This window comes from Nicotiana tabacum, chromosome 9, assembly GCF_000715075.1.
Source record: "Nicotiana tabacum cultivar K326 chromosome 9, ASM71507v2, whole genome shotgun sequence".
NCBI lineage: Eukaryota > Viridiplantae > Streptophyta > Magnoliopsida > Solanales > Solanaceae > Nicotiana > Nicotiana tabacum.
The window spans coordinates 15,474,764-15,546,852 of NC_134088.1; the positions used below are offsets into that span (position 1 = coordinate 15,474,764).

Genomic DNA, 72,089 nt, shown 5'->3' on the forward strand with positions numbered 1-72,089 from the left:
AATCACACAACGATAAGCAATATATCAAATTTTAAGCATGATATTAAGAGAAATCACACAGTGAGCCTTCAGGAAGCAATGTATGAACCGAACCTTACAGATTTTCCCTACGACAGAAATCTGGATCCGATTTTGGACTGTAAACGGAACCTCGCCGAATTACCTCGATCTCGACAGTATCTCAGTCACAATTTCAAAAGATATTGAATGGATGATAACTGAAAACCCAAGCAAAGCTTGAAACCAGATTCAAGTTCCTCTCGTTCTCACAAAACTCCATTGGTTCGCTGCTATCCTTTTCTTGTTTCTGTGCGTGTTTGTGGCTGTGTGTGGGTGTTTTCCGGCAAATAAAGTGAAAGGAAATCTAGCCAGCAAATAGAGTCACCAACTATGACACTACTTCCACGACGAGCGATGCCTTAAGGGAGAACAAAACGAAACAGATCGACAACGAACGTCAACAACAACGAATGAAGCTTCGGACAGGATTAACAAATGAGCTCCTTGAGAGACTCAAAGCTGCAAAACTTACGTAGCGAATTGGGAGGGAACGAAAATGGCGATAACTGTAGCGTTACAAATGATCGCCGGTTGCTGGAGTTTTCCGGCGGGTCAGAGGCTAGCAGCGGTGCGTATGGAACTCATTAAACCGACGAGCTGGTGGAGCTAAATTAAATATTTACTTAAAATATCTATATTATGCCTAAATTAAATATTTACACGCTAAATATGAAAAATCTTGGGAAGGGTCAAAAATCACATGTCTACAGCTGCCTCTCTTTGACTGGAAACATACAGAGTTTTCAGACAAAGACTGACTAGACAGGTTTTTGACCCGACCCTTATTTGGAGAGACTAAAACTAAGAGAAAAGGGGAATGTGACCGAGCTCTGGTATCTAAGCTTCCTACATATCCTTGGCTATAAAGGAATCAGGCGACGTGTAGTTCAGAGATGAGTGAGATGACAGAGTATGCCGAGGTGGAGAGCTAGTCGAGGTGCCGTTCTGCCGAGGTTCCGGTCCGCAGTCCTGCTATTACATCAAAATCAAAACATGAAAAAGACTAGCTAAGCCTATCAATTACGAGTTACAAGATTCCTATCTATAAGTCTTCTGAAGCTTGATCTTGAGTCTTGAATGGTTCTTCATGCAGACTTTAGATTTGAACCTTGGCGCTTGTTAGCTGCAGGTGCTAGCTCGTTCTTCTACAACTTTTGGGTCAGGACCGGACATGTAGTGCTTGTGACTTCCACCACGTCTTAAGCAGTTCACATCTTTCATCAACTTTTGCATTTGGATTCACTTCTTGCCTTTCTCTCTTTTCTTTATTGTGACTAACTTCTGTTGATCACCTCGGACTATTGACTCGCATTCTTGTCATGAGATTCTTTGGTTGCTGACTTGAATTGCAATCTGAGATGCTTTTCCTTTTCTTCAGGTGGACGCCTGACTGTTGAACTCGAACCGTCTTCTCTTATTACTTGACACTATTTTCCTTTACACCTTGAACCATTTTCCCCTGAAACTTGAATCGTCTTCCTTCGAAACTGCTTTCCCTTGAAACTCGAGTTGTCTTCCTTCGACACTGCTTTCCCTAGAAGCTTGAGTTGTTTCCCCTTGTTCTCCAGGTGGGCGCCATATTCTCCAAGCGGGGCTCACTGACTACTAACTTGAAATGTATTCCCTGCTCTCCAGGCGGGCTCCTGACTGCTGAACTTGAATGTATTCCCTGCTCTCCAGGTGGGCTCCTGACTGCTAACTTGAAATGTATTCCCTGCTCTCCAGGCGGGCTCCTGACTTCAACAAAATAGACAAAAAAAGAATTTTTTTTGCCCCAGTTTGGTGGCTGGGTACAGATGTAAGTGTAAAATGGATCACATTACCAAATATCAATAAGAACTTGAAAGCTAAAACTTGAATTGTACTCCCTTGTTCTCCAGGCGGGCTCCTGACGGCTGCGCTTGAAAGTATTCCCTGCTCTCCAGGCGGGATCCTGACTTCAACTTGAAATGTATTACCTGCTCTCCAGGCGGGCTCCTGACTTCATAATATACAAAACAAGGAATTTGAAAGCTAAAATTTAAATTGTACTCCCTTGTTCTGCAGGCGGGCTCTTGACTGCTGCGCTTGAAAGTGTTCCCTGCTCTCCAGGCGGGCTCCTGACTTCAACTTGAAATGTATTCCCTGCTCTCCAGGAGATCTCCTGACTTCAACATAGACAAAACAAAGAGTTTGAAAGCTAAAACTTAAATTGTACTTCCTTGTTCTCCAGGCGGGCTCCTGACTGCTTGAAAGTATTCCCTGCTCTCCAGGCGGGCTCCTGACTTCAACAAAACAGACAAAAACAAAGAAAATTTTCTGCCCCAGTTTGGTGGCTGGGGACAGATGTGATTGTAAAACTAAATCATATTACCAAGTATTACTAAGGATTTGAAAGCTAGGTCCCATTATTCAGGGGTGTCCTGACAACTCTTAACTAAACGACGATTTAAAATCTAAGTTATATCTTCTACAGGTGTGACTTCTGCTAAATCTTGCTATCTAATAGGATCTTTAAACTACTCCCCATTATCCAAGAGGGTCCTGCAAATCAAAAGTCCAATTTTATCTTAAGAGTGACAACTTTTATGGCTAAATTATACTACCCTACAATAGACTTTACGCTAAATGTTGTTATCTAATCGAAATCTTAAAGCTAAGTCCCATTACTCAGGAGGGTCCTGAAAACTCCTAATTGAATCCTGTCTCGAACATGCAAACTTCTAAACCAACTTATATTCTTTTGGGATACATTTATGCTAGATTATGCTATTTTCTGAACTTTAAACTAGGTCCCATTTTACAGGAGGGTTCTGAAAATCAAAAATCAAACCTGTTTGGTGACTGCCTTTCTCCACGGAGGGTTTCTCCGAAACAACCGAAATCTCCTGCCCCTGTTTTAATCAAAGAAAAATTTTGTCAGTTTAAAATGTGGTGGTTGATTTGTTGCCTTGACTTTGAGGGTGATTGCTCCTTCACTTTCCATGATAACTGATTTCCACTTGAGGACCATGCTTACTTATGGACTAACCACTTTCTCTGTCATCCTTATCACATAAAATACCCCTTCTCCGTTTAGACCCAATTCCCTCTATCTGTTGCATTGCTCATGAACTGACATTTACCAACCTTTGTGTTTACCGAAAATACCTTTGATCCGTCCACCCAACACCCTCCATCTGTTGTATCGTGCTCTTGTGTTGACGTGTACTGCACCTTTGTATTTCTCATGAATTCCGAAGCACGTTAATTGCCATCCACTTAGTGCGCATGCTGTTCTTTCCTGACTTAAATCACTAGCCCTGGCCTTGAGGTCTGTTGCTCCTTCATTTGCCACGATAACTTTGATTTCTGCTCGGAGGACCTCGCTTGTCACTGATTAAACACCTTTTGTTGATCTTACCACAGAAAATACCTTTGATCCGTTCACCAAACCCCTACATCTTGTTGCATTGTTTACGAATTGATATGTACCAAACCGTCGTGTTTCACCGAAAATACCTTTGATCTGTTCACCTAACACCCTCCATTTGTTGAATTGTTCCTGAATTGATGTGTACCAAACCTTTGTATTTCATAAGGATCCTAAAGCATGTTGATTATTACCAGCTCAATGCGCTTGTTGTTCTTTCCTGACTTATGTCACTTTGATGTACTGGACAGATCCCGTTTTGTGCAATTGAAAAGCTGGTGGCAAATTTTGAAGTCATTTCTCACTTATTTTGACCAAATAGACTCAGGAAGAGGAAGTAAACAAGACAAAAGGAACAGAGTAAAGGGCAAAGGAAAGAGATGATTCCTAATAAGAAAACTACAAAGTAGAAACCTATCAGATGTGGATACCAACTCTAATGACCATGACATGCACTTGTAGCCTATTCTGTTGAGCAAGTCTGATGTTCAACCCTTGTTATACCTCTGAACCATGAAACTGGGCTTCAATGCTCCGATTATCCAATCTGATTCACAATCCTTATTCGACTTGTAGTACCCGAAGGGTTTTCACCATCAAGCCTCTCTCATTTTGTTCTTTCTCTCAACTTACATTCGCCTTACGGTGCCCACGAGGGTTTTCACCAATAAGACTCTCTCATTTTTGGATTTCTCTCATCTCCCATCGCCCTATGGTGCCTGTGAGGGTTTTCACAGATAAGACTCTCTCATTTTCGTTATTATTTTTTTTTCCTGCTTGGACCATAGTGTTGCCCCTGATATGAATCACCTCTATTTTCTCGACTTGGCATCTCTCGAAGACTGATCGGAAGGTCTTTCTTTGGACCATAATGTGGGCTTTTGGATGGGGTTAAGAATAAAGGATATCAAAGGCTCGAAAACAATTCAAATGGGTTCAAAATTACAACTTTCGGAATCAGATTTCTTACAACAACCATAACTTCTACCCCAGTTTCTTGCTTGGGAATTTTTGGATTTTTATTTTGATGAGACCGAACTGTGAGGCTGCCTATGTATCCTTAAAAAGAATCAGGTCGAACGTAGTTCATGACATAGAAATTACTCTGTTGTTGTGATTTGTCTTTTCTCTTTCTCTTTTCTTTTCTTTTCTGTCTTCTTTTTTCTCTTTTTGTTGTTTTGTTGTTTTTTTTCTTTCTTTTTCTCCTCTTCTTTTTTTCTTTTTCTTTTTTTCTCTTCTTTTTTTGTTCAATTTTCATTTTTTCTTCTCTCCCTTTTCGTTCTTTTCTTTTCTCTTTTTCCTTTACTTATCTTTCACGCTTGTGTTTTTGATCTTTGCTACTGATTCCGAAAGAGGGGTATGAAAGAAAATAAATGAGGCTCAAAGGGGTAACGAAGGATAAAGTATTTAGATAGCAGAACAAAATGCCTTCGTCATTCCAATCTCCAAAACATGACAAGTGCAAACTACACAATTTAAACAAACCAAGGAAACCATTCGTAACATCTTTTAATTGCGCCAGACTTGATGACCATATCCACACATTCGCCTTCTACATCTGTTACATACAAAGCATCATTGGACAATATTCTCACTCTCATTACCACGAACAACCCCTGTCAATTTGGGCAAACTTTCCTTTAGCTTCAAACCGATGCGGCATGATGCATTTCAATAGGGTTTCTTCATATTCCATCTGCCCCAATTTCACACAATTCGGGCTTGAAGTGATCTCAACATGCCTTTACTTGTTTCCCTCAAATGTCCCTATCATCTTCAAAATTATTTCATTCATTGCTTCATGACTAACCTGAATTTTTAAGACCAGGCCGAGAATTACGCATACATGTCATGTTACTAGAGTCAACAGGAAAAGAACTATAAAAGAAAAGAGAACTAAACGAAGATGACTAGAAATCACAGAAAACAGAAAATTGCATTAGATAGATGGTGACAGGATTTGGACAACAAAACAAACAAACTAAACTGGGGATACAAACCTAGAACAAACCTAGACAACACTAAACAGGCTACTAGACTAAACAAACTAGGCAAAATAAGAGGATAGAAGGGTTTGAGTCATAAGACAATATCTGGATTACAACCCTGAAATAACTCGGACAACAGAAATGACAACAAAATAAACCACCAAAACTCCTCCCTGGCTAACCAAGACTGGAGCATCTTTCCAATTGCCAAGCTCGGCATCTTAGCCACTAAATTCTGCATCAACATTACTAGGACCTTCACAAACTTCCATCACATTGTTATTTAACAAATTGCTTTTGGGTTCCCTTTGCTGGCTCGTTCTTAAGATCAACCTCTGATAGCACTGAAAACTTTATAGTGCGTGGGCCTTCGAGGATCTCAGAAGAATTTTCATATTCCTTTTCAAAACAAATCATACTCACCATATGCGTCTCAGGCGATGGACTTTGGCTAGTGTCTGCTGCATCTGGATTTTGCACGACAATGTGACCTGCATCAATAAGCTTCTGAATTGCTTTCTTCAGATTTCAACACTTCTCTATGTCATGCCCCGGGGCATCCGAGAAATATGCGCACCTTTGAAAAAAATCAAACTTCTTTGGAAGAGGGTTTGGCATTTTTATCTGGATCGGCTTCAACATGTCCAATTGCTTCAACTTTTGGAACAAACTGGCGTATGACACTCCTAATGGGGTGAAAGCCTTTTCTTTTTTCAGCAACCTCTCATTCTTAAATGCTTGATTGGGCCGGAAACCTGCTCCAGGGGGTTTTCGATAGGCTCGTGGAGGTGGATAGGCATTTTGTGGAGCTGGGTACTGACAGAGTGATGTACGATTTGGGAGTTTCGTGGAGAGAAGTGGCATTGGGAAGGATCATCTGGTGCATCAGGATATCCATGAGGACGATGTCGAGGCTGGAAGTGTTGATCGGGAAAGCCCATCGGATCATCTTTTCTGTTTCTCTTTCTTCCACCCAAGCTTACTGGGATGTTTTGAATGTCTTTCAAACAACTCATGATTTTGCCTGACTTGATTCCCTCTTCTACTAGCTCCCCCATTTTTAACACATCTTTGAAAGGCCTTCCCAAGGCCGGGATCAAATGATTGAAGTAGGTGGGCCCCTGGGCTTTTAGGAAAAGCTCAACCATTTCTTCTTCACCAATCGAGGTATTGACTCAAGTAGCTTGCTCCCTCCATCTGAGCCCAAACTCCCTAAAGCTTTCCTCTGGCTTCTTTTCTATTTTAGATAGGGAGGAGCGGTCTAGGGTAACACCTGATCTGTATTGAAAGTATCGAACAAAATCTTGAGCCATGTCACCCAATGTAGGCCACTTACCAACATTTTGACGATTGTGCCATTCCAAAGCTGCCCCAGTCAGGCTCTCACTGAAGTACGCCATCAACAAATCATCTTTCTCTCCAACACTTCTCATTTCACTACAATAATCCCTCAAATGGGCTACCGGATTCCCACACCCATCATACAAGTTAAATTTTGGCACTTTGAACCATGCGGGCAGGAGAGCGTCAGGGGACACAGACAGTTCTTTGTAAGTCATGCTACCTTGGTCTTCCCTTCCTTGTTTGTTTTTCAAGGATTGTTCTATGCCTTTCAGCCTCCTGGGTATCCCATCTTTCCTTTCTCTTCCTGTGAACCTTTCATTTTCAACATGCAACTTATCCCGAGGGCTCTGTTTGTATGAGTTAGGAACTTTGTGGGCAACCTCTGAGGGGTAATATTAGGCATCGTGAGCTTTGAGTGGGTGTTCATTGTTGGGGATGGTGGAAAAGACAGGAGGACAATTTTTGGAAAGGTAATTGGAAGATGAGTGACAGAGCTACTAGGGTGGTTGGGAAAGCCATGGTAAGCGGGTGAATCTGGAGAGTATAGGGGATCATCTGGCACTGTGACCGGTGTTTGGGTAAGGGTAGTATTTAGGAAACTAGGTGGTGGAGGGGGTGGTGCCTTCCCGGTCATCCAGGCCTAATACATGTCCACCATGTGTTGTCTTAACATTCTCACCTCTTCAACCAACCCATTGTCCTGTTCAACCAATTGTTTTTGAGCACCTGTATCAACCAACTTAGTTTTGTTGTTGTCTGCCATTGCCTTTTGACTTTATATCGTGGAGAGGAGTTACTACTTCGAGAACCACAAACCAACCACCTTTCTGCTATGAACATATCAAAAGGAACCAAATGAGGTCATCCCGTTAGCGTTAGGTCATTTAACAACCAGAAATATCACATTGCATGCAATGCACCTAGCAACAATTAATGGTTCTAGAATGACTTCGAGGGTCATAAGGTCACTTGGCATCATCCCAATCTGTCCATTTGAACCTTCTCTTTTCTTTTCTTTCTTTTTTTCTTTCTGATTATCGCTCTTTTTTTTCTCATTTCCTTATCCCATGACTTCACCCTTTTTTCTTCTTTTCTTTTTTTTTTCTTTTTTTTTCTTTTAATAAATAAACAAAATGATTCGATCGAACCCTATGTAGGTTGCCTACGTATCATGATCCCACATGAATCAGATCTTTGCGTAGTTCTAGAATATCGAGAATAAAGAAAACAAACTAACATTCTTTTTCTTTTTACCTTAATGACTACTCTAACGAGAAAAGGAAAATAAAAGAAGCAAATCTTTTTTTTTGAATTTTCTAGACTTCATGTTCTATAACCTATTCTAAACTCAAGCTTAATGTTCATATATATCTTTTTCAAGACAAATACTCCGCGGGAAATTATTAAAGAAAACCCTAGAAGAGAAAAAAAAATATTTTTGATTCGTTTGTTTTTTTTAAGAAGGAAATCTAAACAATAAACCATAGAAACATATTTTGAATTTTTCATTTGATATCCTGACGCGATATTTCGAAACGAGCAATGAAAAAAATAAAACAAAATGCTTTTGGATTTCAATTTTGATTACCTAAAAAAGAAATTCTAATGATAAACAAAAGATAAAGTATTTTTTTCTATGTACAATATTCTAAAGTTCTAATGAAAATAATTTTTTTTTTCATTTTTCAGTAATTTCCCAAAGAAACACCTCAAAAGAAAATCTTTTTTTTTGGATTTTGGAATTAACACCTTAAAGAAAACTTTGTAAAGAAGTACTAAAAGAAATTTCTCTTTTTTTAAAAAAACAAATGGTCCTAATATAATAAAGGAAACATAAAAACAATTCATTTTAAGTACTAGATATTAATTGCCTAAAGGAAAAACAACCTCAATTTTTTTTTTCATTTCTAGAATTAGTAATCTAAATAAAATTTATAACGAAAATATAAAATGCAACATCTCTTCTTTTTTTTTCTTTTTTTTTTTTGAATGCTGACTTGTAACACATTTCCAAATACAATAACAAAACACTCGGCAAATTTAACTAGACTATTACAAACTCAAAAATTAACTAAATGACTGAATACTACTGTACAGGACTAGAAAGTAAAACATGAACAAAAGACTCTAAAACATAAAAAACTCCTCAGGCAACTCCCTAATGCAGTGATCCTGGGGTATCTGTCATATTCAAACTCCGGTAAATAAATCCACACTTGTATGAGAAAATTAAAACCAAATAGATTAAAGGCCTAGAACGCTATGTGAGACAAAACCTTTTCCTGTTGGAAACATGCATGATATGATTTATGCTATTTTTGCAGAATGGCTTATTTGGCCAAAAGATGGCTAGAAATGCAAAATTTGGCTAAGACCCCGCAAAGCCAAGAACCTAAGATTTACTAAGAAGACCGGACCCTATGTGGGTTGCCTACGTATCACGCTCCGAAAGACGAGAATCAGGTATGCGTAGTTCGGGCAAATTGGATACGGGCAAGAATTAAAAAAAACAACTAATTTAGAGAAAATATATTTTTTTTGTCTTTTCCTTGAAAATGATGAAACATGCAACACATTTTTTTTCTTTTTCCCTTCTTTTTTTTTTTGATTTTTGATTTTCGAAAAACGACGAAAAAATGCAAAATCTTTTTGACTTTTCATTTTTTTCTCTTTTTCTTAATAAAATGTAACAAAAACATAACTAGGCCCTACTTGCTTTATTTTCACACTTCACCCTCTCTTCTTTTTCTCTTTTTTTTTCTTTTTCCCTTTTTTCATTCCCTCAGCTATCATTAGTCCGCCAAATGCCCTTTTACCCTTGAAGAAATGCAACGTATAGCACATAGGATGCATCAGGATGGTCTTTTCATTTCGGGTACACCTGTCCTAGACAGACCCAACCCCTGTGTTTAGTCTTCAAAGTCAAATGCACATGATGCAGATAAACGTTCCTACTAGGAATCCGGCATGAGGCTTTGTTATACTAGGTTTAAAACCTGGGTTTATTTGTTCTAGACCTGGCTTACCCGAGCGGACAACTCGAGCCGAGGAGGGGGCTACGTACCGGTAACCAAAGGATCATCCGGCTTTGCAACTTGTCCGAGCCTCGTTCTATTTGGGATTTGACGCTAATAGAAAGAAGTCACGACCAGCGTGCACTCCTCAGGAGAGAGAAGAGAGGGGTTTCGTAGCAGTTTATATATACAGTTCAGATAATATCAAAGCGATAAAAAGCAACATTTAGCACATTAGGCCCAAACATGTGAATAAAATCAGATAATAAATAAAGCCAAATACAACGATTCATCTAAGTTCGAATTCTTGAACCCTGAACTAGAGATTCTGGGTTCGATCCCCAGCAGAGTCGCCAGAGCTGTCACACCTCCTTTTTACCTACACCCCCGTAAAGGGGTATATAGGGGAGTTTTTTTCCAACTTAAAGTGACAATAGAAACGGGATTTATTTATTTTAAAATTCAGAGTCTCCACTTGGGATAATTTATAGTGTCCCAAGTCCATGGTTAAATCCCGAATCGAGGAAAAGATTGACTCTGTTTTTACAGTCCGCGAACCAGAAATCCGGGTAAGGAATTCTGTTAACCCGGGAGAAGGTATTAGGTATTCCCGAGTTCCGTGGTTCTAGCATGGTCGCTCAACTATTATAATTGGCCTATTATTTGATTTTAGTACATGTTTTAGCCTATGATGAATTTTAACTTTATTAGCCGCTTTTAATTATTTTTAAGGAAAATTGCAACGTCATTTAAAATACACCTCGAACCACGTCACATAAATGCACTCGCAGTCCTCGGCACATTTTATCTAACAATGTTGAGATTTGAATTTGGGTCACATAAATGTGCACCCGAGTTTAGGAAGGTAAATTATTAAAATAGCGTGCCTAAAGTAACTATGCATTTGCACTTAATTCCAAATTTAACTATGTGATTGGATGACACACCTCAAATTTATTAAAGAAAAAAAAATTAACTAGGCAATTGAAAAATTCAAAAGCCCTTTCTTTTACAAGAGTACAAGGGTGTATATCCCATAACCTAAAAACCAAACGATCAAAATATGATAAATATCACATGAAGCTAATTAACAAATGAAACATATCACATTCTGCCAAAAAAAAAAACAATGAGATGGTAACTCGACAAGTAGAAATTTACGACTACAAAGATCAAACAAATCCATAGAAAGAGGTCTCAAACATATTAGACTTAAACAACTAGAACACCAAGCAATCACACAGCGATAAGCAATATATCAAATTTTAAGCATGATATTAAGAGAAATCACACCGTGAGCCTTCAGGAAGCATTGTATGAACCGAACCTTACAGATTTTCACTACGACAGAAATCTGGATCCGATTTTGGACTGCAAACGGAACCTCGCCGAACTACCTCGATCTCGACAGTATCTCAGTCATAATTTCAAAAGATATTGAATGGATGATAACTGAAAACCCAAGCGAAGCTTGAAACCAGATTCAAGTTCCTCTCGTGCTCACAAAACTCCACTGGTTCGCTGTTGTCCTTTTCTTGTTTCTGTGCGTATTTGTGGTTGTGTGTGGGTGTTTTCCGGCAAACAAAGCGAAAGGAAATCTGGCCAGCAAATAGAGTCACCAATGACGACGCTACTGCCACGACGAGCGACGCCTTAAGGGAGAACAAAACGAAACATATCGACAACGAACGTCAACAACAACGAACGGAGCTTCGGACAGGTTTAACAAACGAGCTCCTTGAGAGACTCAAAGCTGCAAAACTTATGCAACGAACTGGGAGAGAACGAAAATGGCGATAACTGTAGCGTCACAAATGATCGCCGGTTGCTGGAGTTTTTCGATGGGTCAGAGGCTAGCAGCGGCGCATCTGGAACTCATTAAACCGATGAGCTGGTGGAGCTCGTTTGTCTGGCGAGTTTCAGGTAGAGATGGGGGTCGTTTGATGATTAACGTTAGGGTCGTTGGCGTTTTTTCGGCGAGCTGGGTATCTGACTCGCCGCTTGAGAGTTATGGTTGTGTTGTTGCCGTTGGTCGAAGAAGAAGAACAGGGAAGAGGGGGTCATCGAGGAAGACGACGTGAAGGGGGTGGGGGTCGTTCTGGTTCGCAGCCAGCTGCTGCTTTCAGCTTTTGTTCCTTCTTTTTCCGTTCCTTTTTTTTCATTTTTTTTTGCTTTTTTTTTGTTCGTTCTCTTCATGCGCAGCTTTTTTGCTGCTTTTCGTTCCAGCCCTCCTTCGCTATCTCCCTTTTTTCGTTAACTTTTCGTTCAACTTTTTTTGGTTTCTTTTTGTTTTTCAGCATTTCGGTTTTCATGCACAGCCTTCGTTTCAGACCCCCTCCTCCTCCTCGTTAGGTGTTAGCTTGTTTATATATACATAGGTCTAGGTTAGTTTTTGTAGGGTTTTTAGGTTAGTGGGTATGGGCCTAGGAATTATGGGCTTGGCAATTGTGGGCTAGGTCCAAAATTAGGCCAAAAAATGGGTTGCTTGAGCCCGAGCCCTATTCTTTCGCTGCGAACGAGATTAAAAATGCGGGCCCATTTATTAATTATTCCTACTAATTCAAATAATTATTAAAATAAAACTAACCATTAAAAATAATCTATTTTTGGTATTTTCAAATATCATATTATAATTAAAATACGATAATACTGTTGTATATATTTTTTTTAAGAGATTTATTTTTTTATTAAAAATGACTACAGAACTTTAATGAACCTATTTTTGTGATTTTTTGTTTTCTTGTAATAAAATAAAGTAAATATTATGCCTAAATTAAATATTTACGCGCTAAAATATGAAAAATCTTGGGGAGGGTCAAAAATCACATGTCTACAACCATCATATTAACCAGTCACTATATTAAAAAAATACAAAAGCATGGGATATGGAAACAATAGCGCTAAACTAAAGAGCCAAGACATATTGAAGCTATTTCATTTTCATTCTGCAAGTCAAAACTTCATACATAGATTTAAATTCGGAAATGTGTATCTGGAGAGCAAAAATAAGAGAAAAGATAGGGATCAACACAACAGAATAGTATCAGCAGATAACAACAATACCAGCTAGAACACAACCCCAACAAAGGAAGTTAAACCCACAGAATCGATCCTAAGTCCAATAGAACAGTAATTTTAACCCAGCTTGGCCCAAAACTTTCCAGAAATCAACCTCAAACCATGTTAAATCTATGTGAATCAGAAATCTGCTTCAGAAATCCCAGGAGACCTCAAAGTTCAAGTTAAAACTTAATGAAACAGTAAAATCAGCCGTTGGTATTTTCTGGAATATTTCCTTAAATCTCTCTCTATATGTCTATTTCAGTATTTTCAGAATCTCCTCCCCTATTCAGAGTCCTAATATCACTTAAATAGGCAACGGAAAATGCCCCTTGGATTCACAAAATGACCTTTCAATATTTTAAAATGATTCTACTTACTCAATTAATGCACTTTTAACCCTACCACTATTAGAATCTTCTTAAGTTAGGTGAATACCCCTTTTTATTAAACAATTCTCAAGCTATACTCTGAAATCCTAATATTTGATCAGAATTACTGAAAGTTCTGATTATTTACAAACTTGCACAAACAATTCTATAAAACAAAATCATCAAGCATCCAAAACCAAACAGCATCAATTTTTGAATATATATAAGGGTTTAACATTGAAACAAAATCAGAAAATACCACATACATGAGTGATTAGAATTGAAACAAGCAAGAAATAACTAACGAATGAACTCATTTGTGATTCGACCTTTAAAACAATTAACACCAAATTAACTAGACTTGTTACTAAACAAATTCAAAAAAATTTAATAAAAAGATCTAATTAAACTGACTGAGTTAGTGGACCAACAACCAGAGAAGTGAAACAAATACTATAAAAATAATAATCAAGAAAATTTACCGGCTCAACTAGACAACCTGGTACCAATTTTTTTTTCTTCCTTTTGATTTCATCGCCAAATGATATTAGTCACTTGTTCTTTGTTAAAAACAAGTGATTAACATCATTTCGAGATGAAACCGGCTCTAAAATTATCATCAATTCTCGAGTTAGGTTTGACTTTAGAACTCGGACCCTTGGATTTAAGATTCGAGCAGATTGAGCCCCATTCGAAGGAAACTGGTTATGGATTAGGGAAGAGGGAGTTGTGGCGGTCAAGGGGTGTTAGTTTGGGGTCGATTGGAGGTGGCCCCGCCACCGGAGAAAGTTAGGGCGGCGCTAGGGTTCATCCCTTTGAATCGATATTCGAAGGGCTCCAGGAATGTTAGAAGGTAACGGGTTACGAATTTGGGAAGAGGGGAGTGAGAGGGTTCTACAGTGTAAATTTGGGGCTGGTTGGCCACCGTCCACCGCCGTGGGCGATTTTCGGCGGGCGGAAGGTGGTGGTGTGTTGGTTGGTCTCTGAAGAGAGACGAAGGAGGGGGAGGTTCTGAGAGGGGTAAGGGGTTTGGGATTTTGGGTATATTAAAATTAGGGAATTAATTAGAGTCGTTGGATGAATGAAATCCAATGGCTGTGATTAATCTCTTAATGAAACGGGGTCATTTTAGGTTAAGCTGGGGCGGTCCGGGTATGGGAACGGGTTTGGGCTTTGGTCATGGGCGAGGTTAGGGATCGTTCGATCAAGTGAGATCGACGGTCCTAATCAAACTATATCAAACGACATCGTTTGATATGGCCTGGGGATGGACCGGATTTTGACACGGGTTTGGGCTGGATCGGGCAGGTTTGGTTGGTAATTGTTTGGGCTTCTTTAAATTAAATTGAATTTGGCCCAATTCCGATTTCCTTCTCTTTAATTCTTTTTTTTCTTTTCTTCTCTTTTTTTTCTAAAATTAAAACTAAAATCCTAAATTAAATTATAAAACCAAATCATCCTATCAAAATTACTAATTAATTCTAAATAATAATTATCCCAAATATTATTTACCAAATAAAAAAAAGAAAATCACGAAATTTCGACATAAACACTAAAAATGCAAAATACGTTATTTTTTGAATTTTTTCATTTTTGTAAAATAACAATTCACTTAATTAATCTAAAAAATATAAAATTAAATCCTAAATGCATATACTATATTTTTGTATTTTTAATGCATTAAACATGTACACAAACATATGCAAACAATTAGGAAAATAACATAATAATTCCTAAAAATAACACATAATTAAAAAAAAGACCTAATTTTGGGAATCCTTTTGGAGTAATTTGTATGAGGCAAAAATCACGTGCTCACAACAATAACTATTTATTTTAACTATGTATTTTTTATAAAAAAAAAATATGAAAATATACTTGCTTAGAGCTCCATTATTTTTAGTTAACAAAAAATTGTAAACAAAATGGTAATAAAGTTCAAACTATGTATTTTTTTTTTTAAATACAATGATTATTTATTTTAGCTGTATATTTATTCTTCTTTAGATAAATTTGTAGGTGTTTTAACTGAAATTTCATCATTTTAACCAATAAAATAGATATATTAATGACTAAGTTTTTAAATGCATACTTATTGATTAAAATTTTAAGAATATCAATAGTTTATTTGAAAGAAAATAAAGAGGAAAAATAGGTAAGAAGACAAAAATTACAATACGTTTATCGTCAGTTGTAGGAAAAAGAAATTTACCTTCTATGTAAGTATTTTTTAAAATATTTTTGGTTCTTATTAAGAAAAAAGATATTTAACATAAATTTAAAATTTTAGTTGATTTAGAAACTCCTAAATATTAGGGAATAAGGAAGGATTTAATTACTAAAATTATATTTGATTTTAAAGTCCTAAATATTAGGAAAAATAACTAAATTACAATTTTTTCCCTTGTAAAATTTATTTTTAAAGAGCAAAAAAGGCGAACGATATTTCACTATGGACATAAATTATATAGTATATAGTAATAATAATAATAATAATAATAATAATAATAATAATAATAATAATAATAATAATAATAATAATAATAATAATAATAATAATAATAATAATAATAATATAATAATAATAATAATAATAATAATACATATTAGATAGAAGATTACAGATAATGTGGATCCACGACTCATTCAAACCCATGCATCTCATGACAAAGCACAAAAATTTCCATGATAATCTGTCATAGATTTTATTCATATCCAACTTTATAACCATATTGGGCCCCTTTATTATTATGTCTCTTAATATCAATAATTTTCTGGTCCAGAAGGTCCAATATATCTACCTTTCATAAATTCACTTTGATTTTATGATATGATCTTTGGTATAACTAACTTGCCAAACTGCCATTCAATACTTTCGAGATGATCTTCTCAGAGACATTGCTTAAGGCTAATGGGCCAGAAATTGAAAAATGTCTGAGGTCTCTCCTTAGGAATAAGAATCAGGCAAGTCCTAGTGAAGTACTTAGGGTCCGATTGGCCATAATTTCTTTTTCAATTTTTTACTTTTTTTTGGAATCACTATTTGGCCTTAAAAATTTCAAATTTCACTTAAAATTGAATTTTAATTTTTTTTTGAAAATTTTAAAAATCCAAAAAGCTATTTTCAAAATTTTCACTTCAAATCACTCAAAAAAATTGTCTGCCAAGCAAGAGGATAATAAATTTCAAATTTTATCTCGATACGACTTGTAATTCTGACCATCTCTATAATATCCTCTTTACTACTAAAGGCTGCCAACTTTAATCTCTTCTTGAGTAGGCATAGCCAGAAGTGCTTTATTATTTGTCACGATCCGAATTTTCCACCCTCGGGAGTTGTGATGGCGCCTACTCGTAAAAGCTAGGCAAGCAACGAAATATTGAAAATTCAATCTCTTTCATTTTCAATTCTTTTTAATGAATTGAATTAACAGGTGATCAACATTTAAATAATAGCGAAAGATGAAATTAAGCGGAAGACTTAGATTAATATAATACCAAAATCAGTACGAAAATGCCAACATGCGTCTCTACCCAGAAACCGGTGTCACAACATCCACGGACTGTCTATGAATACTACATACAAATGTCTGAACAAGGAAATACAGTTTGTCTCGGAAACAAGTGGAAACAGAACATATAAATAGATAGAAGAGAACGCCGGGCCTGCGAACGCCTGCAGGACTATCTCGGGATCTCTAAGTGGACTGAAGGCTGGCTCCCCAAGTGCTAGTGTCCAAATGCTGCTCCAGTATCTGCACATAGTGCAGAGTGTAGCATCAGCACAACCGACCCCATGTGCCGGTAAGTGTCTGGCCTAACCCCGGCGAGGTAGTGACGAGGCTAGGACCAGACTCAAGATAAACCTGTGCAGTTATATAATATCCTGCAAAAAAAATAAACAGGAATAAACAATGTAAATGGGAGGGGGTCCATGCTACGGGGAACATATCAAATCCACCAGAAGCTAAAGAGTGATAAGAGAGAACAGTTCAAGTTCTACAACAAACAATAATAACATTGTTGCGGAGCGCAACCCGATCCCTTATCATTTAACACTGTTGCGGTGTGTAACCCGATCCATTTATATTACTGTTGCGGCGTGCAACCCGATCCAATATAATATTGTTGTGGCGTGCAATCCGATCCAATATAACATTGTTGCAGCATGCAACCCGATCCAATATAACATTGTTGCGGTATGCAATCCGATCCAATATATAATAATGTTGCGGCGTGCAACCCGATTCAATATATAAAAATATTGCAGCGTGCAACCCGATTCAATATATTTATATACCTTAAACTCAACCATACCACGAGTCCCGACAAGGGATCAACAATAAACTACACTATTCCGGCAAGGAAATTCAACAGTAAAAGTATATATGTCCCGGCAAAGGAGAATCAGCTATAACCAATCTTAACTCAATCCCTACTCATCTCAGGTAACACCAATACTCAATCATAATTACTTTCCACGAAAATAAACTAAATCCTTGCTCAATATCGAGAATCACCAATTAAAGCATCTGTAGTATCATTTAAGAACACAACAAATATCAATTTAAGACTCACGGTCATGCTCGACACCAACGTATAGATACTCGTCACCATGCCTACACGTCGTACTCAACAAGAAGCAAATAGCAAATATGACACAACTCCTAATCCCTCAAGCTAAGGTTAGACCGAATACTTACCTCGAACCTCCACGACCAACTCAAGCCTCAAACACCGCCTTTCCTTTCGAATTCGGCTCCAAATCAATTGTATCTAAACATAATCGGCTTCATAACATCATTAAATGCTAAACAATCCAATTCCAATGCTTAATTATAGCTTTCTAATCATTCTTCTCAAAAAGTCAAAATTTGACCCCGGACCTGCTTGGTCAAAACACGAGGTTCGGACCAAAACCCGATCACCCATTCACCCACGAACCCGAATATGTAATTTATTTTCAAATCCGACCCCAAAACGAGGTCAAATTCCCAAATAATCAAAAAGCCTTAACTCTACCCAAATCCCTAATTTTCTACCCTTAATCACATGTTTTAGGCCTAGAAATCTAGTGGGTATTGATAAAAATAGAAGAAAATAAGTTAAAGATTACTTACCCAAGAGGTTATGGTGAAGAAGTTCTTCAAAAATCGCCCAAGAGGTGTGGAGAATATGAAGTTTGTGAAAATAATGAAAATCCTGTAATATGTTCTATTTTTGGAACTTAAAATAACTAGGTGAAATTACTCATCGTGCTCGCGACAGGTCCATCACATTCGCGATGGGTTAGGCCTTCGCGTTCGCGGAAGACGGCTCGCGTTCGCGGAGAAATGACCCCTCGAGCCTTCGCGTTCGCGTCCATTGTGGTCGCATTCGCGTAGGTTTAATGCCCCACCCCCTGCCCAGGCTCAATTAGCCTTCGCGTTCGTGTTATCAGGCCCGCGTTCGCGAAGGGAAGAACCCCCCAACGCCTCGCGTTCGCGACCTGGGTTACGCATTCGCGTAGAAGGAATTTCCTTCAGCATAATTAACACATCGCGTTCGCGAGGGTCCTCCCGCGAACGTGAAGAAGGAAATATCATAATACCAACAGCTGAAAACCTACAACTTTTTAAGAGTTTAAAACCTTCCGAAACACTTCCGAAACTCACCCGAGACCTCGGGGCTCCAAATCAAACATACGTATTAACTCGAAAACACCATATGAACTTATCCGTGCGATCAAATCGCCAAATTAACATCATTAACATCGAATTAAACCTCAAAATCAATGAATTATTTCAAACTTCTTAAAACATCAAATTTTGCAATTTAGATCCGAATCACGTCAAATGACATCCGTTTCTTACCATACTTCACAGAGTTATCTTAAATCACATATAAGACCTGTACCAGACACCTGAACCAAAATACGGGCCCGATACCAACATGTTCTAATCAAAATTCATTTCAAATTCCTTTAAACAATTTCAGAAAATAATTTTTAAAAAAATTCATTTCTCGGGCTTGGGACCTCGGAATTCGATTTCGGGCATACGCCCAAATCCCATATTTTTCTACGGACCGTCTGGGACCGCCACATCACGGGTCCGGGTTCGGGTCCGTTTACCCAAAACGTTGACCGAAGTCAAATTAACTCATTTTATAGTCAAAACTTATCATTTTTCATAGATTTTTATATTTAGGCTTTTCGGCTACGCGCCCGGACTGCGCATGCAAATTGAGGTGATGCTAAATGAGGTTTTCAAGGCCTTGGAACATAGAATTCAATTTAAAAGCAAGTGATGACCTTTTAGGTCATCACATTCTCCACCTCTAAAACAACTGTTCGTCCTCGAACGAACAGAAGAAGGAAGTACCTTAGTCGGGGAATAGATGAGGATAATGGCTCCGCATATCGGACTCGGACTCCTAGGTCGGTACCTCAGGAGGCTGACCTCTCCACTAAACACGAACAGAAGGAAAACTCTTGGATCTCAACTGACGAACCTGCCGGTCTAGAATAGCTTCCAGCTCTTCCTCATAGGACAAGTCCTTGTCCAACTGGATAGTGCTGAAATCTAACACGTGGGATGGATCGCCGTGATACCTCCAAAGCATGGAAACATGAAAAACTGGATGCACGGCTGATAAGCTTGGTGGAAATGCAAGTCTATAAGCCACCTTTCCCACTCGATCAAGAATCTCAAACGGACCAATGAACCTAGGGCTAAGCTTGCCCTTCTTCCCAAATCTCATCACGCCCTTTATAGGCAACACTCGGAGCAATACCCGCTCACCGACCATGAAAGCCAAATCTCGAACCTTGCGGTCCCCATAACACCTTTGCCTGGGCTGAGCTGTACGAAGCCTATCCTGAATAATCCTGACCTTGTCCAAGGCCTCCTGAACTAGATCCGTACCCAACAACCGAGCCTCTCCCGGCTCAAACTATCCAACCGGAGACCGACACCGCCTACCATATAAAGCCTCATAAGGAGCCATCTGGATACTTGACTGGTAGCTGTTGTTGTAGGAAAACTCCGCTAAAGGAAAAAACTGATCCCACGAGCCTCCAAAGTCAATGACACAAGCTCGGAGCATATCCTTCAAAATCTGAATAGTCCGCTCGGACTGCCCGTTCGTCTGAGGATGAAATGTTGTGCTCAACTCAACCCGCGTGCCCAACTCTCGCTGAACTGCTCTCCAGAAATGCGAGGTAAACTGCGTACCTCAGTCCGAAATGATAGACACAGGCACACCATGAAGACGAACAATCTCCCGGATATAGATCCCAGCTAACTCTCGGATGAATAAGAGACTGCCACATGAATGAAATGCGCTGACTTGGTCAGCCTATCAATAATGACCCATACTGCGTCGAACTTCCTCCGAGTCTATGGGAGTCCAATAATGAAATCTATAGTGATCCGCTCCCACTTCCACTTGGGAAGCTCAATCCTCTAAAATGAACCATCGGGCCTCTAATGCTCGTACTTAACATGGTGACAATTCAAACATCGAGACACATATGCAACGATATCCTTCTTCATTCTACGCCACCAATAATGCTGTCGTAAATCCTGATACATCTTCGCAGCGCCTGGATGAATAGAGTACCGGGAGCTATGTGCCTCCTCTAAAATCAACTCCCGAAGCCCATCCATATTTGGCACACAAACTCGACCCTGCAATCTCAAAACTCCATCACTATATAAGGTAAACTACTTGGCACCTCCGTGCTGCACCGTGTCCCTAAAGACATACAAATAAGGATCATCATGTTGCCGATCTCGGATACGCTCCAATAATGAAGAACGAGCGACTGTGCAAGCTAACACATGGCTGGGCTCAGAAACATCCAACCTCACGAATTGATTGGCCAAAGCCTGAACATCCAAAGCAAGCGGTCTCTCACTGATCGGAATATAAGCAAGACTGTCCATACTGGCTAACTTCCTACTTAAAACATCGGACACCACATTGGCCTTTCCCGGATGATATAAGATAGTGATATCATAATCTTTCAACAACTCCAACCACCTCCTCTGTCTCAAATTCAACTACTTTTGCTTGAACAAATACTGAAGACTTTTGTGATCCGTGAACACCTCACATGCCACGCCATACAGATAATGCCTCCAAATCTTCAACGCATGAATAATGGCTGCCAACTCTAAATCATGAATCGGATAGTTCTTCTCATGAATCTTCAACTGCCGCGAAGCATAGGCAATGACCTTGCTATCCTGCATCAACACTGCACCGAGCCCAATACGAGATGCATCACAATAAACTATATAAGGCCCTGATCCTGTGGGCAAAACCAACACTGGTGCTGTAGTTAGAGTTGTCTTGAGCTTTTGAAAGCTCGCCTCATACTCGCCCGACCATCTGAACCGGGCACCCTTCTGGGTCAACCTGGTCATCGTGGCTGCGATAGATGAGAACCCCTCCACGAACCGACGATAGTAGCCTGCCAATCCCAAGAAACTCCGAATCTTTGTAGCTGATGTTGGTCTATGTCAGTTCTTGACTGCCTTAATCTTCTTTGGATCAACCTGAATACCCTCTACTGATACAACATGACCTAAGAATGCAACTGAACTCAATCAGACCTCACACTTCGAGAACTTAGCATATAACTGACTATCCCTCAGAGTCTGAAGAACCACCCTGAGATGCTGCTCGTGCTCCTCCTAGCTGCGGGAATATATCAAGATGTCACCAATGAAAACTATCACAAATGAGTCCAAATAAGGCCTGAACACTCGGTTTATCAAGTCCATAAAAGCTGCTGGGGCATTTGTCAACCCGAATGACATAACCAAGAACTCATAATGCCTGTACCGAGTGCGAAAAGTTATCTTAGGGACGTCGGATGCCCTAATCCTCAACTGATGGTAGCCAGATCTCAAGTCAATCTTCGAAAATACCTTGGCACCCTGAAGCTGATCAAACAAATCATCAAATGTTCGGCGATACTTATTTTTGATTGTAACCTTGTTCAACTACAGGTAATCAATACACATTCTCATTGACCCATCCTTCTTCTTAACAAACAACACCGGCGCACCCCAAGGTGAAATACTAGGTCTAATAAATCCCTTCTCAAGCAAGTCTTGCAACTGCTCCTTCAACTCTTTCAATTTCGGCGGGGCCATACGATACGGCAGGATAGAAATAGGCTGAGTGTCCGGAGCCAAATCAATGCAAAAGTCAATATCCCTATCGGGTGGCATACCCGGCAGGTCTGAAGGGAAAACCTTAGGAAACTCACGAACAATGGGCACAGAATCAACAGAAGGAACCTCAGCGCTAGAATCACGAAAATATGCCAAATAGGCCAAACACCCCTTCTCGACCATACACCGAGCCTTCATATAAGAGATAACGCTACGGGTAAAATGACCAGGAGTCCCTCTCCACTCTAAACGAGGCAAACCCGGTAAGTCTAAGGTCACAGTCTTGGCATGACAGTCCAAGATAGCGTGGTAAGGTGAGAACCAGTCCATCCCCAATATAACATCGAAATCGACCATGTCCAGAAGCAACAAATCTACTCGAGTTTCAAGACCCCCAATCACAACTACACAAGAGCGATGGACTCGATCTACCATAATAGAATCACCCACCAATGTAGACACATAAACAGGAACACTCAATAAATCACTAGGCATGACCAGATACGGTGCAAAATAAGATGACACATACGAGTATGTAGACCCTGGATCAAATAACACTAAAGCATCTCTATCACAAACCAGAATAATACCTGTGATAACCGCATTTGAAGCCTCAGCCTCGGGCCTGGCTAGAAGAGTATAACATCGGGGCTGGGCCCCACCATCCTGGACTACCTCTAGGACGGCCTGCAGCTGGCTGGCCTCTACCTCTAATGGTCTGAGCTCCACCTCTAGCACCTCTACCCCCACCTCTAGTTGGCTGGGTGGGCTGTGGAACACCTGGTGCCTGAACCATAGTACGGGAACCCTACTGCTGCGACTAAGTACCCACCAATCTCGGACAAGCCCTACGGATATGACCGTACTTATCACACTTATAGCATCCACCTAAGTGTTGCGGCTGAGGAACCTGAGACTGATGACCTGAATGACCACCCCGAAAACTCTGGAGCGGCGGTGCACTAATAGGAGCTGGTGGTGCACTATAGGGCTGCTGATCAAAATACTACATGTGAGAACCACGTCCACCTGAAGCACCATGAGAGACCGGAAGTGCTAACTAAAAGGGCCTAGGAGGATGGCCTCTACCATATGAATCCCTACCTCCTAACGAGGCACCACTGAATCTGCCTGAATGATGGGGCCTCTTATCCGACCCATGACCACCTCCCTACGACAGAACCATCTCCACTCTCCTGGCCACATTGGCCGCCTCCTAGAAAGTAATCTCACTCCCAGCCTCCCTAGCCATCTGAAGACGAATCAGTTGAATAAAACCGTCAATAAACCTCCTCACCCGCTCTCTCTCGGTAGGAAGTATGACAAGAGCATGACGAGACAAGTCGATGAATCTGGTCTCATACTAGGTAACAGTCATAGAACCCTACTGGAGACGCTCAAACTGCCTCCGATATGCCTCTCTCTAAGTAATGGGGAGAAACTTCTCCAGAAATAGCTGTGCAAACTGCTCCCAAGTCAAAGCTGGCGATCCGGCTGGTCTAACCAAGCAATAATATCTCCACCAAGTCTTGGCGGATCCAGACAAGCCAAATATAGCAAAATCGACCCCATTGGTCTCAACTATCCCCATGTTCCTGAGAACCTCATGGCAGCTGTCTAGATAATCCTGGGGATCCTTAGTAGATGCACCGCTGAAAGTAGTAGTGAAGATCTTGGTGAACCTATCCATCCTCTACAAAGCATCGGCAGGCATATCTGCTCCATCACCCGTCTGAACTACCATACCCGGCTGAACTGCTCCAATTGGCTGAACCGCTGGAGTCTGAATCTGGGGAGCTACCTGCTCTAGGGTGCGAGTAGCAGGAGTCTGGGCTCCTCCTCCAGCCTGAGAGACGGCTGGTGCTACAGGAAGCAAGCCTCCCTGGGTGACACTCTCCATAAGGCCCACTAGATGGACTAGAGCATCCTGAAGAACTGGGGTGGCAATAAACCCCTCTGGGACCTGAGCTGGGCCCGATGGAATTGCTGGGGCCGGAATCTTATCATCAAAGTCAACCTGAGGCTCCGCCACTGGGGCTGCTGCTCGGGACTGAGCTCTACCCCTACCTCGGCCTCTAGCACGGCCTCGGCCTTGCCCTCTGCCCCTCGTGGGAGCTGTTGCTGGGGGCTCGGGCTGCTGAGCGATGGATGAGGAAGTGCGTGTTCTCTCCATATGTGAATGAACAGAGTAGAAATTCAATTAGCATTGAGAACAAAACCGCACGACAAGAAAGAACAAATGTGAAGTTTTCCCTAACTCTGTAGCCTCTAGGGGATAAATACAGATGTCTCTGTACCGATCCCTCAGACTCTACTGAGCTTGTCCGTAAATTGTGAGACCTATATAACCTAGAGCTCAAATACCAACTTGTCACGACCCGGATTTCCCACCCTTGGGAGTCGTGATGGCGCCTACTCGTAGAAGCTAGGCAAGCCACGAAATATAGAAAATTCATTCTCTTTCATTTTCAACTCTTTTTAATAAATTGAATTAACAGGTGATCAACATTTAAATAATAGCGAAAGATGAAATTAAGCGGAAGACTTAGACTAATATAATACCAAAATCAGTACGAAAATGCCAACATGCGTCTCTACCCAAAAATCGGTGCCACAATATCCACGGACTATCTATGAATACTACATACAAATGTCTGAACAAGGAAATACAGTCTATCTCGGAAACAAGTGGAAACAGAACATATAAATAGATAGAAGAGAACGCCGGGCCTACGAACGCTTGCATTACTACCTCGGGATCTCTGAGTGGACTGAAGGTTGGCTCCCCAAGTGCTACTGTCCAAATGTTGCTCCGGTATCTGCACATAATGTAGAGTGTAGCATAAGCACAATCGATCCCATGTGCTGGTAAGTGTCTAGCCTAACCCCGGTGAGGTAGTGACGAGGCTAGGACCAGACTCTAGATAAACCTGTGCAGTTATATAATATCCAGCAAAAAAAATAAACAGGAATAAACAATGTAAATGGGAGGGGGTACATGCTACGGGGAACATATCAAATCCACCAGAAGCTAAAGAGTGATAAGAGAGAACAGTTCAAGTTCTACAACAAACAATAATAACATTGTTGCGGAGCGCAACCCGATCCCTTATCATTTAACACTGTTGCGGTGTGTAACCCGATCCATTTATATTACTATTGCGGCATGCAATCCGATCCAATATAACATTATTGCGGCATGCAACCCGATCCAATATAACATTGTTGCGGCATGCAACCCGATCCAATATAACATTGTTGCGGCGTGCAACCCGATCCAATATATAATAATATTGCAGCGTGCAACCCGATCCAATATATAAAAATGTTGCAGCGTGCAACCCGTTCCAATATATTTATATACCTTAAACTCAACCATACCACGAGTCCGGGCAAGGGATCAATAATTAACTACACTATCCCGGTAAGTGAATTCAACAGTAAAAGTATATACGTCCCGGCAAGGGAGAATCAGCTATAACCAATCATAACTCAATCCCTACTCATCTCAGCTAACACCAATACTCAATCATAATTACTTTCCACGAAAATAAACTAAATCCTTGCTCAATATCGAGAATCACCAATTAAAGCATCTGTAGTATCATTTAAGAACACAACAAATATCAATTTAAGACTCACGGTCATGCTCGACACCAACGTATAGATACTCGTCACCATGCCTACACGTCGTACTCAACAAGAAGCAAATAGCAAATATGACACAACTCCTAATCCCTCAAGCTAAGGTTAGACCGAACACTTACCTCGAACCTCCACAACCAACTCAAGCCTCAAACACCGCCTTTCCTTTCGAATTCGGCTCCAAATCAATTATATCTAAACATAATCGGCTTCATAACATCAATAAATGCTAAACAATCCAATTCCAATGCTTAATTATAGTTTTCTAATCATTCTTCCCAAAAGGTCAAAAATTGACCCCGAGCCCGCTTGGTCAAAACACGAGGTTCAGACCAAAACCCGATCACTCATTCACCTACGAGGTGTTAGTGAATAACGCCAAAGCAAGCATCTTAGAATCGGAAGGAAAAAGAATGAAAAAGGATTATACTCACCCATTTAGACATATGTTGTTCGGCAAACAATTATGATTGGGAAAGTATACTCAGGGTAACTGGATCCTGAGTGTCGTCGAGGCTTATGAACCAATTATAATGTCAACTGTATCTCATAACTTTCAATACATTTGTATATTCTGAAAGTATATACAGATGACAGTAAGAGAGGTTTGATAGTTTGAGGCATGATCGGAAGAGTAACTGAGGTCATTCAAGAATGCTAAATGTAAAAAAAAAAGAAGAAAAAAAGAAACATGCTCTCTTTAGCACCTGCTTTGGATAGCTCTTCTTTCTCAAAGTTGACAAATCTTTCAGACTGATGTCCTAGAATATACCAGCTTTTGTCATTTCTGAATGAGCTTTCTAGAAAAAAGAAAAAGAATTATAATTAAGCATCTTTACCATTAAGGAGGAACAAATCTTCTCTGCATAACTCAAACACGACAAATCAACATTCGCAGATTGTGTCCATCCATAATCAATTAATTTAATGTTGTGGATGCACTATTTGTGTCCTTACCTGGCGAGCTAATATTTTCTTAATTGTGTCTGGATCTGCATGTGGTTGCACATTAACATTTGATATTATTGGTATTCTAGGAGTTCTGATCTCTGTTGCACCCAGAGCAGCTTCTAGTCTTGAGAAAGCTGGATTCATAAAACTCAGCTAGACGTACCTGGAACAATCAAAATCCAATGTTAAGATGCGAACAACATTGGCAATTGGCAGCCAAAACAACAACGTTTGGAGAGAAAGGAAATACCGTCATTAGAGCTTTGAATCATTTTGCTTTTGCTTTTACCACTTCCACTCCTTTAAGACCTCCGGAGACTGCATAATTTTCCTGTAAAAATATACAATGTCAACAACAAAACTGGAAAATGCTTAGCCAGGTGCAATATTGCAAAATGTATAATAAATATAATATTAGTCTGGTTATAGAGCATTTGAAAAAAATCACTGGGCATAAGAAATTTGCAATTTGAACTTTGTTGGCTTCATCAACTTCCTCATTAGCTGCATCACACAGTTTGTGGACCTTCTAGGAGTCCAGTCCAATTATACTAACCATTGCACTTTTTCCAGCATCAGCAGCATCCTAAAGGAAAGGGAAAGAGTAGATATTTTAGAGTTCCATGCAAGATATTTTTTTTATCATTGGATTGTTGAACATTACCTAGCTTCTCCTCTTAGCTTGACCAGCTTAAGCCCATCCTCGAAACTGGCAGAGGTAATAGATTAATGGGGACAATAATGAAATTTAAGCACTTGCATTTTAAAGATTGGTAAATACTGAATGATAAGAAAGTAACATCTAATACATACGCAACTCCTAATGTATGTGTTTCCATAAGGTTATGCAAGCCAGGAACTTGAAAGCTCCTGCAAACGCCAGAGCAGTGTATTTGCCGAAGCTTAGACCACATGTGACATCAACTGAATTAATTATTTGCTGATCACCAGTACTTTTGACATCGGCTGCAATAGAGCGAGCAGCTGCAGAAGCCTAGAACACGAATCGCAATCTTACGAATAGACTCATCAACCTGCAATCAAATCAAATAGTGAGCAATATGATGAAAGAGGCAGAGCAATTTAATAGTATGTTTTTAATAACTGACAAAGCATATTTAACTACAAGAAATATGACTACAAAATTTTAAAGTGCCAGTTGGTACCAAAATCACATACTATTTTCACAAAAGGTGAAAGTTGTTACATATCAATTTTCCTTCTTGTTGGTCGTCTTTGTTGTACCAATTTCAGGATAAGGCACACGGTACATAAGTGTCACGACCCAAATCCCGGTCGTGATGGCGCCCAGCACACTACAAGGCAAGCCCGGCCATTATTTAACACTTAACCCAATTTATCAAAAATAGCAGGAAAAAATATTAATTAAGCAAGATTAAAGTACTGAAGATTTTAACAAAATACACAATATAATCTCACTAGGACCCAGTGTCACGAATCTGAGCCTCTAGAATACAGAATATCATCCTAATACATGGTATATCCAAAGTCTAATAATGCGGAAATAAAGAGATAGGATAGGAGGGAGAAGATCAATGGCTGCGAACGTCGTGCAGCTACCTCGATACTCCCAGAGGCTGGATCTGCTGATCAACTGGATCTACTGAGCCTGAGACTGCCCTGGATCTGCACACAAGGTGCAAGGAGTAAAGTGAGTACTCCGACCCAGTGAGTAATAAAAGTAACTACAGTCCGAAGATAAGAAAATCCAGTAAATACACAAAGTAAGCTAAAATCCAAATATACAGCAACATATGGGACTGAGCAGCTAAACACCAGTATAAATACAAATACATAAATGCAATGCAATGCATATGATGGTACATTTCAATACCCTACTGCGGCGTGCAACCCGAGCCATCCATATTTATTTATCGTCGACGGCGCTCACTGGGGGTGTGTACAGACTCTAGAGGGGCTCCTACAGCCCAAGCGCAATATCTTGGTCAGTCATTGTTACCTGACCGGTCAGCCATTGTTACCTGACCAATTTATATCATACAGTGCCATTGTTACCACTGTTCAAGTATATCATCCAGTGTCATTGTTACCACTATTTCAAGTATATCACACAGTGTCATTGTTACCACTGTGTCAAGTATATCACATAGTGTCATTGTTACCACTGTTTCAAGTCACTTTATAATCAGTCCATAAAATAATATAATAAGCCCCTTGGGCATTTACAAAACAGAAGTTCCATCCCGGAATACATTTAAAAATATCATTTAAGTTTTCAACACTTAGAATTATGGATGAGTTTGCAAAACTGCATTTAAAACCTTGGACTGAAATTAAATGATATGCAAATCATGCTAAGCAGTAATATCAATCCTCGAAGGATTTTACAAATCGGCACAAGGCCCTAAACATGGCATCAAGCCCAGTAATATCAATGAAGTATGTGTATCAATCACCAGTATAGTATAAACATCACACGGGGTGGACCAAGTCACAATCCCAAGTAGTATCCGACCCCGCACTCGCCATGAGTGCGTGTCACGCCTCAATATAGCGTTACGATGTGAAAGTCCGGGGTTTCAAACCCTCAGAATAGCATTTACATCTATTACTCACCTCTAACTGGCCGTAGACTAGTCCGCAATGCCCTTTCCTCTTGAATCGACCTCTTCGCGCGTCGAATCTAGTCAAAACCACAACGAATATGTTACAATAGGCTAAGGTAATATAACCCAATCGAAAAGACTCGAAAAATATCGAAAATCCCGAAATTAGCAAAACCCGAGCCCCGGGCCCACGTCTCAAAATTCAGAAATTTTTACATCAATACGACCCTTATCTCGCCGCGAGTCTATACATACCAAATTCACAAAAATCGGAGTTCATTTGACCCCTTAAATCACCATTTAATTCTCTTAAGTTTCAAGCCCTAAACCACTATTTTTGTCCATAAATTACTTGAGTTTTCAGCTCTAATCCATGTATTTAACTTGGAAATAAGTAGAAACAACTCACCTTTGATGCTTGATGAAATCCCAAATAATCCAAGCCAAATGAAAGAAATAAGCCAAATCCGTGTTTAAAAGAATCTGCCCGTGCTTCGTCGAGTTGTACCTTGCACTTGTGCTATACAAGTTGTACATCCTATTAAAATTGTTCCTTGTCGGACACTTTCTGTTTAAACACCCATAACGTCTTGTATAAAAATCCAAATGACAAACGGTTTGAAGATTTAGAAACTAGACTCCAAGATCTTTAATTTGATAGGTTGTACACCATATAAATCTTTATATATCCCGAGATATGAGCTTCTAAATCGGCTCCATGAAATCAGAAAATTTCTGGAGAAACTGCTCCACCAGTCATCTTCAATCAATCATAACTTTCTCTACAAATGTCCAAATTACTGTTTATTTAGCTTTATGGAAACTAAATACAAAGGGCTACAACTTTCGTTTTTGAATCATCTCAAAATTCCTTGTAGATCAAAAGATATAGGTCTCCGAAGTACACTCCACGACTGCACATTGCTGTCCAAAGACAGCTTAGCAGCAGAAATTGCAGCAGCTTTTGTTTTCACTAAAAAGGCTCTAACTCCAGCATACAAACTCGGAATTAGACGATTCTTATTCCTATGAGTCAAAAATAATAATACGAACACAACACATCAATTGAAACTCAATTCGGAGCTCGTTTGCCCAGTTCAATAGCCATTTCGCTCGTTAAACAATTAACTCACATTTCACGTCAAAAACCCATTTGCGACTTGATGAAATTAAACCAAAATTTCCAGATCAGTCCTATAATTCATAATTTAAATTTTGGAAGTCTCGAAATCAAATTTGGATCTCTAGAACTAAAAATGGACCCTTGGATCATTAAATGCTTATGCTCAAAACGACAAAAATCTTCCAAAAACTCTTCCAAAACTTATCCGAGCCTCATGGGACCCCGACCAAAAATGCCAACATAATTCATAACATCATTAAAACCTGCTCAAATCATCAAAACACCTCAAACAATATCAAATTACCCAAAACTCATCGAATTCAAGCCTAAGTTTCCAAAAACTTCCGAAAATACACTTTCGATCAAAAACCTGACCAAACGATGTCCGAATGACCTGAAATTTTGCACACACATCACAAATGACATAATAAAGCTACAGCAATTCTCGGAATTCCATTCCGACTCTCGGATCAAAATCTCACCTATCAACCGGAATTCGCCAAAATACTAAATTTGCCAATTCAAGCCTAATTCTACACCGGACCTCCAAAATTACTTCTGATCACACTCTTAAGTCACAAATCATCCCCCGAAGCTAACCGAATCATCAGAATTCAAATCCGAGCCCTCTAACACATAAGTCAACGTTCGGTTGACTTTTCCAACTTAAACCTCCTTAAAAGAGACTAAGTGTCTCAAACCTTACCAAAATCATTCCGGAATGACTTCAAATTTTGCACACAAGTCACATTCGACATTACGGACTTGCCCCATCTTTCGGAACCACATTCCGACTCCGATATCAAAATTTCCACTTCCGGTCGAATTTTCTCAAAAAACCTTCAAATTTCTATATTTAGCCAAATGACTTCAAAATGACCTCCGGACATCCGAATTCACTTCCGATCGCGCTCCCAACTCCAGAATCACCATACGGATTTATTCCCACACTCGGAATCCCAAACGGACATCTATAACACTGAAATGCCTTTCAACCCAAATTTATGAAATTCTTCTAAAGTACTAACTTTCACAATATACGCCGAAATGCTCACGGGTTACCCAAAACCAAATCCGGACATACGCCCAAGTCCGAAATCATCATACGAACATGCTGGAACTTTCATATCCCAATTCCGAGGTCGTTTACTCAAAATTCTAATCCTAGTTCATTTCTTCAATTTTAAGCTTTCAAAATGAGAATTTCCATTTAGATTTGACTCCAAACTTCCTGAATTTTAATTTGACCATACACACAAGTCAATATACCTGAGATGAAGCCGCTCATGGCCTCAAACTGCTGAATGACGTGCCGGAGCTCAAAACAACCGGTTGGGTCGTTACAATCCCCCACTTAAACATACGTTCGTCCTCGAACGTGCTGAGAACTACACTGAAGTAGTCCAAAATCACTTGTTTAACACATCATGCACTTTCCCATGCTACCACTGCTCCGTTGAGCACATTAGCTCGATAATTCTGTAGATATACTTATTTATTCAAGCAAATAAGCCATTAGGCCCAATTCCAACATCCTGAATTTCCCTGCCAAGCCTGTTTCCATCATACGACCACCATATCAATCTCTACAAGCTGTACCCAAACATGACTGCATAACTTTGCTGAATTCACACTTTGCATCACTTACTCATAGAACCACAATAACATTCTTTAAACATAATGGTCGAAATTCCACGAATCTGATGCTCCCATTGCATCTCATGATCTACACAGGTCTTGCTCTAGTTTTTTTTTTCAACACCGATACGACTGAAGAGATGTGCCGAAATTCACAACCAACTGCTGAATCAACAATTCATTGGATTTACACTCCTGACAAGTTCCATTACCTTGTCCCAAACCAAAGAATGATCTTTGCTCTATAATATACTTCATATAATCAGTTTGCACTGACCCCAAATCTAGTAACCTCGTCTCACCCAGTACGAACTGCTCAGGCAATAAGCCACCTCAAACATAATCAAAAATCCCACAAGGCGCCACAATGTGCCAGTATGTTATCAATTCGAACGCGATACAAAAGGAAGGCGAAATCTAGAAGGAACTACTCAACTTGCACACTAACATAGACTTCCTCAGAAAACAGGGAAACAGAACACATAAAAGCAAATATGGGCACTAAACTGAACATCACACTATTGCGGTATGCAACCCGATCCAAACAACATACCCATGGCGGTGTGCCACCCGATCCACATATAGAACTCACATAAGGAGATATACGTCGAGCTGAATAGCTCATCACATCAAAACACCGAACATCAGTCATAAACACACTAAGGTGCATAATATCATTCCCAAGGAAACAAATAGCGCTATAGGCTACAAACTCAAGCACAACTGAGGTGCGATACATGATCTAAGTCTCATCCTGCTCATATAACATCACCGCTGAGCGGAACCTCAACACATAAGGAATTTACCAAGCCGTCTCACAACTCATACGGTGCAATATATCTTTACATGAATTAACTGACCACGAAATAAGACTGCGACTATCCTTCCATAAAGAGCGCATTGCTGAAATAAACACAACTGGCCTGACGTAAGGCTCACTTCCACATTTAAATCTATCCACCGACCTCAAGTCAATCCTGATCGTGCCAAGCTAGGCCAATAATCTTTCACAGGTCCATAACCCAATAAACAGAGTGCCCTCCAGGCATAAATTCTCAAATGGATGATATTACCAAAATCCTCATACTTGGTTTAAATTTCTAATTAATCAAGTGACTACATGTCACACTTATACAATATTCCTGTGGGACAAGCTCCCACCATCTTCCGAAATAATTAACGGGTCTGCACATCCAAACCACCAGCTGCACTAATGCTGAAAAGCGATCAAGAATCCCTAACCAGGATGCACAGCCTTTCTCACAGAACACCGACCTCAGGTGATACTGACGTCAATACCCATCTTACTCAAAACACTGAAACTCATATACTGCTCATCCGAGATCGTGACATCACAGTCATTGACCAAACTGCAACCTTGGTCCTTACTTCAAATTCCATACCACTCACTGCACCTCACGTGCCAATATACGATAGACGCGATTTCCATCACAACTCTGGAACCGCCGATAGGCTAATACTTCATCACATAAGACTTTCCATTTAACTCACTTCAGGAGAACTATAGAAGCATACAGGCAAATCCTCATAATCGTCGAATATGCCAATCTCTAAGTAGTTGTCCAAGCCACCATAACACTTTCTGGGATCTGCCTACTCATAATAGGCCCTAACAAAAGCATGCTTCAGAATAACATCAATCACTACGACCGACAAGCCTCACATGCATAACTCGATCACGCTGGACGAACCGATCACTGACACCAGTATACCAACTCAACTATGGCTAATCAATCTACTTCCTTCTAATTTATCCTTGATTGCCTTAGAAATAATAATATCTCCCTTTAACACCTAACTTATTTCAACCAAACTCACCCCGAGTGACCTTAAATCACGAGACCATGCTATCTCAAATACCATGACCATTTCATGTCTCTCAAATGCTAAACCGCAAGTCAAAACATCATAGAATATTCTGTGCCTTTCTTCATAAGCTGCTTCAAAAGCTTGACTCTTAACCGTACTTATAGACTCAAAATCAATAGGCACCATACTTTACCTCTTGAATTAACTAGGACCGCTATTGAGAGCCACCCAGCTCTGACTTGGCCCCGAATGCAACCAACTCTACTGAATTTTATAACATATGAATACCCTCTCGATAAAGCACCCAGAGGGATCACTTCCCTCGAAGCCTGCACCTATACGAGGCATAAATCATGAATCTTCCCTCAAGTCTGAACATGAGCCAATAAGGCTAACCATAGCATGCATCCAACAATTCATTTACTCAAATTACCACTCATGGTCCTTTTCCGTAGCTGCAATAACCCACCAATACGCCAATAACCAGAATTCACGCAGGTAATAAACCGTGCAATCAGCTAATCAACAGCAAGCTCCCCAACTTGGCTCGAAGCCATAGATCACAACACATATACTCTATTGCTGTCGTAATATCATGGTGATATTAAACTCACTCCATCATAAGCTCGTGGAAACGCGAATCATCTGGAATTTTAACTCTTCTGCAATTCTTGCATTTACTCACACAACAGCTAAGCCCACTTACTAAGTCCTAAATTTTTCAAAAATTTTGGCAGAGCCTCCTTTGTAATTGGTCCTATCCACCTGCCAGAGAATCACCAAAACCATCCTAACAACACATCCACAACTTGACAAAGCATCACAATGCATATCAATTACATAAATCTAAATTGATACATGGACATGCGTTGCACCTATTTGAATCATAACACATAGAAAATACCCTTCAACCCTCCATTATTGGGCTATTCAACCAAGTAGGAACATATTCTTCCTTTAATATTTTCGACCTTTGAGGTGGTCTCCTTGACTCAACGATTTCGTCATAATACATTTACGGAAGCGATCTCAGCTCCCAGACTTATCTAACTAGGAGACACGAAAAATATTCTTCACGCGCCCATAACTCGGGCTACTCAACAAATCACAATAAGAAACGAATCACTTAGCAGTTCATCTACTATCCAGTAGGCTTCTTCGCCACTACCAAGTCGTACAAATACACCTCGCAACACTAACATACTCATCACGTGGATATCCAACCACCATTCCGGCTAACAAGGACAATAATGAACATATGAGTTCAAAACACTTGCTCACAAAATCAGCACCTCAGTGCTCAAGCCATTGGCAAAGATTTGGCCTCAAGTCCTCCTGACTGGTCTAACTGCAAACTCACAGAGATTACACCTTGCCCCTCGATCGGGGAATCAAAAGCCATCGAGACACGTCTGATACTGAGCGCCCGTTGGTGCATACGATCACGCGGAAGGAATTTCAAAAGTTTCTTTTCAAGCTGAATCGAGGACGCACGATAAGAATTCAAGAATGTGAAGTTTTCCTAAAGGTTCTGCAGCCTCCCGAGGATAAGTACAGACGTCTCCGTACCGATCCGCGAGACTCTACTAAACCGGCTCATGACTCGTGAGACCAAGTAACCTAGGCTCTGATACCAACTTTGTCACGACCCAAATCCCGATCGTGATGGCGCCCAACACACTACTAGGCAAGCCCGACCATTATTCAACACTTAACCCAATTTATCAAAAATAGCGGAAAAAAATATCAATTAAGCAAGATTAAAGTACTGAAGATTTTAACAAATACACAATATAATCTCACTAGGACCCAGTGTCACGATACTGAGCCTCTAGAATACATAATATCATCCTAATACATGGTATATCCAAAGTCTAATAATGCGGAAATAAAGAGATAGGATAGGAGGGAGAAGATCAATGGCTGCGAACGCCGTGCAGCTACCTCGATACTCCCAGAGGCTGGATCTGCTGATCAACTGGATCTACTAAGCTTGAGACTGCCCTGGATCTGCACAGAAGGTGCAGGGAGTAAAGTGAGTACTCCGACCCAGTGAGTAATAAAAGTAACTATAGTCCGAAGATAAGAAAATCCAGTAAATACACAAAGTAAGCTAAAATCCAAATATACAACAACATATGAGACTGAGCAGCTAAACACCAGTATAAATACAAATACATAAATGCAATGCAATTCATATGATGGTACATTTCAGTACCCCACTGCGGCGTGCAACCCGAGCCATCCATATTTATTTATCGTCGACGGCGCTCACTGGGGGTGTGTACAGACTCTAGAGGGGCTCCTACAGCCCAAGCGCAATATCTTGGTCAGTCATTGTTACCTGACCGGTCAGCCATTGTTACCTGACCAATTTATATCATACAGTGCCATTGTTACCACTGTTCAAGTATATCATCCAGTGTCATTGTTACCACTATTTCAAGTATATCACACAGTGTCATTGTTACCACTGTTTCAAGTATATCACACAGTGCCATTGTTACCACTGTTTCAAGTCACTTTATAATCAGTCCAGAAAATAATATAATAAGCCCCTTGGGCATTAACAAAACAGAAGTTTCCAGCCCGAATATATTTAAAAATATCATTTAAGTTTTCAACACTTAGAATTATGGTTGAGTTTGCAAAACAGCATTTAAAACCTTGGACTGAAATTAAATGATATGCAAATCATGCTAAGCAGTAATATCAATCCTCGAAGGATTTTACAAATCGGCACAAGGCCCCAAACATGGCATCAAGCCCAGTAATATCAATGAAGTATGTGTATCAATCACCAGTATAGTATAAACATCACACGGGGTGGACCAAGTCACAATCCCAAGTAGTATCCGTCCCCGCACTCGCCATGGAGTGCATGTCACGCCTCAATATAGCGTTACGATGTGAAAGTCCGGGGTTTCAAACCCTCAGAATAGCATTTACATCTATTACTCACCTCTAACCGGTCGTAGACTAGTCCGCAATGCCCTTTCCTCTTGAATCGACCTCTTCGCACGTCGAATCTAGTCAAAACCACAACGAATACGTTACAATAGGCTAAGGGAATATAACCCAATCGAAAAGACTCGAAAAATGTCGAAAATCCCGAAATTAGCAAAACCCGAGCCCCGGGCCCACATCTCAAAATTCAGAAATTTTTACATCAATACGACCCTTATCTCGCCGCGAGTCTATACATACCAAATTCACAAAAATCGGAGTTCATTTGACCCCTCAAATCACCATTTAATTCTCTTAAGTTTCAAGCCCTAAACCACTATTTTTGTCCATAAATTACTTGAGTTTTCAGCTCTAATCCATGTATTTAACTTGGAAATAAGTAGAAACAACTCACCTTTGATGCTTGATGAAATCCCCCTTGAAATTCTCCCCAAAATAATCCAAGCCAAATGAAAGAAATAAGCCAAATCCGTGTTTAAAATAATCTGCCCGTGCTTCGTCGAGTTGCACCTTGCACTTGTGCTATACAAGTTGTACATCCTATTAAAATTGTTTCTTGTCGGACACTTTCTGTTTAAACACCCATAACGTCTTGTATAAATATCCAAATGACAAACGGTTTGAAGATTTAGAAACTAGACTCCAAGATCTTTAATTTGATAGGTTGTACACCATATAACTCTTTATATATCCCGAGATATGAGCTTCTAAATCGGCTCCATGAAATCAGAAAATTTCTGGAGAAACTGCTCCACCAGTCATCTTCAATAAATCATACCTTTCTCTACAAATGTCCAAATTACTATTTCTTTAGCTTCATGGAAACCAGATACAAAGGTCTACAACTTTCGTTTTTGAATCATCTCAAAATTCCTTGTAGATCAAAAGATATAGGTCTCCGAAGTACGCTCCACGACTGCACATTGCTGTCCAAAGACAGCTTAGCAGCAGAAATTGCAGCAGCTTTTATTTTCACTAAAAAGGCTCTAACTCCAGCATACGAACTCGGAATTAGACGATTCTTATTCCTATGAGTCACAAATAATAATACGAACACAACACATCAATTGAAACTCAATTCGGAGCTCGTTTGCCCAGTTCAATAGCCATTTCGCTCGTTAAACAATTAACTCACATGTCACGTCAAAAACCCAATTGCGACTTGATGAAATTAAACCAAAATTTCCAGATCAGTCCTATAATTCATAATTTAAATTTTGGAAGTCTCGAAATCAAATTTGGATCTCTAGAACTAAAAATGGACCCTTGGATCATTACATGCTTATGCTCAAAACGACAAAAATCTTCCAAAAACTCTTCCAAAACTTATCCGAGCCTCATGGGACCCCGACCAAAAATGCCAACATAATTCATAACATCATTAAAACCTGCTCAAATCATCAAAACACCTCAAACAACATCAAATTACCCAAAACTCATCGAATTCAAGCCTAAGTTTCCAAAAACTTCCGAAAATACACTTTCGATCAAAAACCTGACCAAACGATGTCCGAATGACCTGAAATTTTGCACACACATCACAAATGACATAACAAAGCTACAGCAATTCTCAGAATTCTATTCTGACTCCCGGATCAAAATCTCACCTATCAACCGGAATTCGCCAAAATACTAACTTCGCCAATTCAAGCCTAATTCTACACCGCACCTCCAAAATTACTTCTGATCACACTCCTAAGTCACAAATCATCCCCCGAAGCTAACCGAATCATCAGAATTCAAATCCGAGCCCTCTAACACATAAGTCAATGTTCGGTTGACTTTTCCAACTTAAACCTCCTTAAAAGAGACTAAGTGTCTCAAACCTTACCAAAATCATTCCGGAATGACTTCAAATTTTGCACACAAGTCACATTCGACATTACGGACTTGTCTCATCTTTCGAAACCACATTCCGACCCCGATATCAAAATTTTCACTTCCGGTCGAATTTTCTCAAAAACCTTCAAATTTCTATATTTAGCCAAATGACTTCAAAATGACCTCCGGACATCCGAATTCACTTCCGATCGCGCTCCCAACTCCAGAATCACCATATGGATCTATTCCCAGACTCGGAATCCCAAACGGACATCTATAACACTAAAATGCCTTTCAACCCAAATTTATGAAATTCTTCTAAAGTACTAACTTTCACAATATACACCGAAATGCTCACGGGTTACCCAAAACCAAATCCGGACATACGCCCAAGTCCGAAATCATCATACGAACATGTTAGAACTTTCAGATCTCAATTCCGAGGTCGTTTACTCAAAATTCTAATCCTAGTTCATTTCTTCAATTTTAAGCTTTCAAAATGAGAATTTCCATTTAGATTTGACTCCAAACTTCCTGAATTTTAATTTTGACCATACACACAAGTCAATATACCTGAGATGAAGCCGCTCATGGCCTCAAACTGTTGAATGACGCGCCGGAGCTCAAAACGACCGGTCGGGTCGTTACAATAAGATCTTTAAAATTCTATTTATTTGGATCACTGAATGACGAAAAGTTTGTTCAAGTTTATTCTTTCGACCGTGCAGATACGCAAACAGATATAGGCATCTAGCAGAACAAGTAATATCATATTTGCCACAAGGAAAGATATGTTTACCTCTATCAAAATACCTGTATTAGTGATAGCTTAATAACTCTATATATCTGCTGAGGTACAGGAAGCTAGCCTTGTTGATGAAACAGTAGAAAATTCTTCCTCGTTCCATGGGTTTGTTGTTCTATCGCCAAACTAGATATCATATCACATACTAAAGAATCGGTGACTAATTTTGCAACAAGAACTACACCAGCAGATTTCAGTCTGCATCACCCGTGTTTATAAGTAATACAAATACATGTACAGGGTTGCCTCTGGATGAGGGCTCTACATTCATTAATTTATCAATACCTCTTATAAACCCAAGCTTCAACATCAAGAACTTGATACTTGAAAGATTTGGAAGCCAATAATATCCTTCAAACCATACGGAGCCCCATGAAGAGGACCTATAAAGAATAGAATCAAATAAATGTTTTCCTTTGAGCAAATTCAGAGAAAGCTAATTGTATATGAAGTTTTCTAATTAAGATAAAAAAAACCCGACAGGATTCATTTCTTAGAATAAAGTGAAAAGTGCTGGAATAATGGAGGATGTTGAGAATAGGTAAAATGCTAATAGTAGCAAGGGTATACAAGAAAGGAAGAGGGCAAAGGGGAAGAGAGGAAGGATGAATATCACCCAAATATTTGCCTTTTGAAAGCAGTTGATCGACTTCTTTTGCTTGTTGATATGCTAATTCTTCAGTAATTTTGATAATGGATTCAAGGACAGGACCGTACCTCTGAAGCTCCGGAATTGCACATCATTTTGAGAATCAAATTATTCAATAATAAATAAAGCAGATTACATGAAGGAAATCATTCACTATACCTTTTTAATCTGTCCAAAAATATTTCTGTTAGCACGCTAGTGTAATTAATTTTTCCTTTAAAAGTTGCCCAAGTTCAGCAATTTGATATAACATATCATGTACTCAATTAATAAAATTTAAAATGGCATACATTGGTACAACATAGTTACTTAGTTAATATCTCCTATAAGTTAAAAAGACTAATTTCATTAGTCTTATCTTTTAGGACAACATAAGTAAAACAACTGTACAGATTATTACTGCTGGTGTAAAGGAATCACAATATTTCAAAAAAGAGCAATTAGAGAATGAAATACTAACAAAGAGGGCTCCGGCGAGACAACAGAGACCACTGTTGTAAATTAATGGGAATGGAGACAACTGATCAGCTGAGTAAAATTCTGTACCAGTAACTCTCTTGGTTTTGGATATTAGGAGTGGAAGTTACAGATTCCATGTATTTGTAGTACCTTTGCTTGCTCATTAATTTCAAACTTTGATGTATATCATTCAATGGTGCTTTGCTTGAGCATAAGCAATACCACATATCAGTTCCATATTGCTGGAAGCTTCTATGCTGCACTTCATTGTAGACTTTTTTACATGTCCCTATACAGATAAGTCACCTAAAGGCTAAAGGTATATATAGCTTTGTTGGGCAGGACTAAGCCATGTATATATAGATGACCACATATGCTCAAATGACACCAGTATCCAAGACTTTTAAGTTATTTTCCCAGAAATGCATAATGGAGTTTACTGAGATTGGTAATATCCAAATAAAGTAACTAAATAATAAGAGTATGAAGAATAGAAAATGTTATTAGCTCAAACGTCTCGAAGATACCCTGACAGCATGTGCCTATAGGAGCAATTTGTAAACATGATGATAATCTTTAAGGATGAAACAGAAATCAGCTTCAAGGTCCATATTTCAAAAAGACTGCAGATTTGTGGATTGAATTTTTGTGGTTTTTTCATTTGATAGCCAATTAGCTTAACTTTTCAGTCCCATCACCACCTTTGAACAATTTACCAGCACATATAAGGCTGATCATTTCAAGGGTGATCCTATTGCAACTTTTCTTGTTCCTATTTTTTGTTCAGATATTCTTAATAAATACTACGAAAGCAGGAAGCAAAGCCAATTAAAAAAAGGGGAATACAATAATAGAGAAAGCCTTACCATAAGTATTGATATTGACAGAAAATGAAATCAAAGAGAGAAATCGAGAGTTAACGGAGAAAATACAGAGGTCAAGAACAATTTTGATATTGATGGAGAATTGAAGGAGTGAATAATTAGCAGTTGTTATGCATTGTTAGTTCACTGCCAGCGTAGTCTCCATATTCTAGTGTATGTGTAGGTCAGCAAAATTCCACCGTAAGATTTTAGATCACAATAGACATATCCTGTTCTTCAAACAATTATGATTGGGAAAGTATACTTAGGCGTAACTGGACCCCGAGTGCCCTCGAGGCTTACGAACCAACTATAATCTCAACTTTATCTCGCAATTTTCAATACAATTATATATTCTGAAAGTATACATAGATGATACTAAGAGAGATTTGATAGTTTGAGGCATGATCCAAAGAGTAACTGAGGCCATTCAACAACGCTAACTTCACTCATCTCTACTTTATGACCTTAGAATGAAGCAGTATATATGTTATGTGAGATATGATAGAGTATAATAAAAGGAAAGGTGAAAGAAAAAAAAAACTGCTCTTTTCAGCATCTACTTTCGATTGCTCTCCTTTCTCAAACCTCTGACAAAATCTTCCAGACTGATGTCCTAGAATATACCACCTTTTGTCATTTGTGAATGAGCTTTCTAGAAAAAGGAAAAAGAATTATAATAGAGCATGTGTAGGAGGAACAAACCTCCTCAGTACTGAAAATGTCTTCTAAAAGACAGAAAAATGATGTGATAGTTCACCATTCTTAGATGATATTCTAACCCCTTTGGCTGCTTAAGTAGCGCAGAGAAACACATTGGTAAGAATAAGAAGACATATAACATGATAAACTTCCAGATTCATTGCTAAAGTCTTAAATAGTACACATAGTGAATGTAAGTTGACTAAACAGTGGCAAGTAGAATAACTGAAGGCAGATACATGGAAGGATATTAAATCACCTGTTTTTTTCTAGCCAAATACCTCTTAAAGGATCCATGAGTTGAAGTCGAATTCTGTTGGCTAGGCTCTCCCATAATTGATGGCTTCTCATCATTAATTCCTTTTATTAGTAGCTGATAATTTGTGTACCTTCCATATGTATCCTTGACGTAGAACCAGCTGAAATGCAACGATAATGTAAATTAAAATCCACAATCAATCAGTCAAGACACTGTAAATCCAACCGATCAAATTGAATGGACAATCAATATCCAATTCGAAAGTATCCAGCTCCAAAATTTCACAGGTTGTGTAACCGTTTCGTAGAAGAGCCAAGATTATGTGCAAAACTATCAATATAAGAAGCAAGAAGTTCACCGCACAACAAAGAATTATCAACATGATTTGCATCAACTTTTTGTGATTCTCCAGCCAAACATGTGGGGTACTCCATTTCACACTTAACTTTAGCATCAGAAGACTGCCCTGGTTCTTTGGCAACTTCCACTTCGTAAACAACAAAATGAAAATCAATGTATAGAAAATGCAGCAAAATGCACACAGGTAGATATAATTACTTGGAAGTATGTTCATGAGTCTAATACTTGCAATTTTGTAAATCGAAATAAAGTAGTCAGAAGAGTTTAACTATAATTTAATCAAAATGTATAACGTAGTAGTTTGATACGTTCTGCCCGCTTTATTCCAGGTATATGACATGTCCTTATCTTGTAAAATTTTGGAATGCAAACGCAATTCCTAATCAATAAGCACAAAAAGAAAGTAGAAGTTAGTCACAGTAAAACTAAAATTGGTAAGTATTTTGATACATATACATAAAGTTAGCGATGTTGCTTTTAAGAGACATAAACCCTCCTCCTTTGTTTGGAATTGGGTCCGGTTGGGTTACAGTATAAATGGAGTTCCTTTTGGTTCTTCACATAAGAATCAGCTGTAATAGTTAAGCGAGAATCAATCTTATAGAAAAAAAAATGTTAAAACAACCATCAAGTTTTTCAAGTATGTCACCAAGCAAGTATCTAAATGATATGAATACATCAGCTATAACAATTTTTTTTATTTTCCGTTAGTGAGCTTTAAATTTTTTTCACATGTAGTAGTTATGTTCTAAATTATTGGCATGAAAGAACCTAATAGTATTGATGCAAGAAAATGCATCTGGATTATCAAATAATATTGAAGCAAGAAAAAGAAAGTAAGATAGATGGACAAAATAAGACAGAGATGGAGCAGATTATACATGCCATAAAAACAGTAAAATCAAATAGATACAACATTGAGCTATTTATTGCGCATTAAAAAGAACGATAAAAGTTTAGCAAGGTTTGCAAGAACAGAAGTTAACATTTTGTTATTACATAGTAAAGGTGCAAAAAATATGTTTCAAGATGAATCGTTAAATGAATAATAAGCATACAGGTAATGGTAAAAATACCTCTGTAACAACATCAGAGTAATTTCTGGGACGATGCCAAACCTCAAGCCAATTTGTCATGAATTATATGAGCTCATTACAAGAACAAAACTTGGGGCCATCCAGTGGAACTATTTATGGAAAGCTTTTTGAATGATTTCATTATACACTATATAGTAAGTTGAATGATCATCATCGCTTTCTGTTGTGGCTGGTTGAATTAATAGTTTTACACAATTGGAACTTTTTTCTCTTGATAGCGCTACGTAGAGCTGACCGTGGGAAAAAACAGGTTCGCGTAAATAAACTCCCACGAAGTCCAATGTTTGACCTTGAGCTTTATTTATTATCATAGCAAAACATAATCTCATAGGAAATTGTGTTCTTTTGAAAGGAATAGGCAATTTTTCATCTGCTAATGATAATAATGGTATTCTGGGAATAAATACATGTGTATTCTTAAAGTCCCAAGTGGCAATTTTAGCACTTATAACATATTTTCGAAGATCACAACATATAAGTCGTATACCATTGCATAAACCTTCACATGATTTAAATTTCATAACAACACAACAATACAATTCTTTTTCAAGGTCAATTTGTGGGGAGATAAACCAGCAGGATATAAAGTATGCAAAAAATCTTCATATTGACTTTGATCGTTTGCTTCAATAGTCTCACCAAATGCAACATATGTTTTAGGATCACCAGGAAATTGAGCTATGAGCAAATCATTTATTTCATCAACAAAGTCATTTTTGGTTGTCAGAATTACATGCGAAGTTATAGAGGATGCATCGGAAAAACATGTATGTAGATATGGATAAGTAACTCTAAACAACAGATCTAATGATTGATTTTCAGAAATGAAAGGGATAAGAAAACAATTAGGGATTTCAATTTTGTTATGGCTATTTGTTTTTTCTTGTCCATTTCCAATTCTCATAAAAAATTCACAAAAGGTAGGATCTGTCTTTGCATGCATATTTTCTGATAATCGTAGTTTTTCTAATTGATTCCAAATTTCAGAATATAATAAGCTTTCTTGAATAAAATCTTCTTTTTTCCCACTCCTAATAACCGGGAGAGTTGTCTAAAATCATCACCGAAAATGACCACTTTTCCTCCAAATAGAGCATTTGTATCCATTAGATCCTTCACGAGAATATCAAAAGTTTCTATCACTTTCTTTTTTGCCATAGATACTTCATCCCAGACAATCAGTTTTGCATCACGTATTAAAGCTGCAAGTGCACTTTGCTTACTAATGTTGCAAGAATATTGTTCATCGATATCAATAAAAAATTTAAAGCGGGAGTGAGCAGTTCGTCCTCCTGGAGAATCGAAGCCGCAACACCTGAACTTGTTGTTGCTAAAGCGACAAAACCTTTTGATCGTATAGCAACTAATAAAGTACGATATAGAAAAGTTTTTCCAGTTCCTCCAGGCCCGTCAACGAAAAATGCTCCCGATTTGTTAGAAAATATCCTATCAAGAATGATGTCATACGTTTTTCGTTGTTCAGTATTTAATTTCTCTCTAGAAGTAAATCTTCTTCTCTAACAATGATATTTCTTTCAAACTAACAGTCATTGGTTTCTTTGATAGCAGTTGAAGGTTTAATTTTCTCAGGAATAAGATTATAATCATTAATATCACGTCCCATCAAATGCAAAACATCATTAATATGATTTAAAGTTATAAAACGAATATCTTTAGCATTCATGTTAGGTAGAATCTTAAAATCTTCGGATATTGAATCTTCAAATTGTTTCCAAAGTTTTGCTGGATTAGCGGGATTACAGTACACCAATAATGTTGTAAATAAACGCCTTAAACTATACGGCATTTGATAATTTGTAGCTTCAGACATACATTCTACCAAGTTCTTATCACAGTGTAACAATCCTTTTTTTTTCTACAGCCTCTCTAAATGTATTATAACATTTTCCGTCAACTTTACATAAGTCCTGATATGATTTTGGTCCTCTAACGTTCATCAACAATAATCTAAGATAATATCTTTCTCCTTCTGTTGGATGACATATTATAACACGTCCAATTACATTACGTTGTTTTCGACGTGTCCACATTTCTTCCTTAAATGACCATACAAAGTACTCAGGAAATTCTTTATATAATAATAATAGTTGCATAGCATCTTTATTTGTTCTGTTCATAACAAAGAATTCAGTTAACATTGCTTTTTGAATCATTGGATTACTCAGTACTCTATCAATATTCTCAATACTTTTAAAAGAGACAAATTATTGTCCTTCTAAATGTAACTGAAGATTAAAAACGCTTGGAGTCATTTCACTTATTGGGAAACGAAATAATCGCCACGCAGCTTCTAGAGGCGAAACCCATCTAGCAGATTGATATTCTTTTATTTCATCTATGTTTGTATCTGTATCACTACCATGTATATGAAATGTAATTTTATCGTGTCCTTTGCAAATATATTTGTAAATATATTTCACTACCTTGATATCAGAACAAACTTCAACATTCATATGACAATTATACTTGCATAGCAAAAATGGATTATATGGAACTATCCAAGAATTATCGAGAAACTCACCTCTTACTTCTACAGCTTCTCTGGTTCTTCTCCTTCTGTATATTGGATATGAATTCTTCCCTTTTGATGTTTGTTCAGCAAAATCTTTTGGATACTTGAATTTGCAGTTATTATTTTTCATGCAAATATTTGTAGGATTTACCTTTCCACAAGGACCATGCATCATATGTTTAATAACAAGTGAATATAGATCGCGATCTTTTTTAGAATCAAGCAATTCTGCACAGACAAATTTATCATAAGATTTAGGAGTCAGTAATTTGTGTTCATCAGCAAGTATAATAAGGAAATGAGCATGTGGAAGACCGCGTTTTTGAAATTCTATAGTATACATGAATCCAGCAACTCTTCCAAAGATTTGTCTTTTTAAAATATCTGTCTTTAATTCTTCTACCTTTGCTCTGAAAACTCTACTAACTAAATCAGCTATGTTTTGTACCTCATCAGTTAGTGACAAATGTTCTTTTATTTCTGGCCAAGAAGGATTACAAGTCATTGTTATAAAGAAATCAAGTTTTCCAAAATATTGTATCAATGCGATAGCATCCATGTATCGTCGGTGCATGTCCCTTGGTCACCCTATAAATGTAATAGGGAGGAACATTTTGTTTCCAATTTTAGAGGCTTCCCTTTCACCAAATCTTAAAATATCAAGGAGTCCTTGCAAGACTTTGATTCTAAATAAATCTGGATTAAATGAGAAGGAGTCTAATCTTTGTGTTTCAAGTTTTATATATATATCTACTATAAACTGTTGGAATATTCTTTCACAATGTATCACTTCATTTGTTTCATTATCTCTTATTTGAAATTTATAACAGTAATACTCTCGACATGACACTGTATCTCTTTTTCGTTTTTCTTTTTGTAATGATTCGTCTTCCATATCAAAAAATCCATCAACTGAACATATGTTTGATATACTGCGCAACTGTTCATGTTCACAGTAAGCTCTACGTTTCGTCACATTATTTGTTTGAATAATTTTTTTTATTCTACAATGCCATCCATTTTCACTGAAGGGAAATAATAACGGATATTGCAACGGATCATAACATCCATAATAATAATGTACTAATCGAGCTCCATTACTGTGGGTATAAATTCGAATATATGGTGCAGAAATATCTGTAGAATTTTCTTCAAGCCATAATGCTGCAACCTCTGATGAGCTGGGTAAGTTATATGTCCGTTGATCTAATGGTGAGTGACATTTAAGAGCTATAGAGAAATCAGATAATTGGGGAACATTTAAGAGAGATTTTAGGAAAATAGTGTATGGATTTACTTTCAATATGTCCATCAACTTTTTCATTATTGATTCATTAATTCTTGTCGAACAAGCCATCCTATTAGCTAGTTCATTATCATGATCATAGAAGTACAACTGTAAATTCCTGGGTTTTTCATTAGAAGGAATTAAATCATCTATAAAATGATACATTTGCCCCTGGACTCTAAATGTATAGATACCGCAATTTCTTCTCGCTAGCTCTTTATCATACTTTACACCAAGTGAAGTAAATGCAAACATGTTGTTGTACATTCTAATATAAGTTCGAAAGTTTTCAGATTCTTCAGTATTTCCAAAGTATAACTCTGATAATTCAGGTGGCATTTTATGAGATGTCAACCTTATTGCACCACTGTTGCAGCAAAATCCTGGACTTTCATATTCAAACCTCTTTGCATGACAGTATTGGCAGTGCGGCACGTTTTTTAGAGCAACATGGTCACTTCGTTGCTCTTTAGCAGCCAGACACACCTTTTTGGCCCGGCTATGAACTGAATATGTAAGAAGTATCATTAAAAAAACGAAACACGAAGGCATACATATGGTGGACATTATTATAATATAAAGTTTATGCAAACCTTTGATTGGAACAGCGTTCAAGCAAACAAGAGGCAGTTTAGATGTACCCGACGTGGACCCTTATATATAAATAGTCACAGATTACAGTAATGTACAAACAATATGTTATTCTCAAAGAAAGTATAATCTAAAGGCAGGTTTACCTGTTTCACGAATGATAGGGGGATCCAATATAGACTTTTCTTTTTCTAGATTATCCATCACTGTAGTCGTGCAAGTTTGAAGACTGGCAGCTAGTAAATAGAATAGCCAAGACGTTTACAACCATACAGTGAAGCCGCATTAGATACAAAATAAAGTGTAAAACATCATGTGGTATTTTTGTATTTTAGTTTATAGGCACATATAAGATAAGTAAGATATCATACTCAATCTCCAAGCAAAATTAAGAAGCATCCTTGTCCTAATAATATATAGTGTATAAACATGAGTACAACAATATAACCTTTTTAACGAAGAGAAGGATATGGTTACCTGTTTCACAAATGATAGGGGTATCCAATATACCCTTTTCTTTTTCTAAATTATCACACAATGTAGTCAGGCAAGCTTGATGTTTGGTACCTGGTAACACAACAGCGAAGGCATTTAAAAACGTACAGTGAAGCTTCAACAGGTGCTAAATAGAGTGCAATAGAGCACGTACTATTTGAGTATTTTAGCTTGTAGGCACATAAGATAAATAAGGTATTATACTAAGTTTTCAAGCAAAATACATAAGAACTATTGTATTAATAACATATGGTTTCTAAATATGAGTATAACAATCTAACCTTTTTCCGCAAGGGAAGGAGATTCTAGTATGGTAAGAGCAGTTTGTTTTAGAAATCCTGTTTTGTCCCAAGATGATGTTGCCTGCTCTGGGACAGCAACAATCGGACTTTCAAAAAGGCTGTGCTTTGCAAAATTTTGTCTTCTCATACGTCGTGATAGCAACATCACTTTCCTTCTACGAGTAGATATATGGCTCTGCGTATCACGCCGTTTGAGCTGCATTGCAGCCTTCCTTTTTTTTTTTTGCGTATGAGTACTTGTTTGGTTCTTTGGAATCCATCAGTTTATGGTAGTTCAATTTTCCTTTTCACCTATAAATATTTCTAGCAGAAGTTTTCATGAGATGTTTAAAAAATAAATAAATTATATTTTTAATATCACGAAACACATTATCTATTAAATATTCTATCTAGGAGACCAAAAAATGGCATACTGATCACTGAGGGCTCATGTCTCAGAGACATGTCATACATCACTGGCAAATAAATTGGCTTTATATTAATTTGTATATCCTTAAAAATCCTCATTAATGGTTTTGGTTATGAAATCATCCTAGTAAATCCAACAAAGCGTTCATTTCAACATCTTCTTATCTTATTATTATTATTATTATACCTAATACCAGCCTGAATCCTTGTCCAGTATAGTCATCATAAGTATATGTGTACCTTGCAATTGAACAAACAGAGTAAAAATATTGTTCTTTAAAATTTTAAAGCTATTTGGAGCAAATAGACTGTCATCCTCTACATTATGAAGGGCCCCTTCTTTATGCTTTATTTATTTTCAATAATGGCTGTTCCGAAACTTATATAGCCAGAACAGCCCCCGATGTAAAACCTCTACTACTTGTCTTTCTTAACTTTTAGCTAGCACATTCTGCGTTAAAGAACTCACATAAGATAGATTCTGGATCAACACCTGAACACAAATTCCCAACGTTCTTGAAATATGATAATTTTTGCAGCAGCATTTCATATGAAAATTTGAAACAAGATCAAACCTTTAAAGCAAGAACTGAGTGAAACAAAACAAACTACTATTGAAAAGAGACAATGATAATCATCTATGAATGACAAAAAAGCATTTGCCATAATAAAGTTACAACGTTTATCGGCTTTAAAAAAACTTGTAAAAAGTTAAGATTATACTTTAGCCTTTGACAGACCCAGGTTGACATAGGAGAGACCAGATAATTGCTACAAAGTCTTCTTGCACTACATTTTCAATTGTTTTGATCAAATAAAGCCACGTTAACTCTTTAATGTTGAGGCTACTATGCACCACCCAAAAAAAAATTGATGCCAGAAATCCGTTAGAAGAAGAACATGAATAATACCAAGAGGCACTTTAAGCTAGCTAATATCGACTTTGAAGAATTCGTTCAGCTCTTTCTCTTTGGCTATCGAATTATGATTAGTGTTGTGCCCTTTCATATTGAGCCCAGCAAACAGATCTACATCTATAATTTTTTCTTTAATTCAGGAAAGAATCCAACTTGAGACTTTGCGTTTATATAAGCAGGCATGGGTTAATCCTTTTGCTGCTAATTCTTCATTCTAGCAGTCAGCTCTCTCTCTTCTAATTATGCTTTCATTTGCTATTTCTGTTTATCTTCTTAGTTGATTTAAAGCGTTGGGCATATATGTTAAAAAATTATGAGTGCATAAAATAAGTATATGCATGTAACCTATTGGAAAGCGAGAATAATGTTTCATCAAAAATTAATTTTTTCCTTTCTATGTTCTATATCAAGAATTCAAGATACTACCATACCTAAATAGCTATTTAGTAGTTTATACTGCTAAAACAACATCTTCTTCTACTCATTCTAAATATCCTCTTCTACGTAAGTGAAATAATAGGACTTTGAGAATATTTATCGGCTTTTACAGATTCAGCAGCTAATCGATGTGAACAAAAAAATAAACTTGATTGAAATTTCTCTCCTTTTTGAGAAAAAAATACAAGGCATGGATAATTTAGTTCAATTTGTACTGTCTAATTGAAAGCAAAAGCAGTTGTTAGCATTTTATCGTAGGTATCCCCAACTATTTCACACTCGAGAAATTAAACTCAAAACAATAGTAGAAATCTAAAAAAAATGCCTAATTCATTCAAGAATTGCCTCAAACACCTAAAAAGTAAAATCGACGGACAGATTAAATTCTCTGAGCAATAAATCCCTAGCGTGCCATAAAGATTAAATAGAAAAACATGGGCGAAGAAGAAGAGGAGGAAAACTCACAAGAAACAACGATCCAAACGGGAAAATTCACAAAAGTGCAAAGATAAGATCAGCAAAGCTTTTCTGATAATGGTGATACTGAATTTGCAATAAACTGGCTGTTAACCTTTTGATACAAATAACCTGCATCTGCCAAGTATCTCAAAGAGTTGCCTGCATGATACCGATAAGAACAAGAAGAGTGAGAAGAGAGAAGCGAAAGAAGAGCCTGTACAGTGCGGTGATTGCCAGGTTTTGAAGTGAAACATTAAAAATTAGATGAAAAGACAAAATTATCCTTGAAGTGTGAAGCAGGCATGTCGTCCAGATGTGTGCTAAGTCCCTCTTATTAGATAGGAGAATATTTTGGCTATAAAAACGTAGCCTTAAATTGAATTTATAAGTTAGTTCTAGTATTATTCACAATCTAGTAGAACACAACTGTTCATCAAAAAGTAATAAAAGTGTACTATACAATATTTAGGGCACACATTCATCATTATTCAGCACCAAACTAGGATTCGAACTTGTGAACGAAAATCATCCCGCGGTAAATTAGAACATGATACCGTAAGCTCCCAAACAATAACAGAAGTTAGGGCTTTAATTGCATATCTATCGAAAATGAGCCAGCAACTTATAAGCAGTGACTTGTTTAGAAAAAAACCTAGCAAAGTAGTAGCAAATCAAGTCTTTGTGGGACATTTGTCATTGCTTATGGACTCGGACGAAGATGAACGTTCTATTCTTAGTGTATTTATTTGCAATACAACAATAACAACAATAAAAAAAATTCGTAATTCCATAAAGCAGTCTGGGAATGGTAGAATATACATATATATCCCAACGTTTTCTGGGTTCAAGGATGAATCTGTTTGCAATATTTAAATTAATTGGACTAATATACTTTAAGTACCACAAGGTTAAATCGAAAAAAAAATAATATTTTAAATTCAATTTATTCGTCTATGTTTATAAAGAAACAAACCAACCATGTGTCACAAGTATAGTTAGTACACATTGCTTCAGTTACGGTATCTGTGTTGAGGTTCTTGTTTCCTCCTTCCCTTCTCATTCTTTTCCATAATAATCATATTCATCAATCAACATCTTCTCTTTCCCATTTTTCTTCTCCTTTCATCTATATTATTTACTGCACAATCATGTGGCCATTAACATTAATTTATTCACAAACAAACAATACTTACACAGTTTGTACATAACCAATTATTCTTCATTCCTTTCCTATTAGTAAATCCAAAGCTTCTTTCTTCTTGTTCTTGTTTTCTTTATTTAATACAAAACAATTTAATGTGCCTTTGTCTCCCCTACCCCTCCTTCAACCTACCTTCCCTCAATTCCTGCCCCTTATGTCCCATTTCCAGTTATACATTTTCCTTCTTTTTGGTAAAGTACTCCACTTAACAATACTTTCAAATCTCTCTTTGTCTTTTCTTTCTTGTTTCGTTATCTTAGGAGGTGTTTGGATGTCTTCGGCAGAGGGTCTATCAGAAACAGTCTTTCTATCCTTCTAGGTAGGTGTAAGGTTGCGTACATCTCACCTTCTCAAATCCCACTTGTGAAAAAATACTGAGATTGTTGTTGTTGTTGTTTGGATGTAAGAATTATAAAATTCCGAAAAAAAAAGTGAAAAGAGTTTCAAGTTAAAAATGACATTTGAAAATTATAATTGTGTTTGGACATAATATACAATCTGAAGCTGTTTTTGAATTTTTGTGAGTGCTTTAAAGTGAAAATTCTAAAAAATAATTTTATGGAGTTTTTCAAATTTTAAAAAATTTAGAAATTCAATTTCAAGTGAAATTTGAAATTTTCACGGCCAAATATTCTTTCCAGAAAAAAGTGAAAATCTTTTATGGCCAAACAAGCCCTTATATTTACACTAAACCTCATCTCCTAAAACCCACTATATATGAAAACAATTCTTGAAAATCAAATCAAAATTATAATCTTCTTTTTTTCTTTTTAATTATTGCATTCTTCTTGAGAGAGAAGAGCCAGAGATGGGCATGATTTTCAATGTTCATTTTCTTTTGCCTTCTCTCTGGCTCTTCTTCTTCTTCTTGAACACTCCTCAAACTATTACCTATGCACAAATTGCTCAAACCCCATTTTCTTCTACACCATTTTTAACAACCCCACCACCCCAACCTCCCACCCCATATAGATCTAGAGAATCACCATTTAGACCAAGCATAGCAGTAGTTGTAGCAATTCTCACAACAATTTTTTCCATCACATTTTTATTACTCTTATATGCAAAACATTGTAAGAGGGGTCCATTCGGAACCACCACCACCACTGCCGCCTACGGCGGAGGAGGAGTTCCGCCGCGGTCAAGCTTCAGAAAAAACTCTGGTATTGACCGTACGGTGATTGAATCTTTACCCGTTTTTAGATTCGGGTCTCTCAGGGGGCCTAAAGCAGAGGCTTTGGAATGCGCTGTTTGCTTGAACAAATTCGAAAACAGTGAAATCCTACGGTTATTACCCAAATGCAAACACGCATTTCACGTTGAGTGTGTGGATACTTGGCTTGATGCACATTCCACGTGTCCTCTTTGTCGTTACAAAGTTGACCCAGAAGATATTCTTCTTATCTCACATGAAAATAATGGTCCCCAATTAGAGAGAAAATCTTTTTCAAATTCTACGTCATCATCGCCGGCGAAAGAAAACAAGAGGATTTATTCGTCGGGAAGACATTCGTCGGCCGGAGAAAGAGGAAGTTCGTCGTTACAGATAATAGTAGAAACTCCAAAAGAGGAAAATGGTGGAACGGCGTCGTTTTTGAATAAAAGAATGTCGTTAGACAGTTGGAATTTTTACAAGAAAAAATGTAAGTCCACTAACTCAATATCATCAAGGAGAAAAGATACGATGTTATTACCGGCGCCGGAAAAAAATAACCACCGTATAGATGCGGCGGAGGATGTAGCGGAGCAAAGGCGGCTGGAACACCGGATAATAATTTATGGGGATGAATCAGAGGACAGGTCAGCAAGTGGGGCCCAATATAGATGGAGTGACGTGGAAGCTTGTGATATGTTGTTTTTACGGTCGGAGATGATATTGAGCGAGAGCCGTAGATATTCGGGGTCGAGAAAATGGACGGCTGAGATTGAAAGAAGAAACTGTAATAGTAATAGCGGGAGTGGCAGAGGAGTAATAAATGAGAGAAGCGTGTCGGAAATGACAGGTATGAGTAGGTTTAGGAGCAATGAAGATGAAAGAGGAAGACAATTAGAGAGACAAAGACAAAGAAGAGGAGCAGTAACGAGGTGGTTGGATTGGATTTCAAAATCACAATCTCTGTCTTTGCCAGCTGCACCTTCTTCTACTTGTTCTGCAACTTGATATATAGCTGTAAGTTTTTTGAGGCATCTTTTATGAAATAGACGAAAGAAATGATGATGAAGTCATATTTGTAATAGTTTAGTGTACTTTAGTTTTGTAGTTTGACGAGACTATACATTGATTTATTAGAATGTGAAAAGTGGTAGTAGTAAAAGTAGTAACACAAGTTTTGAACTTTTTTGGATTTCCACTTCTGTGAAAAGTTGTGTAGTAATAATAGTACAAAAGTGAGGGGGTGGTAGGGGTGTGGATGAGTATCATTTTGAAATGTGACAATTTGAGATGCTTATCGTCATTTTTTATTTAGACACCTAAATTGAAGGATGTACCTATTAAGCACTTATACTATACTAAATTTATTCCAGGTAGACACTTTTTTTTACAATTAGTCAAATTTACAAAGTGTGTGCAATGTACTCGCGACTAACGTGACGAATGACAAATTAAAAAACGGATATTTATCATTTTGAGTTTAAAAAAAAAGAAGAAAAACTATTTTAAAATCTATTTAGTAAACAAAATAAAACAACATTCTCAAAAAGAAAAAAACTTAATTTACACTCAATCAAAAAATGACACATTATTAACAAAAGAAAGACAAAAAAAGGACACATTAGTGTTCTTGGTGTTTTTCACTATCTTCATGTCTATTCTTGTTCCAATCACGATTTAATCCAAAATTCAAGAGAAACTCCTCCAAATTTGTTATAAATTTAACTAAAGATTCTCTACCAAGATTCTTAGACAACCCCAATATTAATTTCTTAATTTTGGAGTTGCCTTACCAAGAGACGCAAGCTCAAGAAAAGGGTACAAAACCGGTACTGGAGAGGGAAGCAGCAAGGGTGCTAGATCTAACAGACGGATCGATTGGTCCGAACCGAAAAGGTATTCCGACCGCTGGGTTTTCACTATTGCACCACCATTCATTTCTAGAGGCTCATCAATGAAATCACCAAAAGTTGGAGCTGAAACCAGTGGGTGGTGGGGTGAAGAAGAAGGGTTCGGCGATGGGGTTAGAGAGGAGGGTGGCAGAGGATTTGGTGGTGAAGAGGGGGGAGTTTGGCGGTGGCTAGTTGTTTGGAGAAGGGGCTGACAGCTGTTTTTTTTGTGTGAAGAAGAAGGGTTGTTGGTTCAAACATTCAAGTTAAATCAATAGTAGAGGCACAACAATGGTGAAAGTGGAGGAAACAACAATGAAAATGGTGGTGGATATAAAGAAGAAGAAGAAGGAAAAAAAACAAAAAAAAATCTGTTTTTTGGGCTCTTCACGCGCCTATATTGGGTGAAACTCACTCTATGTGCCAACTCAGCAAGAAGAGTCAAATTGGAACAAAGTTCATGTAATGTACGTGCTCATTAGGAACACCTTAAGTTCAGGTGTCTAAATGAAAAATCGTGCCAATTTTAAGTATCTTCGTATGTATTCAGCCTTCTCAAAATTTATGTGGTGTGGCATACCTTTGTATTGAGAATCCGAAACCTTTTTAATCATTTTTTGAACAAAAAACACTTTTGTACTACTTTAAAAAAAAGTTACATAAATGAGTAAAACGCAGTATTATACTGCGAATTACTTTAACGAAAATTTTGTCGTTAAAGTAATTCGCAGTATAGTACTGCGTTTTACTTTAAAAAATATTTTTTGTTGTAATTCGCAGTACTATACTGCGTTTTACTAAGATGATGGGCCCAGCTATATTTTATTAAAGCTGTTCGCAGTATTATACTGCGTTTTACTTAAAACGCAGTATAATACTGCGAACAGCTTCAATAAAATATAGCCCCTTCTTCTTCCTTGGACCACTGAACCGAAGAAAACCAAACACCTTCGATTCTGCTGGTCCCCCCCTCCCCCGTGTCAAACTTCAAAAAAAACAATTTTGGGCCCCACCCAATTTTGGGCCCCACCCGTCACCTAAAGAGCAAGGAGTGTAGGTCCCACATACAAGACAAGCTTTAGATTCCTTCTTTCGGGTGCAAAAATTCGATTTCAATCAAATTCAAAAAACTTAAATCGAGGTATTTCAATTTTGTTTATGTCGAAACTCGTATAGTACATACATATTTGTATTGTTTAATGTGTTTCCATGTTAATTTGTGTTATGTTTGTGTTTAAATTTGTATCTTATTTATACCCGGATTGATTTATTAGCTTTGGTACAAAAAATTGTTAAAATTTGATAAATTATTTGTATTGTTAAAAAATTAATATTATTTATTTTGTTTGTTGTTCATATTTGTATTTTATGTTAGTTGTTTTTATATATAATAGTGACCTTTTAGCGTAGTAAAATATAGAGCCTTTTAGTGTAGTAAAATATAGAGCCTGTTAGTGTTGTAAAATATAGAGCCTTTTAGCGTAGTAAAATGTAGAGCCTTTTAGCGTAGAGTCTATGTAGTTTAAGTATGTAGTAACTGCAAACTCTATCCAATTACACTTTACAAAATTAATTATTTAATTTATAACAATAAACTTACAAAAGTAACAAATTCCTATATGTTGTAAAATTAACTCAAATATCGAGCCTGGAACCCATACATAATTATTCAGTCCAACTTTAAATATAATTAATTATTTAATTTATTAAGCTAGCACACACAATTCTAAAAATATTAAAATTGACACGCATAATAATTAAGGATAACTCGGTGCTACCGGGCCTCAAAAATCGAGCCTGGAACCCATACATAATTATTCAGTCCAATTGTAAACATAATTAATTATTTAATTTATTAAGCTAGCACACATAATGAATTTTTATAAAATTGAAACGCCTTTAAATAAGGCAAGTCCGACGTTGGGGTGTAGAATTTTTCTATGTAAAACGCAGTACAATACTACGTTTTATGTATTGAATTATTGTTATGTCAGTTCATTATTGGTGGGGGCAAAAACCAGAGTACAACGCAATTATTTAATGTAAAACGCATTATTATACTGCGTTTTACAAATGTATCTTAGTAAAACACAGTATAGTACTGCGAATTACAAAATTTTTTTTTTTTTAAGTAAAACGCAGGACTATACTGCGAATTACTTTAACGGCAAAATTTCCGTTAAAGTAATTCGCAGTATAATACTGCGTTTTACTCATTTATGTAACTTTTTTTTTAAAGTAGTACAAAAGTGTTTTTTGTCCAAAAAATGATTAAAAAGATTTCAGACTCTTTGTATTGACATTCAATGCTAGACAGAGTGTTAACATTCAATGCTAGATAGAGGCAAATAGACGATTTTGATTAATAGACGAGTACTATAAGTTTATATGGTCTTGCAAAGTTTAAGCTAGCGTTTGGATATAAATTTGATTGAAATTTAAAAAAAAAGTTTTTGAAGTTGTGTTGAAACACAAATTTTGGAAAATGATGTTTTGTTTGGACATCAATTTATTTGAAAAAAAGTTGAAGTTTTGTGAGTGAAAAAAACCAGTTCTTTAGAACTTGAAAATTTATTCCATTTTTTTTTAAATTTGATCATATTTTATAAAGAAGTAATATTTTTAAAATTTTCTTAAGAAAAAATAATTAAAATCTATAGCCAAACGGAAGCTAATTATCTTAATCAATCTTGATTTCTTTTTAATGATTTTATATTGCATGAAGGTTAATGTACTCCGTATAAAGGGTAAGTAGAGGGGTGGATGAGTATCATCTTGAGATGGGACAATTCCAAAAAGCTACCATTTGAACCAAAATGTGGTTCTTTTGGACTCAAACTACACAAATAGGTGGTAAAAAAATGACCTTTTTATATATAGCGCCATAATACTTGGCGGCATATACTAACAGTAACGACACCGTTTAAGGTATAGCGCCAGGTATTGTGGCGCTATACTGTAAAAGCTGACATGGCCAGGTATAGCGCCACAATACCTGGCGCTATATATACATCATTAATGTATAGCGCCAGGTATAGTGGCGCTATACATAGATTTTCCTGGCCCCACCAATAATTCGTGACTTCAATAATTCAAAAGCGTATAGTGCCAACTTTTTGGGCGTTATACCTATATAAAAAAAATCCCCGGCTAGCCATTTCCTATATAAAGAGGTTAGGATTGTATAGAAATTCATTCAAAAATTTTGTTACCTCTTGTTGAAACGTTTATTGTTCTTAAATTCTCCAACATTTTTTCATTATGTCTGAAGAGCGTAGAATAAAAGTTTCATTATATTGGGGGGGAGGGGGGTGAGGTTGTGATGGAGAATAACTCCGTGAGCTACAGTTTACCTGCTCAGTGTCATGTTAAATTGCCGCTTATAATAGAGTACGGTAAATTGATATCGTTGTTATGCAAAAAACTGAGTGTGAGGAAACATTCAGTGTTACTTAAAGTAACCGGAAGATATCCGTATTCCGTCACTCCGCAAGGGGGTACTTTTTACTCGGAGTTTAACATCGACGATGATGAAACTTTGAGTGATTTTCTGAGGACTCCGGACGAATGCCGGGAATTTCTTGTAATCACAATGTTGGAGATGTACGTGAAGGTCGAAGACGTTCCAAAAAACGAGGTTGTGCGTAGCAGAGATAACCCCCAATCATCGGGTGGTTATTATGGAGCAGTTTTTGCCGGACAGGTTTCGGATGAAAGAGTTTTCCTTGATTTAAACTTATCACCGCCGGCGAATGAGCAACGAGAAAATAATTTATACCCTGCTTTTCATAATTCACAAGACGAGTGGTAAACTTCAATTTTCATTTGTGTTAATTATGTATATTTTTGGCGTATTGAATTTGTATTACAACAACAACAACAACAACAACAACATCCCAGTAAAATCCCACAAGTGAGGTCTGGGGAGGGTAGTATGTATGCAGACCTTACCCCTACCCCGAGGGGCAGAGAGGCCCCTGAATTTGTATTAACGCTCATATATTTAATAGGGGGTACTAGCCGGATATGAATTTTACAAGTGGCCCATCCGGTAGTCATCACTTAATTGAAAACGCCCATCATGAAATTTCATCACATTACGACTTGTAAGTGAAGTGATATAGCCATATGGAAATCATTTATTAATTCAGTAGCTTATATTTTTGTTGGTTGTGCAGTGAAAACGAGCAAGTTGAACCACCCGTACTCACTCAATTGACCGAAAACGACGTATTACATCGGGATCTGGCAGATGCACAGAGTGAGGAACAGAACAGTGACTACGATAACAATGCCGATGAATCCGGAGACGAGACACCCTTTTTTCGTGAGGATGGTGATGAGCAGGATGAGGAGGAAAGACCTGATTTAAAGAGAGACCCCCTAGACGAAGAGTGTATGAGTCCGAAGTGCCGTTTCATTCAAGAGAGATTCCTTACATTGATAACTTGCCAACTGTGCCGGATGTGGAAGCTCTAACAAGGGATTTTGATGAAATCCGGACAGCAATATGGGATGAGTCTAGACCAACGATGCTTGCAAAGGGGATGCTTTTTCCTGATAAAACGCGCTTAAGCAGGGCTTGTAAAATGCACAACGTAAAAGAGTGTCGTGAGATGCAGGTATGGGAGTCAAGTCCGATGGTATACAAGGTTGTTTGCCGCAGGTGGTTTTGGCCATGTAATTGGATGTTGTGTGCGACCAAGAAGAAGACAGGTATGTGGAAAGTGGGTAAATACATTCCCACCCATACATGCGAAATGGACACATTCAACGGGAATCACTTCAACTTGGATATTGACTTGATTTCTCTTGTACTTATTCCGCATATCGAAGCGTCCATAAGGTATACAATCAAAGAGTGCATTACATCGGTCCACCAGGAATATGGCCATACCATTACGAAAAGAAAGGCATTTCTCGGGCGCAAACGAGCGTTTGAAATTGTCTACGGTAATTAGGATAAGTCATTTGCATCTCTACCAAAGTACATGGCCGCACTGCAGCACTTTAACCCTGGGACAGTTGTTGAATGGAAGCTTGAGCAGAGTCCGGGAACACCAGAATACATATTCAATTACGTGTTCTGGGCGTTTAAGCCAGCAATTGATGGTTTTTCGCATTGCCGGCCAATAATATCCATAGACGGAACTCATGTCTATGGAAAGTACGATATCAAGCTATTGATAGATGTGGCAGTGGATGCTAATGGACAAATATTTCCTCTAGCTTTTGCTGTTTGTGCCAATGAGTTCCAATGAAAGCACAAAGACGTGGACGCTGTTTTTGAACCACATGAAAGAGCACGTTGTCAAACAACGTTCAGGTATTTGTCTAATATCTGATCGGCACGGTGGTATATTAAGTTCTATGGAGAACTTGCCTGCATGGCAAGAACCTTATGCATACCACCGTTACTTTGTGAGGCACTTTAAAGCCAATTTCCAGAAGGCACATCCCAACAAGGATCTACATGATTTGATATGGATGGCAGTAACAGACTACCAACAACATAAATTTCGGAGGCATATGGATTCTATCAGGCAAGAAAACAAGGCAACGTATCGTTGGTTAATGCGACATGACCCTGAAAAGTGGACGTTGCATGCGGATGGTGGCAGACGATGGGGAATTTTTACTACAAACGTGTCAGAGTCCTTCAACGGGTTATTGAAGTCGGCAAGAGGATTGCCCGTCACAGCCATGGTGCGAATGTCGTTCAAGCAGATGGCAGAGAGGTTTGTTCGACGGTCTGCAGCTGCAACGGAATTGATGGAGAGGGGTGTTGAATTTATGCCAGTGCCTATGAAGAGATTTGAGAAATACAGACGGCGAGCACATTGACATTCATTTTTGCAGTATGATAATGAAAGAGGTGTTTTTGAAGTTCGCACCGCTATCCATAATAATCGGGGTAATAATGTACATACTGTAAATGAATCTGTAAGGTTATGCTCATGTGGGAAATGGTCCATCTACCACTTACCTTGCTCACATGCCATCAAGTGTTTTCAACGTGTTGGTTATACGGAGACCAACTATGTTGATCAACAATATAGTGTTTTCAAGTACCTAAACACATATAGTGGTCAGTTGCAGCCAGTGGGTGCTGAGCATTATTGGCCCCCGGAACCATTTAAAATGGTGTGTAACAAGTCCTATTTGCGTAAAAGACAGGTGCAGAAGAGAACACGTATACATAACCAAATAGATGTTAGTGACACCGTTTATGCGCGCAAATATGGTATATGCTCACAAACAGGACACGACCGTCGTAAATGTCCTTCAACTGGTTTGGGTGGCAAAACTAATCAAGCTCGTGGTGGGCGTTTTTTTAGTGTACCTAACTACCCATGAGTTGATGTTGTAATAATTATTTGTTATATCTATATTGCAAGAATTATGAAATAAAATTATGCTTGTTAACTATTATTTGTACTTTCCCATTTTACCTATTTAAATAATAATTTAATAAAATTATCTGTATATTTATTATGTGTGTGTTGTCTTGTCGAACTGAAAAAGCTGACCAGCTGACATAAAGTTGTCTTGTCAACATCATGATATTTAACACGCAAAGTATAGCGCCATTAGATAGTCCGTTATGTGTGTGTTGTCTTGTCGAACTGAAAAAGCTGACCAGCTGACATAAAGTTGTCTTGTCAACATCATGATATTTAACACGCAAAGTATAGAGCCATTAGATAGTACGTTATGTGGGTGTTGTCTCGCCTATAAATAACGGGCTCATTGTTGTTATGTTGTGTGCTCAAAATTTACTAAAAGCAAATATTTTATTAAAGGTAAGGTTTTTTTACTAAAAGCAAATATTACACAAATGGCTCAACCTCTTTGTCCACCAAAGTGCAACTGTGGAAAAACATGCTTGATGCAAAATTGTTGGGAAGGTGGTGAAGTTGGACGCCGCTACTGGCGCTGTATGAACAAGTTTTACAAGGTTCCCGGCGAACCTATTTGTGATTTTCAAGAATGGGTTTATGAACCATGTTATCAGGAATGTTATAAAGAACAACTACAGTTTCTTCATAATATGTGTTTAAGACAACAGGAACATGAAAAAGAAACAATAGAATTATTGCAGACTTGAGGGCGAACCAGAAGGAGGTGGGAGAAAAAAAATGAAAAACACAATGGAATTGTGAAGCACAAAAGGATCGAAAAAAAAAATATAAACTGAAACTTGCGGAGGTGAAGGCGAAACTGAAAGAGGTAGAAGAAGAAAAAGAACAACTGGAAGAACGATTTAAGTGGTTGGAGCGGAGAATAAATAGCAACCGGGGCTAAACATTGGCATGTATGTGTTTAGTGTATTTTTCATATTTCATGTATTTTTATTATGTTGGTCTGCTATGTTTGTGTTTGTGATTGTGTTTGTGCTATAGTAATATTTTCCTTGTGTGTTGTACTAAATTTTATTTTAATTGAAGTAGAAGTTAAGTTTAAGTGCTTGTGTTGTACTACATTTTATTTTAATTGAAATGGAAGTTAAGTTTAAGTGCTTGTGTTGTACTAAATTTTATTTTAATTGAAATGGAAGTTAAGTTTAAGTGCTTGTGTTGTACTAAATTTTATTTTATGAAACTATCAAACGAATGGAGAACTAAAAAAAGTAATGCGCATATTCGATTAAATAATATTGTTAATGTATACAAAAATATTATTTACACCATGTCAATGTATCCCGCATCCGATGTGTCTCAATGCAGCCGCTGGCCTGAGGCGCATCCCCTCCCGCCCGGATACGCTATCAGGATCATCATTATCAAGTCGTCTCCTTATAGCCGGATGCGGCGCAGGATGACATGTATCGGTGGTGCTGTCAGCTCCAGTAGAAGGCTACATAATAATATGAAACTTAGTATAGAAAACTACATAACAATTCACAACAATTTATATTGTCTTACCATCATCGTCTCTAGATCCTGAATGTAGTCATCTGTCGCTGCATCGCATGAAACCTTAAAAAGGAAATTAATAAAGTTAAAGAAAATAAATAAGTTACAGTTAATACAAATTCAAATTCAATACTAATAAACTCATACCTGCGCATGTGATGTGGAACCATAACTCAGTCGGCGCCCACTATAAAAATCTCGGGTTGGTCGATCCTCAACAGTGGTAGACGGGCCTGGGAAGTATCTACCCCAATCCACTCCTTGAATATCCAAGCCCGTGATAAATAACTGACCCGATGGGGTCACCTGCGATGGCACTGGAGTGCGATAAATTCCAAGGTTGTAAGATGGCATGTCTGTCTCATGCATGCCACCTACCATATCAGCAGCAACATCATCAGCAGGAGCCTCAACGCCCCCTTGCTGGGGACCATCTCCTCTCCGCCCACGACCACGTCGTCTGGCACCACCAGCTCGTCGGCCACCACCAGCTCGTGGGATACCACGACCCCGATGGTACTGCGCTGGGTCCATATAATCAGCCTCGTGTGCCAAACACTGATCCGATCGGGCTCGCTGCAGTGTCTAGGCAGCCACATCCATGAATCGACGACTATACTCCTGCATGGCCACAGGATCGTGGACATAACTCTGCATCTGCTGCCCCATATGATAGACGGTATGCAATCCAATCGCCTGCACAAAGTAAAAAATATAAACTACATATTTGGCACTAAATTATAGCTATATAACTAATAATAGCAGAAAACATACCAGGGCCTCGTGTCTCCCGGTGTATGGGACGTACCGACCGTGTGCCCGATGAACTGGGTTCCCGATAAAAGTCGGGAACAGTACGGTACCATGCCATATAACGTGGAGTAGGAAAGTGCTGCGGAGGTGGGGTCAAGTCCCCTCGCTTATCCCAGGTACCCAACTGCTCGTTAAGCCATGTCATAAATGTGTCGTCCTCCCTAGACCGATCATCCCTCTCATAATGTAAAACATGCCATGCAGGCGGAGTCGGTATAGGTTGCGACAGGCCAAACTGACGAAATACCCGCTCGGAGGCATGTGCTCAACAATATTGAGGCATATGAGCGGGACAGAAACCCTCCAAATATGTCGGCCGAACGTGCAATACGCTGGCAGGGTACCTATCACCTCATCGCTGTACGACGTCCATATGAACTATCAAATAAGAACACAAACCGTTAGTATGCACAATACTAAGTTAATCTATAACATGTAAGTTTAGTTAGATATTCACCTGTGCGTCTTCCAGCAGATCCAACACATCCCTGCAGAGGGGGAGATTATGATGGGCATCATACTCTCGTACAAGAGTACGACGCATAACCCACCTACAGGCTAAAGGGAGTTGCGAAATTTCTACATTAGCCAGTAGGTGTGGTAGAGGTGGCTGAAACTGCAGAAATCGCTCCCAGACCCAAACCTAACATACAAAGTTGACGTAAAGTATAAGATCAACTATAACTAGGTAGAATTGTAACTAATGGACATATTATTTGAATATGTTGTCACTTGTAGAAGCGGCAGAAAGCCACCAACGTCTCTCTGTGTGCTGATGCAAGCTCGACACATCTGCCTGTACAGATATGAGATGACAGCACCACTCCAGCTGTACCAAGATGTATCCTCGAACCGGGCAATATGATGCAGAAAACGGAGGCTCACTAGGTTCCCCGAAGTGTTCGGGAACAAGACCCCCCAAATAGAAGGAGCAACAACAGTCTCATATATCGCTGTACATCCACCTCTGCAGACTCATCGGTGATAGTATGGTGAATCTGCACCAGGTGGTCTCTAATGGGGACCAACTGTATATGACTGGACCCAGACGCTACCGCCTCGTCCTCCGGCATGAAACCCATGAGTATGTGCAGCATATCCCAATATGCTTGCCGCGAATAATATCTCATGGTCGCAGGCAGTAAAACTGGCAAGCCATCAGCGGACATGCCATATAAAATCTCAACGTCCTGGAGTGTGATGGTGGCCTTGCCGATGGACAAATGGAAAGTGTGCGTCTCCGGTCGCCACCGCTCAATCAAGGTCGTGATCAAAGCATAGTCGAGCTGTATCCGGCCAATCCTAATAATCCTATATAATCCCATCTCCTCCAAGTAATGGACCACGCGGGGATGTAGAACGCGGGGAGGACTCAAAAACTCCCACAATAGATCCACTCTCCTAGCCCAGAAAAGTCTGTGTAAGCAGCTGTCCGTCCCATATATACTCGGATCTATGCTGGGGCTGTAGGGCTAATAGATCCAACGTCCGAGGGCCGGGATGTATAGTCGCGTCCATGTCGTCAACTGTAAATTCATATTTTTAATAACTTAATTGTACAAATTATATATATATATACCTATGAGTTCTATATATATGGGTTCAGGGCTCGATATTTTGAGGACCAGTGACACTAAACTATCATTAATAATTATGTGTTTTTATTATAATTTAAATTCATATTTTTTAATAACTTAATTGTACAAATTATATATATATATATAATTTGTACAATTAAGTTATTAAAAATATGAATTTAAATTATAATAAAAACACATAATTATATATATATAATTTGTACAATTAAGTTATTATAAAATATGAATTTAAATTATAATTAATAATTATGTGTTTTTATTATAATTTAAATTATTATTTTTTAATAACTTAATTGTACAAATTATATATATATATATATATATATATATATATATATATATATATATATATATATAATTATGTGTTTTTATTATAATTTAAACTCATATTTTTTAATAACTTAATTGTACAAATTATATTATATATATATATATATATATATATATATATATATATATATATATATATATATATATATATATATATATATATATAATAATGTATTTTTATTATAATTTAAATTCATATTTTTAATAACTTAATTGTACAAATTATATATATATAATTATGTGTTTTTATTATAATTTAAATTCATATTTTTTAATAACTTAATTGTACAAATTACTAATTATGTATGTTGATACAATTATTAACTTAATTGTACAAAGTTTGCATTTTCAACTACCAGTATAAGATACTTAAACAAAAGGAATTCTAAGCTAAAATACTACACATTACTACGCTACAAGGCTCTAAATTTTACTACGCTATAAGGGTCTACGTTTTACTACGCTAAAAAGGTCTGGATTTTACTACGCTAAAAAATAATCTAAACTAACCATAAACAACAAATAAATGTAATTGCAAATAAAATACAAAACGACATGAAAACACATATATATAAATCAGGATATTAACAGACAAATTTATTTTACTAATTTTTATTTTTGTAGAAAATACTAATATTAAATCCGGATAAATTTAACATGCTAGTTTCGAAAAAAAAAACACAAACCGAAATAGAACACATACAAATCAAATAATATACATTATTATAAATGTTTCAACTTAAAATAAATCGAAATACCTCGATTTAGAATTTTGGCAAACCAAAAAGATTGAAATTTGACTCCGGAATTGTGAATCAACAATAACACGAAACTCTACTCGAATGTGGGACCCTTTTTCTTCAAGTTTTATGTGTCGGGGGGACCCATTTTTTTTTTTTATTTTTTTTTTTTTAAAAAATGGCAGAAACGGGGTATTTGGTGGGGGACCAAGAAAGATGGGGGTTTAAAAATGGAGGATGAATCGAGTGGAAGACGGAGAGGTATAAAATATCTATGTATAGCGCCACTATACCTGGCGCTATACATTAATGATGTATATATAGCGCCAGGTATTGTGGCGCTATACCTGGCCATGTCAGCTTTTACAGTATAGCGCCACAATACCTGGCGCTATACCTTAACGGTGCCGTTACTATTTGTATATAGCGCCAGGTATTATGGCGTTATATATAAAAAGGTCATTTTTTTATCACCTATTTCTGTAGTTTGAGTCCAAAAAAATCACATTTTGTTTCCGGACTCACATATCTTACTGGTGATATTCAATGCTAGACAAAATAGGTAAGTAGAACTGTAGAATGTTGGGATGGAACAAGTACTTATTCGTTTTTTACCAAAAGTTTAGAGTTCATGTTTTAGGTATAGATTCACCTTGGGAAGGAAAAGGTTCCAAATAAAAAAAATGCAGTATTTTGAGTCCATGAATGCAAAATATATAGTGAAATAATAAACATTTTTACTTTCTATATACATTAGTTTGAGTCATGACTCATTACCAACATATTACATCCACATTGGTGCTAGAATGATCGAAGCGTTTGGTAATGTGTGTGAATTTTGCCGTATAAATTATATTTATCTTTTATGATAGATCATATTAATTTATTATAATTAATCTATTCACATGTTCGAGCCGTGGAATTAGCCACGAATGATTGTATCAAGGTAGACTGCTTACATTACAACTTTGGAGGTTGCCCTTCCCCGAACCCTGCGTGAACGTGAGGTGCTTCCTGTACCGGGATGCCCTCTTTAAATATCAGCAATAAAATGAAATAAACATTTAACTAACTACTGTATAATTAAGTTATAGAAGTACAACTTAAAAACGGTATGTCATGTGTAATATTTATTGCTTTTTGCGAGCGAATAAGCTCTTTCCATATGTAAAATAAGGAAGAAAAATTACGCAATCTCAATAATCTTTAAGTTTGTCAACCTGATTTCCTGAATTATTGCGGGTTTAGGGATGTAAATTGTAATCTTGTCTCTTCACAAACAATAACAATAAATTATTCTAATTCGTTACTTTTGGTTAGCGCTTCACGTTTTAATTTATCTTATTATAGGTTACATAAGAAAGGGGAAATTTCTTCCTCCTAATAAATGACCAGATTGAAAAGTTTTTTCTTTCTCTTGATAGAGCAGGAAAAGACAAAAGAGTAATTAATTTGGTTACAGAAAAAAGTAAATTTTGGCAGGAAATTAATCAAAAGAGTGGGGTTGAGAAATTATCTTGTTATTGTGTATGTGCACTTTGCAGTATATGACCCTTAGGGACCATCCTATAAAATTTAGTGGTGCAACAGCAACCACAAAAGAGTTTAGGATTGAGATCCCTTTATCCTAACTAACTAGAGATTATGAGTTTCAGCTTTGAGAATACATTTTTCAGCCGAAAATGCTTTTTCCTTTAACGAGCTTTATACGAAATAAATTTGAATTAACATACAATTATCGAATGCCAAATGAAAAACATATAAAAAATAAAAAAGGGTACAACAATGAACTTTTTCTTGTTCTTTGTTTTTTTCTTTTCGCATTTTCACCTTTTGATAAGTGCATCGGCCAGCAGGGACCAGCTGGTTACTTCATAAGTTATAGTTCCAAATATGAAATCAAATAACATGGCTGGTGGGGGGTGAACAATAATCAATTTGAAGTTAGGGTGGAAAAATCTCACACATAATAATAAAAACACACGTTATAATTAATGAGAATTCATTTTAAGGAAAATCACTTCTAAATATCTTTAGTTATACCCAATGGCGGAGCCACGTTAAAGCAAGGGGTGTCAAGCGACACCCCTTCGCCGGAAAATTATACTATTTTGCTTGATAATTTTTTTTATTTTATGTATATTTAGTATACGTTGATTCCCCTTGACTTTTCGATGTATCTAATTATTTATATTTTGACACCACTTAATAAAAATTCTGGATCCGCCACTGTTATACCTATCCTTGCTTAAGAATAAGTAAGTAAAAGAAGAATTACTTAAACTGAAATGATTGATGAACGTATAATATGTGTATAACCTTGCATATATGTATAACTTTATGTATTTTATGTATATTAGTTATGATAAGTTATGCGTATTTTGTTTTGATGATTTGACAAACTTTATGAGAAAACTAGATAAGGAACCTAATACAATTAGTTCCCCTGCACTAAGAGTAATTAGTTAGATATCTGGTTCAATTTTCAATAAAATCAGATAAGGGAACTGATAATAGGCTAGATTTATGTAATTTGGTGATTGTTTATGCCCCAACTTGATTATGTTTCACTGCTAGAATATAGTTAAATGATGTTAAATTGGCTCTAATTGTGAATTTCACACGTTGCTGGAGTGCGTAGCATGTATGAGGACTTAAGACTATTGGAACTAAATTGAAGCAAGAAAAGCCCCTAGGAGCTGAGTACGTGGGAAGACGAAAGAAAGAAGTGATGAAATGAAGACCTGGACTAGCGCGACCGCGCTAGCCCAGTTCCGAAAAAGTAAATTTCAGGGGTAAGATTGGAAGTTCGGGGGCAAATCCACTTAACCTATAGAAGGTCTAGCTCGCCCAAAGGAGGATTATCAAGGTTTTCATAGCTTAGTTCAAGGCAAGGAGAGGCAAGAGGCAAGGAGGATAATTCTACATCGAATTCTTCCTTTCTTCCTTTTGTTTTTTATGATTTGTGATGAATTTGAATATTGTTATGATGAACCATAGTACGAGTAGCTAAATATTTAGTCTAAGGTTTTGATGGAACCTATTGAAGGATGAACTTCCTGTTATGTTAATATAGTTTGCCTGATTTAATCTCTATTTGTTCAACTATGTGCTTGTTGTAGTTAATTGACAGGATCCTCAATTAGCTGTGCCTATTTAGTGCGCATAACTCGGGAGAGAGTGCATATTTAGGTAATTGTTGAACAACACCACTCGCAAAGTATATGAGGGATCAATAACTACGGGTTTAAAGGCGGGATTAGGGATAACGAAGCCTTGGGTGCAATCTAAAGTGAGCTGTAATAAACAAAGTCAGCTAGCGTATCTCGGGAGAGTGCATCTAGTAAATTATCGTGATTACTCAGGAGAGATTTATGGTAATAGGAGTGCTCATGATTGATAGAGATAATTTGGTGATTCTATGTGAAGCATAACCGGAAGGAATTCCATCAATATGGGAAATCATAACCTTTGAATTAATTGTTTACAACTCAATCATAGTTAGTTTTCAGTTGCTTAGTTACATTCATTTGTAGTTAGTAGAAATACCCTCAATTGTTATTTACAACATTTGGGAAGTTGATTCCACGGAATTTAGTAAGCCTAACGAGAAGTAATTGATAGGTTAATTCCTTGTGGGTTCGACTCTAGGCTAAATACTCAGATTATATTTGCAACGTCCGCGTGTCCTTTTTATAGGCATAGTTGGGCGTGATCAAATTTTGGCGCCATTGCCAGGGAATTAACGGTATTATCAATTATAATTTAAGAAATACAAAAATTCTTAGTGTAGTCAGTTTTCTCTACACCCAATCTATACATTGAAATTTTAACGTTTGTTGACTTGGGTGTACAGGTGCATGCCTAGAAACTCATCGAGAACTGATGAAGTATTTGAAGCATTATCAGATCCCGAGAGAGTTTTCAAGGCCTTGAATCGGGACAACCGGAAAAACAAACAACTGAACAATTCGAACCAGACATGGGGGATCACGAAGTAGGCCTAGCTATATCAATCACTCCAGAGGCTGCTCTCTATGACTGGGCACAACCCACAGCTGAAAAGCTGGCCACAACGATTGTAGTCCCGCAGATACAGGTTGAATCATTTCAAATCACGAATAACATGCTGCACTTGTTGTAAAACAAGTGACTATTTTCGAGGTCACAAATCGAAGATCCTCAACAACACTTGAAAATTTTTCTGTCAATCTGGAAAACCCAAAGGCAGCCTAACGTAACTCCGGAAGCAATCAAGCTGTTATTGTTTCCATTCTCAGTGACAGGAGCTGCCCAGACCTGGCTAAACTCACTCCCTATAAATTTCATAACAACTTGGGAGGAGTTAGACAAGCAATTCCATAACAAGTTCAACCCACCCAACAACACTGCTCAACAAATTGATGAAATTTTGAGTTTTAAATAGGGACTAATGGAGACACTGCATGTAACATGGGAACGTTTCAAAGGGATACTGGTTATATGTCTACATCATGGTATTCCAGATCTGATGTTGGGGCAGCAATTTTACATGGGATTGTCAGATATCGTGAAGAACATTGTTGATGCTTCACCTGGTGGAGCATTTTTGAGCAAAATATGGAGAGAAGGCCAGAGTCTGCTCGATAAGATGGCGCACAATTCGGGATGGACAACCAGGAATGCACCAATCACTCTAGTGGTTCACTCAGTGCCCTTAGATCCATCCAACTCTATGGCTAAAAATATGGCCACCTTATTGACACAAATGAGTATACTTACTAAAAAGTGGAAGAGTCAGGGCAGAAGCAGCAGGTACACATCGTAGATACTACCAATGGGGGCTTGTGCACATCTTGCATTAGTCAGCCAATTGGTAACCAATGG

The 72,089-nt window shown here is 37.7% G+C and overlaps 2 protein-coding genes across 39 annotated transcripts; one reads left to right on the forward strand and one right to left on the reverse strand.

Moving 5' to 3' along the window:
• Positions 1–24,921: 24,921 nt before the first annotated feature.
• LOC107786932 (uncharacterized) lies at positions 24,922–51,908 on the reverse strand. 38 transcript variants are annotated; one of them, XR_012694768.1, is made up of 20 exons: positions 51,590–51,908; positions 49,341–49,652; positions 49,042–49,131; positions 48,711–48,800; positions 46,695–46,913; positions 40,049–42,855; positions 37,133–37,199; positions 36,115–36,180; positions 29,590–29,656; positions 28,573–28,638; positions 28,171–28,307; positions 27,805–28,025; positions 27,656–27,700; positions 27,548–27,577; positions 27,242–27,322; positions 26,998–27,154; positions 26,748–26,840; positions 26,475–26,614; positions 26,163–26,235; positions 24,922–25,214 (listed from the first exon to the last, which is right to left on the reverse strand). XR_012694768.1 is itself a non-coding variant. In XM_075221484.1 (6 exons), exons 2-6 carry the CDS (start codon positions 49,561–49,563, stop codon positions 46,904–46,906), a joined length of 711 nt encoding a protein of 236 aa, XP_075077585.1. In that variant the 5' UTR covers positions 49,564–49,652; positions 51,590–51,908; the 3' UTR covers positions 46,776–46,903. The 38 variants fall into 38 exon arrangements, 6 of the variants coding, with proteins under 6 accessions (XP_075077585.1, XP_075077582.1, XP_075077583.1 ...); XR_012694763.1 differs by lacking the exons at positions 26,163–26,235; positions 26,475–26,614 and having other exon boundaries at positions 40,049–40,146; positions 42,718–42,855; XR_012694761.1 differs by lacking the exons at positions 26,163–26,235; positions 26,475–26,614 and having other exon boundaries at positions 40,049–40,146; positions 42,696–42,855.
• A 762-nt stretch (positions 51,909–52,670) lies between these two features.
• LOC107794426 (RING-H2 finger protein ATL43-like) lies at positions 52,671–55,309 on the forward strand. The gene has a single exon (XM_016616913.2). The coding sequence runs from the start codon at positions 53,593–53,595 to the stop codon at positions 54,943–54,945; it is 1,353 nt and encodes a 450-aa protein (XP_016472399.1). The 5' UTR covers positions 52,671–53,592; the 3' UTR covers positions 54,946–55,309.
• Positions 55,310–72,089: the final 16,780 nt, after the last annotated feature.

What these genes read in the sequence shown, in the direction of transcription:
- LOC107786932 (XM_075221479.1), bottom strand. Translation starts at nt 49,563, where the DNA reads ATGCAGCTCAAACGGCGTGATACGCAGAGCCATATATCTACTCGTAGA. An exon ending in TCCTTCCCTTGCGGAAAAAG is followed by an intron (nt 49,132 to 49,340) that starts GTTAGATTGTTA and finishes TTGTGTTACCAG; the next exon opens with GTACCAAACATCAAGCTTGC. An exon ending in CCCTATCATTCGTGAAACAG is followed by an intron (nt 48,627 to 48,710) that starts GTAAACCTGCCT and finishes TTTATATATAAG; the next exon opens with GGTCCACGTCGGGTACATCT.
- LOC107794426 (XM_016616913.2), top strand. Translation starts at nt 53,593, where the DNA reads ATGGGCATGATTTTCAATGTTCATTTTCTTTTGCCTTCTCTCTGGCTC.